This window comes from Vicia villosa, unplaced genomic scaffold (assembly GCF_029867415.1).
Source record: "Vicia villosa cultivar HV-30 ecotype Madison, WI unplaced genomic scaffold, Vvil1.0 ctg.001158F_1_1, whole genome shotgun sequence".
Taxonomy (NCBI): domain Eukaryota; kingdom Viridiplantae; phylum Streptophyta; class Magnoliopsida; order Fabales; family Fabaceae; genus Vicia; species Vicia villosa.
In genome coordinates, this window is record NW_026705507.1 from 328462 (window position 1) to 400550 (window position 72089).

Below are 72089 nucleotides of genomic sequence, written 5' to 3' on the forward strand. Positions count from 1 at the left end.
TACTTGAAGTCGCATTTGGTAATTCTTCAATTTTGATTGATTCAACATGCCAATTGTGCGGTAATGATTGTTCGAATTTGTACATAGCAAGGTACTCGTTTATCGCTTTCTATAACATAACATGTTTAGGAGACTTTTCATTTGTACATTTTTCATATTATTCATTCTTTTTGCATAACTTGTTCATGACTTGAATCACATTAGTTTCCCCTTTTTACCATAAATGTGAGGTGGCTTTCCATTGTATACATATGCGAGTGACAGACATTTCTTGTTTTAACTGGATATTATTATGTTTAATCTGTCGTTTGTATTGATTTTGTGAATGCACGAAAGTGATCAAGGCACTTGTTTGATTTTGAGCACAACTACCATTGCCAAATGTCAATTTACCTTGTGAGTGTGTGACCATTAGTACCCCCTTTGAGCCTTTTTGTCATTGTCCATTTTGTTTTTGAACTTGAGACATAGTTCACCCTTTTTGATGGATTTTGATTATCTTTGTTTTCTTGACCTATAATTATGATGTTTAGATGGATTTTTACCTTGCCTTAGAAAGTAGGGAGTATTCACTTTATGTTATGGTTGAATTCAAGTTGGGGAGAAGGTGTTTGCCTCTTTATGATGTGATTGATATGAGGTAGTGGAAAGAAAATAAAAAGAAAAAGAAAAAAAAATGTGAGAAAGAAAGAAAAGAAAAAGAAAGAAAAAAAGATAAAAGTTTGAAAAAGAAAAGAACAAAAAGAGTTTGGAACAAGAGTGTGCTAATAAGTATTATGTTTTGGTTTGACAATTTTTGATAAAGAAGAAGTTTGATTGAAATTATATTGTTTGAAACTTTGTGGAAGTAATTACTCCCTTAGGTTTAGGCAAGTTTTTTGTTTCGATTAGCTTTAGGACTTATCACTTGTTTGTAAACCGAGCCACATTGCAACCTTGAAAGCCCTTGTGATTCGTGCCGTTGCGTTTTCGATACTATTTTTGGATGAATGCATAACTTTGTCTATTGTTTGCAAGATTGTCGGGTGTGTGTCAAAGTCCTCACCTTTCGGTGTTTTTCATCTACCGATGAGTTTTTGTTAGGTGTGATTCGTGATTGAGCTTGTTTTGTTTTAGGATGTTTTGTATGACTTTTGTACTTAGGATCCGTTTCATTTTCATGCGTCGTTGTAGGATTGTGGTAAGTTTTTACTTTGTTTGTACGTTTTTGGTTTGAACTGTGCAATTGTTTCGTTTTCTAAACTGTGTTGATTCTTGATTCTTTGGATTTTTACTTTTGATTCTTTGAGTGTTTGGCCTTGTTTGAGGACAAACAAATTCAAGTTGGGGAGAGTTGTTAAGTGCCAAAATGTAGTTATTTTGTGTTTGTAAATAGTGGCACTTATCGATACTTTTTGTTAATACCGTTTGAATAATTCCCCGTTTTTGTGTATATTTGTATCGTTTGTGTTTTGTTACGTTTTCGCGTAAATATGTACCGTTTGATAGTTTTGTTGTCTTTTTGTAGGTATTTATGCGTGTTCAAAGCTTTGAGGAATAAAGTGTCGAAGACACGGCGACGAGCACGCGATTTTACCAATTCATCGGCGGACAAGGCTCAAAATAAGGATGATCAAATTCATCAATTTGGTTGAAATTTGTTCATTGTTAGATAGAGCATGGAATAAGCTTTCCAACGCTTCGAACCGGGCGCAAATCGGAGTTACGGTTCTCGAGATATGACCAAAACAAGATTTGCTGTTCTGTTGAGCGCGCTAAGCGGGCTTGACCGCGCTAAGCGGGGTCTGGGAGCATTTTTGACCCATTTGGCAGAAAGTTGGGCGCTTAGCGCGGGTTTTTGGCGCTAAGCGCGGTCTAAGAAAAATAAAAAGCAGTCCGCTTAGCGCGGTTAGCGCGCTTAGCGCGGTCTGCGACTTCAGTTTTGGTATATATGTTGTAAAATCACATTTTTAGGGTTTTTTATCATCCATTTCCCCCATGGAGTGGCTCTGGTCCAATTTTGATAGTTTAGAGGCTTAGGAAACACCATTGGGTGCGACATCATGTGGATTGATCATGGATCTGTCTCGATTTCATTGTACCGGTGAGATCTTTCCGGTTCATCTTCTCTCTTCCCTTTGTTTCATTCCAATGGTGGGTGTTGTATGTATGTTTCTACTCTTATTGTATGTATATTTGTGGATCTTGGGATCGTTTATATATTCGCTTTACAAATCATCATTGTTGTTGTTCTTGATCTTTTTGCTTAAATGCTCTGGATTTGTGTTGTTGCAGACATGGACACCATAGATCTTGATTAGGAATGATAACTGTTAGTTTCTGGGTTGCAGACATGGATTTAGGACTAACAATCGTAGTGGGTATCGAGTCTAATGCCTCCGTGTTGTTTGTGTCGGTGGAGAAATTGCTGATGTGAATAGTACGGTTGAGCTTTCGTCGGTGTTGCAGACATGGACACCGATGTGGCATCTCGAGTGATGCCCGGTGATGTTGATGCGTATTGTGAGTGTCGAGCGATAGATCTTCAGATTTAAGTATTCAACGGGTAGAACGAAATGCAATTCCATAACTATTTCTCTTAGACTATTGAGATTGTTTATCTGCTTTTATTTACTTTTCCCGCATTTACTTTCCGCACCCAAATCATGAAACTTAGAACGCGAGATAGTCGAACGGCAGTTCTTCTCAACCAATCTCTGTGGACACGATAATTCCCGGATAAATATTTTCAAATCTTTTGTTGCTTGCCCTTTACCGCTTCAACAATCTTCCATTTGGATGTAAAATCAGCGTTCTTATACGGTAATCTCCAAGAGCATGTGGTTATTGATCATCCTCCTAGATACATGAAGTCTGGATGCGAGGACAAATTCTATAAACTTAATTAGGCTTTGTATGGATTAAAATAAGCGCTACACGCTTGGTATAGCAAAATTGAAGCTTACTTCCTAAAGGAAGGCTTTTAGAAATGTCATTTTGAACACACACTTTTTGTGAAAAGTGGGGAAGGAAGGAAATTGTTGATTGTGTGCTTGTATAGGATGATTTGATATATACAGGGAACGATTTCAACATGTTTGAAAGGTTCAAACAATTTATGATATTGGAATTTGATATGTCTGATTTAGGGAAGATGCATTATTTTCTTGGCATAGAAATAGTGCAATCAGAAGCTGGCATTTTTATCTCACAAAAGAAGTATGTGCAAGAAATTTGGAACAAGTTTCATATGTCAAATTACAATTGTGATGCTACACCTATTGAAGTAGGCTTGAAAATTGTTCGAAATTCGGATGAAAAGAAGGATGAAAACCATCTTTACAAGTAAACGGTGGGGAGTCTTATGTATTTAACTGGAACAAGGCATGATATCATGTATGCTGTAAGTTAGATCAGCAGGTATATAAAAAAAAACCTAAGGATAGTCATCCTTTGGCTGCAAAGGGAAATCTTAGGTACTTGCAAGGTACTACTAGTTTTTGAATTTTCTACAAGAAGGGAGAAAAATTAAATTTGGTTGGCTATACAGATAGTGATTATGCTGGGGATATTGATGATAGAAAGAGTACTTCTAGCTATGTCTTTATGTTAAGTTCTAGAGCCATCTTATGGTCATAAAAAAACAAGAGATAGTTACTCTATCAACTACCGAAGCAGAATATGTTGCTGCAACAACATGTGCTTGTCAAACAATTTGGCTTAGGAGAATTCTTGAATTGCTTGATTTTGTGCAGGAAAGGGAAGTTGATGCTACTGCAATTTGCTGCGACAATAGTTCATCTATCAAACAATCCAAAAATCCTGTTTTACATGGAAGAAGCAAGTACATAGACGTGAAATGTCATTTTATCCGGAATCTCACAAAGGATGGAGTGATTGAACTTCTTTATTGTAGAAGTGGAGACCAAATTGCTGATATAATGACAAAGCCATTGAAGGTAGTTGCATTTGAGAAGCTCAGGACATTACTCAGCGTGAATGATAAACTGAATGTTTGAAAACTTTCAGTTTAACGGAGAATGTTAGAAATATTATTTATTAGAGTTAAATATGTTTTTAGTCCCTATAAAATTACCCAAAATGGCTTTTAGTCCCTATAAAAAAATATTGACTTTTAGTCCCTATAAAATTACTTTTGCACTCAGTTTTAGTCCTTATAGAGGGACCAAAAGTGAGTACAAAAGTAATTTTATAGGGACTAAAAGTCAATATATTTTTTATAGGGACTAAAAGCCAAAATTGAGATATTTATAGGGACTAAAAACATATTTAACTCTATTTATTATTGTTTTATTTATTATTTATGCTTTGTTAAGAGTTGTCCTAGTTTATAGGAAGTTCAGTTGAAGTCAGTAGACGTGAGCTATTAGGGGTGGCAAAACGGGTCTGGTCCGTTGGACATGCCCGTTTTACCCGCACTTTACATTAGTGCGAGGCGGGCCAAAGATTTAGGCCCCCGCTCTCTAATGTGTCTGTCCCGCCCCATTCCGTTTTTTTGTGAGCTTTTGCGTGCATGATCATTTACATAAATTTTTGTGTTTTTAGACCTAAAAGGTGTAGCGTCCACGAGTTTTTTCTGCCCCGTCCTCATTTTTTGCGGGGTGGACCTAGATTTTAGCCTGACATCCTTAAATATGTCTGTTACGCTCTGTCCCATTTTTGCGGACTTTTACAGGACCGGCCTAAACGAGACGGACATGCCCGTTTGCCACCTCTATGGACTGTGTAGCCAAATTAGTAGGACTTGGTAGTTTGCTTAATTTTCAATTTTTTTAAACAGTTTTATTTTTAACCTTCTATAATAGAATGAAATAGCAATCTCTTCTACCCGTACATATTTCTTTTTTTTCTTCTAAAATTAACAGTCACAATCAATTTATATTAGACTCCACTAATTATTAAAATTAATATTATTTAATACTAGATAACTAATGTTTAGAATTATTTCATAATGTAACTCATACAAATAGATCTTAAAAATCTTAATCTGTATTAAACAACTTTATTTGGAGATACTCTAACTTGATGGTATTCCGTGTGAATCCTGCGCAAGTACACCCACCTTTACAATTATCCATGTGAGGACAAAGAAGAAAAAGGAAAACGATCCAAAAATACAATGGTGGGTGGGTCAAAAACTGTCGAAAATAACGTGGAGAAGCCAGGGAGAAAGAAGAAAACACAACACAAAAGTAAAAAGATTACCTCAAAAGCAATAAAGTGTCTGCCACCACTTGTCATCCATTCAATTGATTTGTTACCTTTTCTGTATAATTCATTGTTGTCACTATCCATTAAGATATGTACTATTCAAAATCAAAAATATCAATGTCACGTCGATTTTCTATAAAAATACTTGTGGGGCTTATTATACCATTTTGTTTTTTCAAAATAGTAATCACATAAATTTCTGACTTGCATCAGAATAGTACTTATTTTATTAATCGATTTGTAAATATATTATTTTAAAAAATCATGCTAATGGGGGCACTAACAAGTGTTCTGAAGACACTTCAAAAATATTAAATAATTTTTTTAAAAAATTAATTATTTTAGGAAATTTCTTTGTCCACCCCATGTATTTTTGTGACCCATTGTGAAAACCTCAAAATACCCCCTGTTTCGGAAATGCATTTTCGAAATGCAAAAAAAATGCTGTTTTCGGAGATGCATATCCGAAAACGTTTTTTTTCTTCAAAATTTGTCTTATTTCGGAAATGCATTTCGGAAGTACATTTCCGAAATACTGCGCGTTTTGCAGATTTAGCAAAACAATCCATTCCCCCAATTCATTTACCCTAAATCATTTTCAAAATCAACCTCATTTACCCTAAATCAACTTCATTTGCAAAATCAAGTTTCAAGGCTACATCAAAGGCTATTTCTCCTTGCTCCACTACATTCAAAAGCCACTCAATCACTTAAATTTGTAAGTTTCATAATCCTTAGATCCATAATTCAAATGCATGTTAGGGTTGTTAGAAATTACAAAAATGATATAGGGGTAGGTTGTTAGTAGTATTTAGGTTGTTTAGAATCATTATAACATGTTAGAAATTTGGATTTTGGAGTCTGCCATCGAGTGGATGACGATCTATATGGGTATGGAGCCAGATATGGCTGACTTTGAGTGCCAGACGACAAATGGGCCTCATATCCGGTTCTTCACATTGAGCGGTTATTACGAGCACCACCTGGTGGCGGTAGCCGAATCCGAGGATGCGGAGAACGACCTATTTATGGAGTTTCACCGTGCCTGCGCTCTCCGGTGCTGGTTCATGTTTTTAGTAGGCACTGCACTCTTTGTGGACAAGAGTGCAAGATAGGTCGACGTGACCAACCTCCGCTACTTCATGGACTTGACTACCGTTCACCAGTGGAACTAGGGGTCAGCTATTTTGGTATACCTATACCAGAAGCTGAATGAGGCCTCCAACTAGAGGACCAGGCAGTTGACCGAATCCTGCACACTCTTGACGGTACGTTTCATTTTAATTGTTTCACATTTATTTATGGTTCGTATTTATTTTTAATACATTATCGTGTTTGTGTTTCAGGGCTGGATCATCTCCTACTTCCCCCGCATCCTAGGCTTCCACATTGATACTGAGTACGAGGACGCCATGCCTAGGGCTGCCCGATACGCTCTCTAGAGGGGGAACAATGCAGTGGGACCATATCATGGGTACCTCGACCGCACAATGCACGATGACATCAGTTGGAGGCCATTCAGCGACTACACTGCTTTGTCACCTTTGACAGCATCTCGTTATATTCTGGCTGGTTGGCATGCGGGACCAACACCATGGTGAGGTATCTCCCTGAGCGGTGCATGCGGCAGTTTGGATTTGTGCAGATGATACCCAGGTCACCTTTTGAGGCTGCTCCCGACACAATTACCCGAGTGCAGCTCACTGGCATATTTGCGGATTGGGAACATCATGTGGTCCCGGAGGAGTATCGTCGCATGCAGGTCACCCAGGACTGGCACAGTGTGGAGGGGTATGTCACATGGTTCTATCGGGTGTCACATCCTCTAATGACATCCGACGCTCCCGGCGCTCCTAGGCCAGCATACGAGGAGCTCCTGAAGAACCAGCAGGCCGAGGATGACCATGCCATTGATCTCATGCCGATCTGCCAGCGGATAGAGATGCTTGGGCGGGACGCTTTAGACCGAGGTATCATTGATCAGGGCGGTCCAGAGGCAGTCGCCGTGGTGGAGAGGATCGTCGGTGACGCGGGCCATGCGGCGACATATAGGAGGCAGAGGAGGTCCCATGGAGTGAGGGTTAGGCATACTCAGTAGGGGTTCGGGTTTATTTTTCTTGTATTCGAATTTTGTTTCGCACACTATTACCCGTTTTGTATATATATATATATATATGTATATATTATTTGGATTTTATTTATCATATTAGTATTTTATGTTGATATGTCGTTTATTTTATTCGGCGTATTCGTTTAATTAAAAATATCGGACTGTTAAGAAAAACATTAAAAAAAATACAATTTCTGCATAATTCGGAAGTGCATTTTCGAAACCCTCCAAAATGTGAAAAAAAGTGTTTTCGAAAGTGCATCTCCGAAAACACCCCCCATTTGGTATTTTCGGAAGTGCACTTCCGAAGTCTGGAAAAATTTACAAAAAAATATAGTTCGGAGATGTATCTCCGAAGCATGGGCAACTTGAGGTTTTCGCTGGGGTCACCCCATAGAAAGATGGATAAAGAAATTTTCTTTATTTAATATTTTTCTATTTTAATGTTTAAATTAGACACTTTAAACATTAAAAAAAGTACTTTTAGAATACTCGTTAACATTTTTCTTTTTAAATTAGACGATGTACATTAAATTAATTTCTAAAACTTGTTAACAAACAAAACACTAAGAATGCATTTTCAATTTTAATATATTGACATTATAAATGCTCGTACACTTAAAAGATGGGGACAACTTTTCTATCCATCACAAAAAAATGAGTAGTGTACCTTCCACCAATCAGATGACACCATTTAATTTTTATGTATTTAATTATTTATTATATAAAATAATTGTTTAATGTTTTCAATACATTTTACACTAAAGGTAACCTTACCCAACTTTTTGAGTTGGATAAATAAGAATTCACCTATAAATAAATCATCCAATTAGAATATGTCACATTTTTATTATATAAATAATTTAAAATTTTCAATTTAATTTTAGTTGTCCTCCATTAAAAGTGTAAATTTAATTAATATATCATCCTTTTTCTCTAAATATGAAACTGCTATGAAATGAATTATTATCAAGTTACAAGTACTATAATGTTAGAAATTCGGGTATGATAATCCTGGATAACTTCGAAGAATCGTGTTTGTTCACTTTCCGAACAAAGTATTTCGACCCTCTTTTGTCTGGGTTCACAAAATCTTTGCGGGGATAATTCTCGAAGAACAATCTATTTCTGACAATAGAGAACAGATCAGGAATGTAGAGAGGAAGTATAATTTTCGTGTTCCAAAATTGAGGCCAAATGACTCCTTATATAGGAGATTAATAACAGAAACCGAAAAGGTACAACTTTTCAGAAAAATGGTTATGTCAGTTGGGAAAGGGTACAACTATTCAAACGAATTTTTCGAACGGTTATGTCCCTTGGACCCCGACAGGGCGCTGCCCTACACCCCACCAGGGGCTCTGCCCCTTGGACCCCGACGGGACGCTGCCCCGCACCCCGCCAGGGGCTACGCCCCTTGGAACCCCGTTTCTATTATTCATATTCAATTACACGTTTGGCTCGACGAGCGTGCACTCCGCACTATCCTAACTCGTTTCAAACTTAACGCATAATTGCTTTGGCCTATAGTAAATCACATTACTACCAAAATACATTGATGATACTAAAATCACCAACATATAATAATATGAGATATGGTACTTTTTTAGAAAATTAAAATATGAGTTGGTTGATATAAATTAAAAGTTCTATATAAAATATTTGATTAAAAAATTGATTCACAATAAAACATTACTATAAATTTTTAAAAAATAATTAAAAGTAATGTTGAGATACGACAATGAAAAAAATTAAAATACACAAAATTAAATATATAGTATTGATATATTAGAAAATCATAAATTTTACTCAAAATTAAATGTAAAAATATACTCCAACTACAATACATATACAGGATACTGGTGCATATATGATATATATGTATTTTACAATTTTAAAAATATTAATATTAATAAAATTATTTATTACGATTATTTTTATGCAAATATTTATTTATATATCAATAGTTAGAGTTTTTGTTACAATAATAATACGAATACGAATGTAAGTAAGTGGGGAAATAGTTTTACATTGAATTGAAATGTGGTGACTTGACAATTATAAATGAGAGAATCTATTCATCTATCGGTTTTAGATGGATAAATGACGTGTCTTTCATAAAGGTGCATAATCACACTAGAGATTTTAGGTAGATAAATGGTGTGTATCTTACATTAGTGAGAAAATAGTTTAAAAAATAAGAGAATCCAATGACCTAATTCTATACTCCCTCTGTTTTTTATTATAAATCGTTTTAGACTTTTCACACAGATTAAAAAAAATAATAATTGTTGTATGAAAATGAGAAATTATAAAGGTTTTTACAAAATTATCCTTCATTAAGACATGTGGAAGATAAATTTATATAATTGAAAGGAGAGAGAATAATAAATATTTAGGGATATAATATAAAAAATAACATTAATTATTCATTGAAATTATAAAACGACTTATATTTAAATACAATTTTTTTTTCCAAATAAAAAATAGAGGGAGTACTATATATCAATACTCCATAATGAAAAATCCCCCAACAATTTTCAAATTCTTTTTGAACGTGAGAAATCGTTAAATAATATCTAAAGTGAATATTGAATAACTATCTGACTATTAGGGGTGGATAAATTTTATCTGCCCGATTCAAACCGACCGACTCATTAGTTATTTTGTACAATCATATTGGGTCGGATCGAGTGTCAGGTTGGATTAGTTGTTTAATATGGATATTATAAGGTTGTTTCGGTCGGGCTCGGATGATTTATTTTATTAATTTTTATTAATATAAGACTAATATATTATAAAATAAAATTTACAATATTGTCAAGTTATTATCATTTTTATAGTTTAACAATAACGTTGTATTATCACAATAATATAAGAATTACACTATAAAATTTTGAATGTTATTTAATATGTGGTTTAAAGTATATAATGATCAAAATAATGTCAATAATACTAAAAATGTTGTCCCATAATAATAATCAATAAAAAATTAATTATTCTAAAATTTTGTTTATTATTTTATAATTAAAAAACAAATATATGAAATTTTATTAAAAAATAGTCATTTTAATGAGTTCATTCAAATAAATATTAAACCAATAAAACCCAATCGCCTTACCGCCTAACCGATTTAATTGAATCTGATGAAAATCAAAAATTTTTTAGTCGAAATTAGATCATTAAAATGAAACCGCATTGAATTTAAGTTTGAGACCCGATACCGATCTAAATCGACCGATTGTGTACTCCTATTAACTACAATATGAATTGAGTATAAACCTATCGAGTGCATCGTACGATTCGTACCTTCAACCTATTATAATTTTACACTGAATATTTTGAGTCTTGAGCCTTTTGCCGACCTTAAACACATGTAGTTATATAAATTATACAATATGTTAACTTTATTCCACTACATTAATGTATAATATATGTGTCGGTAAAATATTCCTTGGAAAGACACTTTTAGCCTTTATTGCGCTATTTAAGACAAGCTAGTTCCATTAGCACTTCACTTCAAATTCTAAACTAGTTCACTTTTCTCCTTAACAAATTTTCATGGCTCGTTCAATTTCTTTGGTCTCCACCATCTTTGTCTTCCTTCTCATTCTTGTGGCCACTGGTAAATTTTTCTTTACACTTACATCACATAACATAATCCATAATATTTATTTATTTTGATATATCTTAATTATAGTATGATTTTACAGAAGTGTTTTTGATAGATTTTGTGGTATGGTATTATAGGGCCAAGTATGGTGGCAGAGGCAAGAGATTGTGAGTCTAAAAGTCACAAGTTCAAAGGAAAATGTTTTAGTGATACCAACTGTGCTTCTGTGTGCAAAACAGAACATTTCCCTGGTGGACACTGCCGTGGATTCCGTCAAAGATGCTTTTGCACTACACACTGTTGATGAAACAAAGATGATGGATCCATCACCTTTTTCTACGTGTGTATGTTTTGAATAAAGCTATAGTTAGCTACCCATTTTGTTATGGGTTTTTTTTTTGTCTTTTTTTCTTTGTATCTTGTTATAGATCTTTTGATCTTACATGTGGAAATGAATAATTTCACATGTGTTTGTATTCGTTCTTTCGGACTGAGATATTGTGTCTTAAATGTCATGAATTGAGTTAATGGTGAAAATATGATAGTCCATAGTCTTCCAAAGATGATGTTTGTAAGGAAGAAATGCTTAATAAATTGAGTCTTGACATCCACAGGCAAACAATTACACTAGTAAACCGCATCAGAAGCAAAAAAGAATCAGGAATACAAAACCAGGGCCGGCCCAACACATCTTGAGGCCCGAGGCAAAATTTATAATTAAAAAATGTAATTTAATTAAAATATTTTTCTAAAATTAATATATTTTAGATATTTTAGGATGTAAATCATTAAATTATTACAATCAATTTTATTTAATATTTTATTTTAATTAATAATAAAATTAACTCAGTTAAACACTTTTCTTATCATTTGAAAAAATCAAAATTAAAAAACAATATCAACATTAAAAATTAGACATCAAGTCTCCTTTTATATTAAAAAACTCAAAATTTATTAGGGGTTTGTAATTGATAAATCAAACAATACACAATACAAATTATTATTATTATTATTATTATTATTATTATTATTATTATTATTATTATATATTCTAAATAAATATTATTATTTAATTGGTAATATGATTCAAAAATTATTTAAAACATCAATGAGTTGATATTATATAAATATAACATAAAAATGTGAGGCCCTAGGCGGTAGGTAGCCTTGGTGGCCTACCCCTAGGGCCGGCCCTGTACAAAACAATATTGTGTAAGACAACAGAGAAATTTAGCTATCTTAGGAGATTTCTCCATGTCGATGCAATTGGACATTTGAAGAAAATGTGGGTAACATTCTCTTCCATTCCGTAGTCAAATGAACATGAATTTTGAGTACATTTTCTTCCATTCCGTAGTCAAATGAACATGAATTTTGAGATCCTTCTAAGATGTTTCTTTTGATTAAATTGTCCCTAGTCGGTACTTTATTCTGCATAATCCTCCACATAAATACCGAGACTTTTATAGGTACTAGTTTACTTCATGCAATTGCACATGCCTTATCTTCACTTCATTGACGAATAATCATTATTGGATCATCTCCACCTATTCTTGACATCATCCTTCAAATTGATTCTCCTTACCCTATCTCAAATACAGTCTTTGATTCTTTGTTTCACTACGCCAAAAATGACTTTAGGCAACGCTTATTTCCAAAAGCACTGCTATAAGTTAAATAATGAAAATATGGAAAAGCGTTGCCTAAAAGGCCCACCTTAGACAGCGCTTATCAAAAGCGCTGCTAAAAGCCCATGTAAGAAGCGCTGCTAAAAACCCATGTAAGAAGCGCTGCTAAAGGCCCAATTAGCAAAAGCGTTGCTAAAGGACCCCTTTAGAAAGCGCTTTGAAAAAGCGCTGCCTTGGGCCATTAAATTATAAAAAAGAAAACAAAACTTACGAGCCCTAATTCATTTATCCTCTTCTCTGTTTCCAAGCATGGCTTCTCTTCTCTTTCTGCGACGCTCTCCCTCCGGCCTACTGTTCACTCCCTCCGGCCTACTGCGATGAGCTTCTGAAAGGCCGCAAATCGTGGTCGCTCGGGTCCTCATCACGGAAAATATAAGATTTCGTCTCTAACTGAAAGTGGTCGTACTGCCACTCCAAAGGAAATTGAGCAGAGGGGCCCCTCTTCTTTTCCTCGTCCTCTACATAGTCAACGATTTCGAACAGATGCTCCTCAGCCTCCCAGGTTAGGGATTTCACAATAAAGAATTGATCCTTGAAATGCTTGACAGAATCCTGATTGATCGCGAACAACTTCTTCGTCTGTTTGAAGGACGCCCAGTTGTACTTCCCGTCGGCGTCGTGCAACCGTTGCAAATGGAAAATGCGGAGGAACATATTTAGGGTTGGAATGGAAGCCGTAACCCCACCTCTTTGAAAGCAAACTCGTATATCACGAAGCGGCTTCCCGGATAAACCGAGCATATCCGGTGGTCCGGCATAGGCGCGAAGGCCCCCCACGACGGCCTCATCCTCTGGTCAAGGTCCTCAACCACGTTGAATCCCTCTCTCATGTGTGTCGAGAAGCGCGATGCTATCTTCAAAGGTTCGTTCGCCACCCAATCTTCCAACCTCCTCGGCTTCACCACTTTAACATAAGGAATCTCCTGAGTAACTGGAGGGTCAAAAATATTTTGGTCGTCATCCGAGACTTCAAGCACGACATCCTCCTATGCGTTGTCGGCCATTTACCTGGAAAGCAGATGAAACTGTGAATTCGATTGATCAAATCCACCCTTCCACCATAAGTCAAGTGAAAGGGCGAGGAGGACGGGCGACACGGGAGGAATTGTGCAGTGGTGTTAGGGCGCTCGGAAAATGCGTGGAGAACCATGCGGTTATCCTCGGCGTGTTTAAGGGCTACTCGGGAAGTTCATGGGAAACTAACAACTAATCCCGGCGGATTTAAAGGAAGCTCAGCGTATTCATGGGAATTTCATCAGCCATCCCCGACGAACTTAAGGGGCGCTCGGTAGAATCATGATTTCGTCAAATTATTTCCTCAGCACACTCAAAAGTCGCTCGACAAACACATACTAGCAAAAGATGCAATTCAAAATATGCTCGGCATATTCATCACTAAACTGCCTAATCTCCTAGAAAAATCCTACGAAAACATCCAAATTAATAGAGCTACGAGAAGAAGATAGGAGATTACTTACTTGGTGAAGAAAAAGCGTTGACTGCGTTTGAAATCTGGGTGAAGACTGTTGAATCTGAAAGCACGAAGACAGTGGAGAGCTTGGAGAGTTTTTTCGGGTAAGTGCAAATGATTTGCCTTTCACTCCTTTATATAACAAGGATACAGGGAAACGGAAAGGGCACCATTATTGCCTAGGCCAAAAGGCGGCTCTATGAAATGATGGCGTTCCAAATAGCCTCCGCGTGTTAGCTAATCACTGACACCCCTTTTAATTGAAACGACTTTTGATGCTTGATCTCCTCGGCTTTAAGAACTTCCCTATGCCCAGTAAAGCCTCCTTCTCCTCGGTCAATACGCAGATGTAAACCCTCCGTGGGAGATCTCGAACTTGATGGGAACAAAGGCCCCCTGCGAGCATACCCTAGGCAAAACACCTCGGGAAAGCGAAAACCTACCACAGGCACCTCTTCAGCTACACATCTAATAAAGTCATTTGCTCCTTACAGGAACAACGACTTGGGGGGCTCCTGTTCTTGTCTGGGCCAAGCAGGCCCAACACTGGTGCTTGGGCCGAACAGGCCCAATCCCTTGCCCCGGCCGAGCAGGCCCAACACGCTCTCCAATAACCGTCACAAGACCAATTCACGCAAGACCACATGGTCAAAACCACCAGCGCAGGATTCAGGCAGGTTACCCCGAACCCTACGCTCCACTCCTCTAGAACGCAAGTCATTTGCTGACTCAATCCTAACGAAGGGAGTTCTTACAGTTTTCTAGCACGTGGGCCTCCAATTGGATTTGGCCCAATTAGGAAACCTTGGTCCAGCGCTGGGGGCTATAAATATCCTTTTCACTAGAGGGTCAGGTATTCATTCATTCTCTCATATACCATGTGCTTGCTCTCTCTGATTGCTTTCTCACATTGGTATCAGAGTATCTTGCGCGTACCCCCATCTCAATTCTTCAAGTCCACCGTAACTGACCGTGGCGATCCACTCTGATCAGGTGAGATCAAAATCTATTTTTAAAAAAATGTTTATATATATATATATATATATATATATATATATATATATATATATATATTAAAAGTTATTAATTTATAAATAAATATTAATTTTTTTTACATTAACATATAAATATAAGAGTCTAGTGGAGATGGAGTAAATCATCCAATTAAAATATGCCACTTTTTTACTAGATAAATAATTTAAATTTTTAATTTAATTTTAATCATCATCAATTAAAAGTATAAATTTAATTAATGTATCATCTTTTTTCTCTAAATATAAAACTACTTTGAAATGAATTATTATCAAGTATAATAATACGGGATACGGTATTTTTTTAGTTAAAGTATGAGTTTGTTGATATAAATAAAATTTTTATATAAAATATTTAAATAAAAAATTAAATTATTTGATTCACAATGACAATTACTATACATTTAAAAAAAATAACTAAAAGTAATGTTGAGATACAACAATGAAAAAAATTAAAACACACAAATATATTGAAAAAAATAATAATATTAATATATGAAAAAATCATAAATTTTACTCAAAATTAAGTAGTAGAAATATATCATTATTATAATACATATATTCAATACTGGTGCATATCTGGTATCTGTATTTTACGATTTTTAAAAATATCAATATTAATAAAATGGTTGCTTCTAAGGTGAGGGCTCCATTAAATCCCTCACCCATGTACCACCAACCTTAACCGTACGATTAAATAAACCTATATGATTTTAATATTTGTTGTTACACTCAATTTTAATTTATTCTCTCTTCTCTTTTTATGAGATTTTTCTTTCTCTCTACCACTGCCATAGTTCATTATCCTCACAAGTCCCCATCTTTTTGTCATCAGTACGACCACCGCTCATGTAAAATCACGTTAATGTTCATTATATAAATAATTTCTTTTTTATTATATACAATACCCATCGAACAATAGCAACCCCCAACACTATGTTTTTGTTTTCACAACTGTTATCTGGGTTAAAATCATAATCCTTCATTTCGCAAGTGATCAAAGTTAAACAAATTTTTAGAACATCGTAGAGAGTAGGTTCTTTTTATTAAAAAAGAAAAAGAAAAAAACCTTCTGAATTTTCAAGACAAAATACCTTTTTTTAATGTCATTTTTAAATTTATTTTTCAAGTAAAATCAAGAGGAAAAGAATGTTGAGTTATTAATTAAATTTTAAATGATCTTAGAATTCTTGAGACACATAACAACAGATTTTGTGAAGAATAAAAGAGCCATGGTTAGATATCCAGATTTAAGAGAGAAAACACAAAGGATGAGAGAGAACACAGAGTAATGGATATAGTGTGTAAAGATATTTGTGTTGTCATTCTTTTTACAATTCATTTAGACCTTTAGATAAATCTAATGGTGTATAAAAGTGATACACCCAAGGACCATTTAGTTGATGGTCCATTGTAGAATTCACCTAATAAAATTATTTATTATGATTATTTTTATGCAAGTATTTCTTTTTATATATGAATAGTTAGAGTTTTTTTTTTTTTTAAAAAAATAAGTAAGTGAAAAAATATTCTCACATTAAATTGAAATGTAGTTACTTAAAAAATTATAAATACTCAATTATTAAATTTTAAATGGATAAATAGTGTGTCTTCTACAAATATTCGATGAGGAAATAATGCATGTACATAATCACGACCATGGATCTTCTCCTTCCTCCTTTTGTCTCCTTCACTAAAAATAAGTGTAATATAATTAATGAAATTAAGAAAAAAAATATTAAATAGAAGAAGAGAGAGAAAACATTAGAGAGAGATAGAGATAAATATATGAAGGAGAGAGTTGAGAGAAAAAGTTGAAGGAAATGACCCAACTCCACATAATCACACATAAATGATGTGTATATCACGTTAGTGAGGAAATAATTCCAATAAATAAGAGAATCCAGTGATCTAATCCTACACTATATATATCAACACTCTACGGTGAAAAACTCCCCTCAACAATTTTTAAATTCTTTTGAACATGAGGAATGTTAAATAATATCTAAGGTGAATAACTATCTGACTAGTGACTACAATGTAGATTGAGGATAAATCTAGAGAATTTGTTGATAGATCCTTGTGAGGAGAATCTCTGCTGAAAATTTTAAAATGTCTCTATATTTCGGAAATGCATTTTTGAAATCATTTTTTTCTTTGAAAAAAAGTTGATTTCGGAAGTGCACTTCCGAAAACACTTTATTTTTAGGAAACCAAATGTATTTTCGGAGATGCATTTTTGAAAACACATTTTTTTCAAAAGAAAATGTGATTTCAGAGATGCACTTCCGAATTCACCCCCTTGAAATATTTCGAAAACACACTTCCGAAATATTGCCTCATACAAAAAACAAAAATCAAGGTGAATCAATTAAAATTATATAATTTAAATATATATTATATTAATCAAAATATCTATTTAATATAATAAAGTAAAAGGAATATTAATTATTTCATAATATAATATATATATATAGTAACATTTAATTGATCGATTAATTTACCAATGACATGTTTGGATCAATTAAATGCTACTATATATATTAATCTTCAAATAATATTTTAAGGGGTGAATTCAGAAGTGTATTTTCGAAGTCACTTTTTTTTGGAAAAAAATGTATTTTTGGAAATGCATCTCCGAAAACTTTTTCTTAAAAATAAAGTATTTTCGGAAGTACATTTTTGAAATCAGTTTTTTTTAAAAAAAAATAATTTCGAAAATGTATTTTCGTAATATAATGATATTTTAAAATTTTCGCCGCGGATGGCTTAAAAAAGTTGTGTCTAAATTTTTTTTCCTAAATCTACCGAGTGCATCGTATCTTCAACGAATTATAATTTTACACTGAATATTTTGAGTCTTGAGCCTTTGCCGACCTTAAACACATGTAGTTACATAAATTATACAACATGTTAACTTTATTCCAGCACATTAAAAAGTATAATATATATGTCGGTAAAATACTCCTTGGAAAGAGACTACTAGCCTTTATTGTCCTATTTAAGACAAGCTAGTTCCACTTACACTTCACTTCAAATTCTAAACTAGTTCACTTGACTCCTTAACAAATTTTCATGGCTCGTTCAATTTCTTTGGTCTCCACCATCTTTGTCTTCCTTCTCATTCTTGTGGCCACTGGTAATTTTTTCTTTACACTTACATCACATAACGTAATCCATAATATTGTTATATCTTAAATATTTTATGATTTTATAGAAGTGTTTATGATTGATTTTGTGATATTGTATTATAGGGCCAAGAATGGTGGCAGAGGCAAGAGATTGTGAATCTAAAAGTCACAAGTTCAAAGGAAAATGTTTGAGTGACACCAACTGTGCTTCTGTGTGCAAAACAGAACGTTTCACTGGCGGACACTGCCGTGGATTCCGTCAAAGATGCTTTTGCACTACACACTGTTGATGAAACAAAGATGATGGATCCATCACCTTTTTCTACTTGTGTGTGTTTTGAATAAAGCTATAGTTAGCTACCCATTTTGTTATGGTTTTTTTTTTTTTCTGTCTTTTTTCTTTGTATCTTGTTATAGATCTTTCGATCTTACTTGTGGAAATGAACAATTTCATGTGTTCTTGAAATAAGATCCAATAACCCTCATAACCGCTCAGCAATGAAATTTGTCGAATTTCAGAATGAGTAAGAGTTCCAACAGTTGAGAGCAACATACCACACGAACTTGAAACTGCAATGCACAATCCGTGCTGAGGCTCCAGCCCCTGCCACCACTTCGAAAATCTGCTCGACTTACCCCCAAACAATCATCTTGTACATCCCAAACACTCCTTACTCTTGATCCACTTTCAAATCATCCACTTCCAAGATAGAAAATAGGATATTTTCAATGATTGCTGAATTTTCTCACCCAGCACTTTTAAAAAATTTCTCATTTCACCTCCTCCAGATAGCTTAAACACATGTGAACCAAATGATACTCAACATCTCATTAGTGGTATTTCCACCGCTAATTAAACCACCTAACTGGTGCAAATTCTACAAAACAATATTGGGCAAGACAGCGGAGAAATATAGCTATCTTAGGAGATCTCTCCTCGTCGTCAATGCTATTGAAAATATGCCCAACATTCTCTTTCATTTGATTTGATTTCGGGGAACAACTTCTCTACCCATCACAAAAAATAAATTTGGTAGTGTACACAAAGTTCCATTTAATTTTAACACATCTAATTAATTATAAAATAGTACAATTTTTTTTGTTTTCAAGAAATTTTACATTGAAAGTAATTTTATCCAACTTTTTAAATTTGGTAGATAAGAATTCACCTTGTTCCTAGTCGTACTTTATTCTGCATATGCCTCTGTACAAATACCGAGGCCATATTTTATCTTCATTATTACTTAAAGCCAAACTATCCAAGATTGATGAGTAATCTATTGTTGGACCATCTCCACCTACTCTTGCCCTATCTCTAATACACTTTTTGATTTTTTTCCTTCGTCCAAAATATTTGTCAAACTAACTTTTCACTCTGGTTCTCTTCTCTCCCACCTTATCGATTCACTTATCAAAGTTTCTTTTTTTACGACTAACATATATAAGTTCGGATATAAGTCCTTTAACCTTTTTTCATTCGATCAAGGATCAACCCAAAATATTGAGTCCACTTCATCTCCTATTTCTTTAGACAACTTTTCTTCAAATCAAAACGACTTAAAATCCCTCACCCCTTGATCAATCGATTGAATCTTTCCTCCACAATGAACTTAACTTATCAATCTTATACATCACATTACCAGTTCCCTCATACTTACACACTAGAATTTAAACCCATAATTTGTCATTTTCATTAAGGTTCATCTATTTCCACTTGCCTAATAAAACTAAATTAATGACCTTTATGTTTTTTAAGCTTAACTATCCTTCTTCCTTATTTTGACAAACATTTTTTCATTAAACCCAATTGACTTTCTTACTTTCCATCCTCGCTTCATAAAAACTTTTTAAATACAAATTCTAGTTTAGAGACAATACCTCCGAGAACCATGAAGAATGAAAGGTAATGGACTGGTAGTGCATACAAGACAAGTTTCAAAAAAATGATATCCCACCTATTGAAAGATGATTGTTGTTCCACGAAGACAACTTACTCCTTATCGTTTCAATCATCACTTTCCATTCATCCACCCTTCGATGATTATCTCCGATTAAATGCCCCAAATATTTGAATGGTGTTGCTCCCATTCTGCAATTTAACGTCCTCGCTGCCTCTTCCAACCAAGATTGTTGGATGTTTACACCTATTAGTGAGTTTTTATGAAAATCTACTTTAAGACCAGACACTAATTCAAATAGTTGTAGGGTTTTCTTTATTGCCCAAATATTCTTTCAACTTCTCTTCCCCACTACGATTGTGTCATATGCATATTGGATATGCGAAACACTCACCTCCTCATTTCCAACATGATATCCATAAGAAAGATTCATTTGTACATTTTCTGTTGGACAAGTGACTTCAAGCACAAAAGAAGGAGGGTGAATTGTGGTATTTTAAATTCGCAATTACTTTAATAATTTTCTCAAATACACTTGGAATCGTGTTAGTATTTTCTTTCAAATAGAGTAAATAACAACATAAATAAAAACAGTAAAAAGTAAATAGCAGAAATTAAAGAGGATAAGGGTTAGAAAGATTAGCAGGCTAATAGTGCTAAAAAGTGCGATCTCTTTACTTAATAAAGTGTACCATGAAGTTGTTCTCGAAGAAAATGGATTGAATTCCAACTTGTATGAAGCCATGTTCTTAATATCGAGTCTCTTAGCTCAAGTATGGAAATTTTGTGCTCTTGGACATTTTGGAAACCTTGAAACAAGATCTAAAACTTTCATGTTGATCACCCTTGCTGAGTCAACTTGCATCTTAGTGTAAAATGGCCATAAAATTGTTAAAAGCTAAGGTCAAAACCACTTTGAGAATTTCTCTAAGTGTTGAAAGAATCTTCATGGATCCATATATCTCAAATGGATTATTTTTAGGAAAAGAGTTGTCATTAGCAAAGTTGAAGTTTGGATCAAGATCTACAACTTTCATGTTGAGAGTTTTCTCTAATTCAGCTTGTATCTTGGTGAAACTTGTGCATGAAGTTTGAAGCCTTTTAAGCATAAAACACTTGAAATTTTCTAAGTGTTTAGAATTTATTCAACTTTGACTTTTGTTGAATTTCTTGATTTCCCTAATTTTCTTGATTTGTCCTGATCAAAAGACTTCAATAATCATATATTCAAGATTTTGATCTTCAAAAGTCTAAGGTGATCTTGCATAGTTGACTTTTTATATATGAATTGATTTCTTTCAAGCATCAATGGAATCAAGATCTTCTAGCCAAATGAATGTTATGAGTGGATTATAATGAGGCATTAGAGACCCTTGAATCATGATATGAGCCAAGGAATCATGCTTTGACCAAAAGTCAACTTCCTAGAAAATTAGGTCAAAAACCCTAATTATGCATCAGATGAATTTGAAAGTTGTTGATCTTGAATTGAACCATACTCTGGCTTAGATATTGATGAGGGGAATTACTTGAGCATATGGGAATTCTTGAGCTCCTTTGTGAGCCTCAAAAACCCTAATTTGCCCGAGCCTCTTGATCAGTCACCTACCTTGTGAAACAAGCAACAAGCAAATACAATATTTTTGGTTAGCAAATGATGCATGAAGGATTATGAATGGTGATAATGATGATGATGATGATCACACTCTTTTCAAAATGAGGTGGAATCTCAGGTTCAAAAATTGGGTTACAACAAGTTCCATGGAAGTGATTCGAGGCGGTCGAGCCTGGGCAGCTGCCCTACCTCGTCGGGCGTTGGCTCCGCCACTGCCTTACCTCAATATCCAGCAAATGTAAGCTCTATCTACGACTTCCTCTCCCTCGCAAACCCTTATTTTTGTATTTGTCTCACAAAAGCTCTTTCTCCTAATTTCCAATTATATGTACTGATAAAAATAACTCTACTCTCCCTCAATTAATATTAGTCTAATATTAATCTTTTAATTATATCATCTTGGCCTATAAATCTCAAGTGCACTCTCTCAATCTCTTCTTTCTTTATTTTATGTTGTTTATTTTATTTTTTGTTGTGTATCTCTCTTCATCTCCATTTCATTTATATATTTTTTGCTGCCTTATCTATGTTTGTTAATCAAATTTAATATAATTTCTCTAAAAACCAAAGTTTTTATAAATTTGTTTTGAATTTAAAAAAACACAACTCACCTCCTCTTGTGTTTGGAGTTATTTGGCTAACAGAGTTAACCTTTTTAGGCGTAGGGTGTTGGTAGACCCTAATAGTGTTCTTTGTCCATTGTGTAGATGGAAGACAAAGTCATTTTCCCACTTCTTAGTTACTTGTGACCTCGCAGCGTGTGTTTGTTATTGGATATCTGGAGTATTTTTTTGTTCTTCATAGAGACTTTAGTAACATTTTATTTTTCTTTAGATCTTTGGGAGGTAAGGCTATGGTGAGAGATGGTTTGGTTATGATTTGGAACTCAGCGACTTAGTCTATTTGAAAATTTAGAAATAATATGGTTTTTATGGCTTCGTAACCACTCTGAAGAATATGAAAGATAAGATTGTTTTTCTAACTTAGAAATTGCATATTTGCAAGCATGCAAGAAATTCATGTGCTTTCTCTGCTTGCCTTGAGAACCCTACTCTTTATCTAAGAAGATAAAAGAGCGAGTATCTTTTTTTCTTGGGGTGTGAGTTCGTGGTGGTTCTTTGAATTTTTTTATGATGGTTTGTATTTTGTTGAGATTTAACTTGTTTATCTTGGGTTGTGGTTCCCGTTTGCATTATTTGTTTGGTTTTGTATATTGAGCGTGGTTTTTTTTTATCTTTAGTGTTTTGGGACAGTTTAGTTCCTCTATTTTGATGTGTTCCTGTCCGAATATCTCTTGCAGTTAATGAGACTTTCAATTTTGTCGGCCTTATTTATAAGCAAAGATTCTCTTTTTAGGTTCATTGAATAATGAATATATCTTGTTTTTTATGTAGACTAGATACATTCATTATTCAATGAACCTAAAAAAAAAATTTTGCTTATAAATCAGGCCGGAGTAGTATATATATATATATATATATATATATATATATATATATATATATATATATATATATATATATATATATATATATATATATATATATATTATTTGCCTTTAAAAAATTAATAATAATAATAGTAATAATAATTAATTTATTAAAATAAAAATATTTAAAAACATTATCAAAACTTTAAAAAATCTGAATATTAATTTAAATTGTTAAAATTGTAATATAAACATTATTGCAAGAGTAATTTACACTCTTGATCTTTCTATTTACTCCATTCACAAAATTATAGTCTCCTATTTAAATTCAAATAATTTTGATCTTCTTTTTATATTTTTGGACTTAAAATTGATGATACGTTAATTTTTTAAGATACGTCACTTGTAAAACATTATAAATCATTGTTTTAAAGATAAAAATATATAAATTATATTGAGATGTGTATAAAAAATATGATATAATTAAATAGTATTTATCGTTTCACTATGTTATCATGTTTTTTATTATATGTGTATCAAATTCATGATAGTAAAAGCCTATATCATGTGAATTTATTTTTAATATGATGAGGCTCACATGAATTTCACTTAATAAAACATTGAATATTAAAAAAATATAATGCTCTAAAAAATTTCAAATATTTTATGTTAAAATATTCTTCTTTTTATTCGAATATATATATATATATATATATATATATATATATATATATATATATATATATATATATATATATATATATATATATATATATATATATATATATATATATATAAAAGTAATTCATAAAAGTATTCATTCCATGACAAAAGACATTTATTACCCTCTTAATTATCAATAAATAAATAACCTTTTTTCCTTTATTTAAGACACATTAGCTCCATTTTCATTTCACTTCAACTTCAACTATAACCCATTTTTCTTTTTCAAGCAAAGTCTTTTACATACATGGCTCGTTCAATTTCTTTGTTTTCCACCATCTTTGTCTTTCTCCTTCTTCTTGTGGCTACTGGTAGGTGTAATTTCTTTATGTTTAATTAATTAAAACCATCAACATTTTTTAAATTAGAATTAACTATTAGTTCTTATAATATTAACAATATTTTGATTTATTTATTTCGATTTCATAAATCTGAATCATAGTGTTATTGATTTTGTGACATGGACAGAGATGGGTCCGAGTATTGTGGCAGAGGCAAGAAATTGTGAGTCACCAAGTCAAAAATTCAAAGGATTATGTTTGAGTGACACCAACTGTGCTAGTGTGTGTAAAACTGAGGGTTTTCCCGGAGGAAATTGCAAAGGCTTGCGTCGGAGATGTTTTTGCACTAAACCTTGTTAAAAACTTTTAGAATATCTCTATGAGAGGATGGTTCATCACCTTTCGTATTTGTAATCTTATATTATTTTACAATAATATGAAGGGGTGTTCTTAATTTTATAATAATATTTATTTTATATTTATAAAAAATGCATGTCTTAAAGATAATATCAATATTATAAAAATTTCACAAGGCATTAATTTTTATGGATCTTTTATGAAGTCTAAGATGAAGACTTAATTAACTCCCTTATTGGTGAAACCTCTAAAAATAGCCACATGATTAAATGAATACTTAAGATCTATTATGATACATTTAACAACATGTAAAATTAGTTGTAGGTGATTTTTTTATACTATTATTACTTTTCGTAACATTTTTTGTTTCGTTAAATTTTAATTTTTTCACGTATACTTTTCATGCCATTGTTAATCGTTTCAGGATCGTCCCATATTTCTCAATGACAGTTTCAATTTTTTCTAGGCGGTCATAGTTAAAAACAAAGAGAAAGTACACTATATTTTTTTTCCAGATTAGCCTTCATGTTTGTTCCATCTTCTTTACACTGTTCTTCATTACTTCATTGAACAAAGTTTCCTCTTTTATTTTCATTGAAACCGCACATAACCTTCGCCTCGCCAAAACCCACTTCACACGTAGTCTCGCCGCCACTTGAAGCGCAACTTTGCACATATCCTCGCCGCCGTCGCCGCCATTTGAAACGATTCTTAATCTTTACATAACTTATTTTTTATGTTGCATCTTCAACTTTCTGATGATCTAATTTTAATCGGTGAGTATAAACTCCTCCATGTGAGTAAAATGGTGTATACGGCGATCCATATGGATGCATCATAGGCTGGAAGAAACGACAAATTATTCATCCTTGCCATAAGGACAACGGCACATACAGAAACCGAAATATTAATGGTAAAACAAAGTAAATTTATCTATGGAGCACTACTTGTGGTGGTCCCTACATGTATGGGTGAGGAGGATGACCAGAAGAAACAACTAAGTTGAAGTATGGTGGAATGTTGACTCTTTGCCCATAATATGCCTGAAGATATAACTCACTTTAAATCACCAAAAGAAGTTTTTAATGGAAAATTCTTTTCAAAAGTCAAAGCAATCGGGGACTGATGTAAATCCCATCATAGATATCATAGTTCGTTCTCCTAAGAATTATCAAAACCAGATGCAACATGATGCATAATTTCAATATGATATCAATTAGTAAATATATATTAATATTGTATGGCAACTCAAAAATACTGGATGTATAACATAAAATACCACATGAATGATACTATTTGTGTTTACTTGATATTCTACATTAAAAATAAATGAAATTTGCAAAAGGGAACAAAAAAAAAACAGCTTTCTTAATATCCTTGGTTTGAGAGCAAATCAAGACGGTGACAATCATGTAATGACCTTTATGATTTCGATGGGTACATGTGTTTGTAAATTGAAATATTGATTACGGTTGACACACTATGAATTAACCACATTTTGCTCATTATCTTAAAAACGGTAAATAACATTAATATCGACACTTTCTGATGTTGTTATGTTGCAGAAACTTTCGCAGTAACAGATCATTTAAAACCTTTGCTGCATCAATTCTATGATTTCAATATCATGATGAAGTATAATACTTGTGAATATATAATAAACTATCTTGTTATAGTTAAATAGAACTGGTTTTGAAAATGAAGTATGTATATATTGTTGTTTGTCCAAGACAAAGTATATGTGGAGAGAATGTTGAATATGAATGTTATAGTCGGTTTAATGCATGCAAGTTCCCAAATAAATATGCAGCCTGTAATTACAATTAAGTATAAGTAATTGTCGGTCGTGATATTCGTGAGCATTTGTTTTGTGATATATAGCATTGTTGATGTAACATATTCTAGCTTATAAATTGAAATTTTATTTGTTAATTATATACTAAGGATACATGTGTTCATTGTAGCTGTTAACTACGGGCAGGTCTTATGATAATAGAATTCTAAAAATGGATTAGTGACAAGATTAGAAGCTTTCATTTGATACTGTAACTATGTGCCAAATTACAACCAAAGCAGTTCCAAAAGTTACAAAACTATTATAAGCATCAAAGCAAAAAATAAGAAAATGATAACCTGGTATAACACCAGGTATACCACAAAACAACACCAATAGCTAATTCTGCCATCTATAGCTAGACTAATCCAATTCTCTCACAAGAGCAAAATAGATTGAAAAAACATCGGCTAGACCGCAGACACTGTTAAGCAGGCTGCGAATAAAATCGACCATGATACTGAGGCACGATATCAAATTAAGAATACCATGATCCATAAATTAATATCTCTCTCTCATTCATCCAAATTAAACTTCAATTCATATATCTACTAAATTGGAAAAATGATGACGACAATCGCAACAATTACAATTTACGAAAATCAATTTCAGAAATTAAAATTAACACCTTTTCTTTGTATTTTAACATAGAAGTCAAATATAACAAAGCATTTTGTAAATTAAGCTAGTAGCTTTATAGTATAAAAAAAATCATGATTGTAATCAAATATGGATGATAATGTGAAAAGATTTCCAGGTTTACAGAGTGAGGACACCTCAAGTTCACTAGATTTGGTGAAAGTGTTTTATTTGAAAGGAAATGGGATTCCAATTTCTAACTTGTGGAAAGATATGAAAGCTGTTGAGAGTAACTATTTTTATGGTTCAGCAGAGTGGCGGCTTTTATTGACAAGAACAATATGACATACCATACTTTAGATCACCAGAGTAGTTTATGCTACAAAGGATACATGTGTTCACATAAGTCCTTGTTACTTGCGTTCAATTTCAAAAACCGCAGCAATAGTCTTGTGGTAGTCCTTCAAGGAAGACGTCCATATGATGTATAGAAAGAATATGATCTACAACAGAAGCTAACTGATCGATGATCACCTCAATGTATAGGAGAAGTTCCTCAACTGAAAGATTTTTAACACCACTTGCACGAAGCTGTGATCACAGTTTCATACACGGGAGTTTTTGAAAATGACCGCAAATACACATTCAAAGCTCAGATGCACGAGTTCATCCAAGAATATGTATCATGATAGATGCACATTATATATAGGTGATTATGATATTGGAGATGTTTATAGGTACTTTTGTTTTTTTTAAAAGCTAACTTAATAGAGAAATGATAAATGTTATCAGAACAACACTACTGCTAAGACATCAAACCAAGTGTCAAAAATGGCTATTTTAAATAGGAAGTATGAAGAGGCATGTGCAACCTACACTATTTCAAAATCAAACCAAGTGTCAACAATATTTTAGCAGATAACACCTTGATAGGCCAAAATCATACATAAGGTAGTTTATTGAAATATGTCTAAAAGGTATGCCTAGAATGAAAATTCTATATGTTATTAAAAAAATTGAATATACCATCAATTATTACATTTTATTGAGCAAATTATTGATAACTCTCAAATGGACATATGAAATCACTAGAGTACCATATGTCGTCACAAGCTAGAACCATAAATTCATCTTCAGTTACTGCAAAAAGGCCTACACTCCTGCATAAGAGGACATATGATATAATATATAGTACCATATGTCAATTACAATATAATATAATATAATATAGAGTACAATATGATAAAAGGACTACCATATGATAAAAATAGAAAAACACAATAAAGGGACTACCACATGATAAAAACAGAACAACAAAAAGGAGACTATTGATAATAATAGAACAACAAAAAGGCATACTGCAGCCCCCAGAAAAAACAATGAAACCCGATGTGAAGGCAGCTACGAAAGAGATGACAAATAACTGTTGGATTATGAGCCTGGAAAAAAAATAGGCCTGCTGCGACCACCCAACCACATTATATTGATCCATTTAATAATAGTACCGCTCCTGAACTATCTCCTGAAACCAACAGAAATTCATGCGACCAAATACGCGCGAAAAAACCAACTAATATACAACAGAGCTGTAACCAGTGATATTTGGCTTTACATACAAGAACTTCACTAGTAAAAATATTTCTGATTTCATATTTGCAGCTGCAGTTTCAGTTACATCTGAGTTGTTTGGACCCAACAATGTCGGTGTCAATTACAACATACTCATAAGGCATTATTACTCAACAACTAATAGTAAGTTTATGAAATTAATTCAATTATTAAAATCACATAATAAGATAAAGGAATAAAAATAACCGCCTCGTTAAAAACTTTATCAGAAAACCCCAAAGGGATTAAAGTACATTGAAGGAAAAAAGAGTGCAGGGTGATGCAACAATAACTAAATCTAGCAAAATTAATAAACAAATTGCATAGTAAAAAGGGAAAATTCCTACAGATTAACTTGATTCTAATGCAAGTGGCCATTGTAGACATGCCTACAATGTTCTAAAGAAAACTAATTGAAACTTTTTTATGTCTAGACATCAGTCATTGTGCCAAGCTTTTTCAGCCATGTCCATGAAGCAGTCTTTATATTCATTGTAGTCACCTAACAGCAAATCAATCGCCATCTTCATTCTGACAACATCATTCATCTGTCAAAATTAATTGATAATATTATTACCGAGGCAAATATTTAATATTCCATAATTAATTGACCATATTAAATCTTAAAGATACTCACCATGGCATGAATATTTTGTTTGAATGACGAACCCATTGCTAGCCATTGTAAAACCCACACCACAGAGTGTTGGGTGATGATTCAAAATGAACAATTAAGTTGATGATCATTCAATAAATGTTCACAAAGAGGCTTCACCTCTTTTTTCTTTGTTGTTACTCTTTAAACACTCATATTTATATACAAAAAAGTTCTCAATGTATAAAGAAAAAAGCAAAAATAACCAAGGCATATAGCATAATAAGACATGCAGTAAGAGAGAGATTAAATTGAGGTGAAAAAAATAATTAAAGCATATAACATAGACACACAGATCGACAAGCAAGAAGTTCATAGAAAATGATAGAGTGACAATATTGTAAAAATAACATAAAGATAGGCAGAAAAGTATACCTTAACAGTAATATAAGAGGCTGGAATAAGGCCAATCAATGTTGCGAAATCCCACGAAATCCCACGAAATCCCAACTATAATTCAACAAAGAAAACTCCAAATCAAAGTCAAATTCAATGGGAATTCCCTGTCGGAAGAAAACCAGAAAAAACACTAGTAACAAAATATTCCAATCGAAGAAACTTACCACACTAGAAAATTGAACGACAATTAAAACCCTTGCTCGGAAAACGCCGATTAGTGATTGAAATCTATGGAAAAACTAAAACTGATCGGAGAAGAAAGCGACTGAGAGAGAGAAATGAGAATTTGGGATTTTACGAATTCGATGCTACTTTATAAAACGCCAATGATCAAACCGGAAATTGGACATAGTGTAATTTCTGTTTGCTTCTAACAGTGACCGCCGGGAAAAATTGAAACCGTAATTGAGAAATATGGAGAGATAGAGATACTTGAAGAGGAAAAATAAAAAATAAGTTCTGTAAAGATTAAGAATCGCTTCAAATGGCGGCGACGGCGGCGAGACTACATGTGAAGTGGCACTTCAAGTGGTGACGATGGTGGGAGGCTACGTGAGAAGTGGGTTTCGACGAGGCGAAGGTTATGTGCGGTTTCAATGAAAATAAAAGAGGAAATTTTGTTCAATGAAGAACAGGGTAAAAAGATGGAACAAACATGAAGGCTAATCTGGAAAAAAAAACATAGTGTATTTTCTCTTTGTTTTTAACTGTGACCGCCTAGAAAAAATTGAAATTGTGATTGAGAAATATGGAGATATCCTGAAACGATTAACAATGGCATGCGAAGTGTAGATTAGAATGTGATAAAATTGAAATTTAACAAAACAAAAATGTTACGAAAAGTAATAATACTTTAACTTTGTGTGAAAAAAATCACCTACAACTAATTTTACATGTTTACAACTTTATCATAATAGATCTTAAGCATTCATTTAATCTTGTGATTATTTTTAGAGGTTTCACCGGTGAGAGACTTAATTAATCTCTCACATTAGACTTCACCTCTTTTTATATATTTAATGATTTTTAATTAAATGTTACATTTTACGATCAAATCTAAAATATTATAGATTTGATTCAACAATGAAATTTGTGATAGAATATTAGATTAAGAAATTTTATATCAAACATCTAGTAAAAACCATCAAAATACAAAATAATATGATATTAAATAAGAGATTAAAGGTAGTGTAATGTCCATATAAATTAGTTTTGGGTCATACTAACATGTGCCCTCAGGGTATATGTTAAAGATATTATAATTAGAAAAAATAAATGCAATAAAGTCAAAATTAAAACTTTAAAACATGAAATGCACGTATTTCAAGATAATATTTTTATAAATAGTGTATTAACTTGTACCTTTTGGGCACACGTTAGCTTTTCACATTAGTTTTATATTATTATTCAATAAAATTATAATATTCAGTCATATTATATAAGTATTTTAAAATTAAAAATGTGACTTGATTGATTACACGCCTTGATTAATTGACAGACAGTGTAAAAATATTTTTACATTGTTAATGCATACTTTGTTTTTTCATTAAGAATATGAGAAATGTTAAACGGATCACATCAAATATTTTATGAGAAAATGAGTGATGCACTGATAATATAAAATAATTTATACTATCAATCAATCACAGTTTTGTACCCCGCCAAGTTAGACTGTAATTTTTAAATTAATGATATAACATAACTGAACGATATATTCTTATTGGATGAAATTGTAAAACTATTTTACCCGAGCATAACCATTTAATTCAATTTATATTTTTATCTAAAATATAAGAAATAGTTGTAAATTAAGGTGTTAAACGGACCACAACTGTTGTTAAATGGACCAAAACAAATATTTTATATTTTTTTAATGACTTGTATCATTTTACCTATAGTAGAAGTTTAATTAATGCTCATAATATTTATGGTCAAAAATATTTATTTAAAAAGAAAAAGAAAACTAACATTTATTAAGGAAAAAGAAAAATAAAACTAACACATTTAATGAGTATCATTCGTGGAGATAATTTTTTCTTCTACTTCTTATGTATGTAAGGGGCTGACTAACAATATGAATATCAATAGGGAAAGATAATTGTATACATACTAGTAGGAAACCCGTGCTATCGCACGGGTCTGGCGGGACTTCACATTACATGTACCTAATTATGACTTAAAAAGTTCATTTTTATATATCAAACATATATATTTAATCAAAATGCAACTCAAACTTAGTCATGTTAATCCCAAAAACTTAATAGTTAACAACAAAAGTGCTAATAATACATCTAAACTTTTAGCTCTTTAAATAAAACAATAAAACATATAGATGGTACAATCTTCAAATGCTATATTCTTAAATTCTCAGAACCAATCAGTAAGAAAGCCTACATCATATACCTGCATAGTAAAATGCATAAAATAAGATTTATATTTATCAAAACTTTGGAAAATAAATAAATAAAGCGTGTAACATATATAGATACAAAGAATGAGTAACATTAATATATTTATAACTTATAATCATTTATCAAATTTTAATTCATGTGTTAGGAATATGAAACATAATATAACTTATTATGTCGTTCATAAATATTCACGTAATTTCAATTATATATTAATAAGATGTACCAACTTCATATTTATAATAAATCGTACAATTATTTTTATAACTTCAATTTTATAAAACAGTAACAAAAGAAATAGTTAAAAGATAGACATTAAAATGATCAATGAATAACTGGTATCTCATAGATACGTTCACATCTACTCGTCAATTATTTTTATAACTTCAATTTTATAAAACAGTAACAAAAGAAATAGTTAAAATATAGACATCAAAATGATCTGTCAACAACTGTATCTCGTAGATACTTTCACATCTACCCGTCAATTCAGATGAGTTAAGAACCTTGTTGAATCCAAATGAGTTAATTCTAAAAAAATTTAAACCTATTTAAAATATTAGCCCACTTTCCCAAATATAAAAGGTATGACAGCTCCCATTTAATGCATATTATTATAATATAAAAAATATGAGTTATAAGTTTAAAAATATATAATTTTAATTAAGAAATTAAACATAGTTAGAGAATAAAATTTATCAAACCTATTTGAGATATTAGCTCATTTTTCAAACCTACAATGTATGACAGCTCCCGTCAAAATGATCTGTCAATAACTATATCTTATAGATACTTTCATATCTACCCGTCAATTTAGATGAATTAAGAAACCCCAATTGAATCCAAATGAGTTAATTTTAAAAAAATTTAAACATGTTTAAGATATTAGCCCATTTTCCCAAATATAAAAGATATGACAGCTCCCGTCAAATGCTTAAAAGTTTCTACATTAACATATTATTATAATAAAAAAAATATAATTTATAAGTTTAAAAAAATATAATTTTAATTAAGAAATTAAACATAGTTAGAGAATAAAATTTATTAAACCTATTTGAGATATTATCTCATTTTTTCAAACATAAAATGTATGACATCACCCGTCAAATGCTTAAAAATTTCTATGTTTAATGTATTATTATAATAATTAAAATTAATTATCACAATTAATATATTTTATTTTTTACATTTTTATAAAGAGCCAAAACTTATTTTTGATGTGGTGATAAAACTTTATATTATGTGTACTAATTAAATAAAATGATAATATATAATTGTAGAAATGTAAAAAGAATGACAAAATTCAATCATACAAAAACAAAATTTGACGGGAGGTTACATTAATCAATTACATAATATTAGCAAGAAAAACAAAATTCAATCATACAAAAAATGCCAGCAAGCATAAACAGAAACAAAGAGTTCTCAAAGCCCAGGTAAAGATTTTACTCGTTATGCTTCGTTCATTCTTCTTCTTCCTTGCCTTCATACTCTATGCATGTTTCTTCTGTTGCAAATTTTGTGTGTGACTGGATCTTGTTTGGTTGTGTCGTTGCTCTGTGTATTGTAGTTTTGCAGTTTGAGGTGCGTTGCTGGTTGCTTGCATGTTGCCTTGAGTTTGTTGGCGTAACCTGCTCCTTTCAATTTTTGCCAGATTCCATTTGGTGGTGTGTTGGAACAAATGTTTTTTTTGCCTGTGAAGTAAATATATAGTCATATATATATATATATATATATATATATATATATATATATATATATATATATATATAGTCATAATAATGATGTGAATATTAGAGCTTATGGAAAACTGGGGGAATTTAATGGAGATAGGAAGTTGTGTGAATTTGAAAAGTGTTGTTTAGAATATGGAAGGGCAGGAGTAATTTTAGTTAGTGGAGGGCTTTGTATTTTCAAAATTGTAAAATTCATCGTTTCAAATTATGAAATAATTCATGCATTTAATAGACCTATTAGGGTTTTGTAATATGTATAAATAAATAATTAATAACGTGTAGATTTTCATTTGAAGAAAAAAAAATCAATTACGAAAAATTAAAAATCAACAAAAAATTAGAGACTGCCACATCAACAGCAATAAATGCCAAATCAATATTATTATATTATTTTGACAAAAGACTTTTATACCCGTGGAATAAGAAAAGTTTCAGTACATTTATCAGAGGGCTTTTATTGGAATTTCCAAGTACTATTACTTTTATATATTAATAATAGATGATTTGACTTTTTAAATGTTAGTAAAAATATATTTATCAGTTTTTACATTTCCCACATCAATTACAATATTAAATAATATTTTAACCATTATTATTGTAATTATCAGTATATAAATAATAATTATAGGTATTAAAAATTGGAACTCATCAATAGCAGTTACAAACAATGGTTAAACAAAAAATAAATCAATAACAATTACATGAACTCCTTCAAATTTTTAAGTCCCAGTGAGGAATTAAGCTGTTTAGGATTAAAGTTTCTGGTGGTAAACCAAAATTAAAATGACTCAAAGTTTCTGGTGGTAAACCAAAATTAAAAAGACATTGGAATAATGACTGAATTGAAATAAAATATAATATTGACGGCACAATTAAACCCTCACTATTATTGCAATCACAAATAAGAGTTGTATCAATTCGTGATTGGAATATAAACTGTTAAGGATAAGTCTTCAATTGAAAAAACATTTGCTAGTTAACTCAAAATATGAAACAAAAAGACATGTACTTAAAAAGATAAGTCTTCAATTGAAAAAACATGTACTTAAAAAGAAGCTACATGAATATTAAATTGATTTCATCATCAAAGTACCATTAAGTTCATAATGCAAGAATTCACCGCCACATTTCACCTTAAACAATACCAATAACTATTTTTAAACACACACGATACTAAAATATTCTTCACTCAATCCATCTATTCAAGATGACAAAATAAAGCCTTACAATAGTTGTACTAACCAACACCCTTGCAAAAACTAAATTCCTTGGAGACATTAATACCAGTGTTATCAAAAAGTGGCTATATGCTATATCTTAGCGACATTTTAACAATTTCTAGAAACTAATACAAATTAAGGAATCTTGTTGAAACTTGAAAGTAGTTAACAGTCTTCTTGTACCAAGCCAGCCTCCTTGTAACAAAGTAGTCAACAGTGTTCAACTTCAAAGCTGCATAACTCATCTAGTGAAAAAATAAAATAAAAATCTTTCGGCAAGAACTTCAACTTTGTTACAAATATTAAGAAAAAGCGGAGAGTTTCTACGCATGTACAGCAATCTAAGCGATCAACTCATATGACTAAACAAAACAGCAACAGCCCTGTAACTGGAAAAAAAATACATTTCCCCTTCAAAACATTATAAAAAATATAATTTCAAAAATCGAATTATATATATTTAATTAGAGTTCTTACTTTTATGGAAGTTGGGCTATTGGATCCTTGGATTTACTGGATAATAGTTTGGTCTTCTTCTCCGGAGTGGGACATACAATCAATTCATCAACTGCTTGAAGAATCGTCTCATGCTTGAAATAGAAGCTTCTTTCACTAATTCGTCGCACACTTTGGGATTCACTCTTCACCAATAGAACAAACAAAAGAACTTCAACAACAACAAAAAAAGTTTGTAGAACAGTAAAATCAATGTGAGAATATTAAAGAAAAATGTGGATAGAGAAAGAGCAGTTGCCAGAAAATCTTGCAGCAACAACAATCTTTTAACAGTAACATCACGTACCGGAGACATGGCGGCGCAAGGAGAAAAGGGGGGCGTGATTAGGTTACGGAGTTTACTTGTTTTTCAGTTTCGGAGTATATAGATGGTTTCTACGTTAGCTTGATTTTAATATTTAAGCAAGTAAAGTAATGTGTGTCACTCCAAGCACCAATCTCCAATGTGTCCTTTGAGTGTTCAATGCATTGAATAGAGTAAAATTTGAAACTAATATTGAAACTTGGATTGTTGCTTTTCAGTTTTGTATGTTTCCCACACAACATTAAATATTAAAGTTTAATAGTTATTTAAATTTAATAAAATAAACATTTAAATAAAATAAAAAAATTGCAAGAAAAATGGTGGACTGACACATCAGCCGCATTAAATGTCAAATGAATATGGTTGAGTTATTTTGCTAAAAGTTATTTGTACCCATGGAATTAGAAAAGTTTTAGTACTTTTAGCAGAGGGCTTTAAATGGTATTTCTAGGTACTTTTGCTTTTATATATTAATAATAGATTTAATGAATACTTAGAAAAATTATCCATAACGAATAAGCTAAAAACATGTAAACTAGATGTAGGCGCAGATCCTGGTAATTATTTATTAAAATAAATATATATTTATATCGGTATAGTACTCACCCCACCTCATACCTGCATAGTATATACCTAGTATATATTTATATATTTTAATTTATATCATCATATAATATATATATATATATATATATATATATATATATATAAATAATACAACTCAATTAAACTTAAATATTTTAATGTAAGTGTTCTTTTATTTTACAATTCACTAGTCAAATCTTTGAATTTTTTGTTAATTTTATCGAAAATTAAAATTGGTATGATATTTTTCAACTCGTAGATTTATTTTTACTAGAACGTAGGGTAACAAATACGAGTAAGGATACTTAGGAACCCATACGGTACGAGTACAAATATAAAGAATGGCGCCCACGTGAGTATGGGCTCGGGTACTACGATTTTTTTAAACTCCAAGTATGGAGATAGGTACAATAGTACCCAGCCCAAACCCTACCCATTAATAGGGCGGTCTTTGAGGGTGTACAAGGTAGCCTACAACACATATTACCACACTTTTATAATTAAACTATGACAAAATTTTAAGTATTAAATAAAGAAATTATCTCTATGTATCACACTACTACAAAAGACACATCTACCATCAGACGCGAGATGTATTTAACGTCAGATACGGAAGCAAGGTAACGTAGGTCGTCATAAAAAGCTACCCTGTGTCACCTCGGTTACTAAAACGTCGAGGGGGTAAAGATAACTGCACATGGGTTCGATTCCCAGCATCATCATTTTTATTATTTTTAGAACTGGATGGAGAACCACAATAACATGAACAGTAATGGAGAGCAACAACAACAACACTAAGAACAAAATTAACAAGAACAAGAATAACATCAATGACACAATTCAAGAGGAACCTATACACATTATTACATCAAATTATGTGTAAGAAGGAGTGGAAGGAATATCAAAGAAGAGAAAAAGAAATTTGAAAAGTCAAAGAGATGTAATAATTCGGAATTGAAATTGGTAACCCAATTCGGTACAACTTCACCTACATCTACGGGGTTTCCAACCGAAGAAAGGAATTCCACTCTCAATAGTATTAGTATAAATAGTCTTAGATGAACAACTCATGTTCAATGCCTTTCTTCCTAATACTTCATGTGTCTTTCTATTTAAGACTCACCCTAAATATGAGAACCCCTTTCACTTTCTCTCAATCAATAATACTAGTGATCAATACATAAACAAATTTAAATATTGTTAAATCACAACTCAACCAACATAAGCAACCTCTATGCCTTTTGATATAGACTTTAGGAGCTATATATGTGTACAATAATAGAAAAAATTATAAATACTTCAAGAACAAAACCTAACACTAAAGATCTTCAACACTAGCTCGTGTCTTCTTTGCTGTTAGAAAGAGTCTTTATATAACAATTCATTTACTCGACTTTTCTCTAATGGGCTATAGATTTAAGAACAACTAAATTTGATTTTGAAGAAGCTCGTGCAAGATATGATGTCGACTAGGTATAATCTTCTGGGGCCCCATATCATGTTAGGGACTAGGAAGGGGGTGTGTGTTGTGTGTGTTGGGATGATCGAGTCGGCAAATCAATTTTTTGTCTTGTGTCAGGTTGCTTTTACCATCTAGTATAGATTTTTTTAAATGGGTTGGGAGGCCAAGCCCTCTACCCCATTCGATTTTAGGATTTTTTGAGTTGTTTCGGGGGTTTGGCCTTGGAAAACTTGCATATTTAAGCTTGATCTCAGTCTAGAATTTTATGATATGAATTATTTAAAAAATGCAAAATAAAGTTATTTTTAGTAAGGAAAGGTCGACAATTAATCACTGGATGTCGATGATTTTTCGTTAGTCTTGGAAGTGTGTCCAAGATCATGCTTCAATTTGGTCATTTTTTTGGTTAACTGTGAGTGAGACCCGCTTAACAGGTTGGACGGTTAAGGGTGTGTTGGTTGACCAACTGTCCTCCTTCGTGTTTTTGTACATGCCCTAAATTCTATAATATTAATATTAAACAATTGAGATGTATTTTGATTTAAAATATATAGATTTGGGTAAAAAAAAACAAAACAAAAATAAATTTGATTTTTGTTTCCTATATCTTAAAATAATACTTACGAGAATTCACTCAAAAGTAAAATAAATTATTTTAAACTAATTAATTTTATTTTTAAAGTTATTGATTTAAAATAGAAAAAAATACTATTAAGAAAGATTGAACCCTAGACCAATAAAACATGTTTTTTAATGAATAAGTAGAATAAATAAAATTACAAAAGTTACAAACGGATGAGAAGTTTGAAAATGGGCAATTTAATGAAAAGTTAAGGAAGAAAATTAAAAAAAAAAAAAAAAACGAATGTCAATTAAGAAATATAGGAGATTTTTAATAATCATATTTTTATCATATTATTTACTTGAGAGATATTTTTTGATGGGATATAGATAAATATAAATTTTATATGATAATATCAAAATTTAGCTATGAAAATTATATTATAAAAATATCATAAATTTATAAAAATATCTTAATTTTTCGCTTCTTTATTGACAAAAGCAAAAATAAGTGGTAGAATATTTTACATTAGAATATACTAAAAAAATGACCTCTATAAATAAAAATTAAAAAAAATAATTAGAAGAAATGATGTTAGAAATGTGAGGATTAAAGGGATAAGATAAAATTTCAAAAAAAAATTCAATAAATGGAGACAGTGAGAATTTTTTTTGGACTTAAATGTGTTAATTTAACGTGATAAAATCAAATTTAATTTTTTATTTAAATAATTTCGTATAGTTTAAACCTTCTTCTTCTTCTTCTTATTATTATTATTATTATTATTATTATTATTATTTTATAGAAGTGGCTCAATATTATTATTATTATTATAATTATTAGGTCAATTAAATAAATAATATAATTAAATTTATTTGATATATATATATATATATATATATATATATATATATATATATATATATATATATATATATATATATATATATGTGTGTGTGTGTGTGCGCGCGCGCGGTGTGTGTGTGTGAGAAATTGTAAAATATGAGAAGTATATAATAATAATAATTGTTATTAATATAATTATTATTATTATTATTATTATTTATTTCAATATAGAGTTTTTATAATCTTTCTACTATCTAGCTATTATTGAAAGATGCCACCATTCTCCATAATCTACTATCTAACTATTATTGGAAGATGCCACCAATCTACTCATAATGTCCTTCACTTTTTCAAATCCACCATATAAGAAGATTTATAGCTTTGGAAAACTCTAATATACCCTTAACTCCATTTTTGCCACATCACTAAAATGCTGGTTTTTTGGTCTTTATACACAAAAAACTTAACTTTTAATATCTTCATTTTTTTTATTCTCTCTCTCTCTCTCTCTCTCTCTCTCTCTCTCTCTCTCACGCTCATTTCTCTTTCTCTCTTTCTTAGTCTGCTTTCTTCTTCCTTCTCCCTCTCTTTCTTCCTTCTCCCTATTCTTCTTCTTCCTTCTCCATCTCTCTTCATTATTATTATTGAGTTTAAGATAGGTTCGATTTTGATTTGGTTTTTCTTGTTTTAGGTTTGGTGGTGTTAGCTCACACAGAAGGGGGAAGCTTCGCCGACAATACGATTTTCGGCGTCTCCATGTGGAAATGGACCCTGAGAAGTTTTTCACTATCTCTACCATTATTTTTACGGTTTTCATTTGGTTCTGAAACTGGTAATTCAACGTATCTGAGCATAAGGTGAGCGTCTTCTTCTTCTTCTTCTTCTTCTTCTTCAGATCTGGGGTTTTTTTGTTATTACTAAGTGGTGATGAAGAGGGTTTTTATGTTCTCATTTTAATTTGCAGCATTTTTGGGATAGTGGGTTTCAAAGGTGTGATATTTTTATTTCTTGTCAAATATTTGACTCTATCTTTGACTTTCAACTTAGATCTACGAAATTATGGCGGTGACTATGGCGTTTTCGGCAATAGGCGGTTTGACAGGGGTAGGCTATGGCATTTCTTGATTTTTGTTTTCCTTTATAGGCGTGTAAATATTACTCATACTGTCATTGGTTTTAAAAACAAATTGTTATTGAAATTTTTGAACTAATTGTTTCCTAAATCTTTTGTTATTCACACGAAGGTAGCATGTATGTTTTTTTAAAATTTTATGCTACTCATGGAAGCAACTGTATGTGAACTTTCGTGTTTCAATTTACCGATTTAAGGCATGTCTGAGCTTGCCCTCCATGTGTTTGATGAAAAGCACGAATGACATTGTGGTTGTCGTTGTTGCATTTCATGGTCTGAGGATTGAAAGACCTAGTCAGGATCTCTAGAGTTTATGTGAATCTTGAGAGCATCAGAGCACGAGCTGATATCGGGATTCGAATGGCTAGAAGTCGAGAAAATTAGAGGTTGAATTAAAATCAGATTCCAAACGTTTAAAAAAGGCGACACGTCAATTGAATTAAAACATGCTGTAGTGCAAGAAGGATCATTCAAACCGGAAGAATACATGAGTCACACTACCATCGGCAACAAGGAAAGATAAGAAATTTTCTACTGACTTCTTAAAGGTAAATATGGTTAGTTCAGTCATCAATCTGCAACCTTTATGGTTTTGTTATTTCTCTCTTGTCATACTTCATATTATAGATTTTCTTATTAATATTAGAACTACATTGACTATGTTATTTAGTTACTGTGATTTGAACATTTTGCAGCCTGCTACTCTGGTATGTGTTAGTTTGCTACGAGCTAATGGGAGTTGTTTATTGTTATGCTACAGGTGTGTTCGATCTATTGCGCGTTGCTGCTACCCTTGAAAGAAATCTGTCTCCTTAGGCTTTTTCAGTGGCAAAACAACTCTGTTTTGAAAAAACTATTTGTACTCAGTTGTAGAAATTTGACTCCAGCCCAATCTACATAAATTTATATAAATTATCATTCACTTTTCTATGGACTGTTAGTACTCCAATTTTCTTTTTGGATAACAAGATTATTTTACCTTTCGTGAGTTGCAGTGTGTAAGTCCTACGTAATAGGTGGGAGTGTGAGAGATCTACTACTAAATAGAACTCCAAAAGATTATGATAAGGTCACCACAGCTCAACGCATGCTCAGCTGCTAATTGAAGTTTCTTTTAAGTGATGCAAATTGACATGCTCGAGGTCGATGGAAACTATTATGGTATTTGCTCTTTTGAATTGTGTATAGCATCTTATCATGTATGATTTTCACTTTTCAGGTCACTGAATACAATAACAATCAGATCGAGCGACAAGATAGGATATTCGGTCGGCGAGTAAGCGGAGTAACTAAAAGATGAGTCGAACGATCCTTTTTGTTAATTCTATTTCACTAACTTGGTTCAGTTACTCCAGATGTGTGTATTATGTAACTAGAGTTGTTAATTAGTTATGTGTGGGTTGTATCAAGATTAAATAGAAAAAAGAATAGTTGGATATCCAGGAGTTATTGAATGGTTATTTGGATGGAAGAGAACTAAGCTCTTGAAACTTGGTAAAAACTGTGATTTTGCATTTCCCTGTTTGATAACAAGTACCTGTTCTAATAATAATATATTTCCTATGTGCAATGTGTTTTGAACTTTGTATTCAATAGGAACTTCTTTATTTCAAGTTATGTATGTAGTTTGATGATTCTTGCTACCGCTACTTGATGGTATAAAATAGTTTCAAAATCTTTGCACACCAACTATTTGTGGTAATAACTCGGTGACTTGTGCAGGCTTTGACAACATGGAAGACAAAATTTAGAGATCAATGCAGAGAAATTCTTTTGGTATCTATTCTTCTCTCTTTCATTTATGCATGTGTACTGTTTGGTGAAATGCCATAGTAACTACCGGAGTTTTGATCAATTTATGTATGTAGTTGTATTATTCTTGCTGCTGCTACACAATGGTTTTCAGACAGTCTCAAAAATTGTGAAGGAGGGTATGGTCCTATTTTCAAATGTGAACTTGATCATATGCAGGTTGCTATCAAATTGTTGAAATAAAATGCAACTCAAGGAAGGGCAAAACTTAATCAGGAAGTTGAACTCAGTAATATTATGTTTTATTTGTCTGTGACTATGTATTACAGCTCAGGCTTGGTGCTATGTTAGAATTTTGCTCCACAGTCTATGAAAGTCGTACTATTAAATGCTACAAAATGCCCCTACTATGAAATGTTAGAATTTTGCTGCATGGTCTATGAAAACATTACTTTGAAACTTGGTAAGAAGACCAATTCACATGTAGTTTGTATGATCCTTATAATTTTGCTGCATGGTATGTAGTTGTATGGCAACTGATTCTTGGTTTGTAGTATCATATGTATCAAGACAGTGTCTTGCCTATGGAGAAGAAGATGTTGTCATAAATTTCTTTTCAAACCATAATACAGTTCTTGCTTAAGGATTGCTCAATTCAAAGTTTGGAGTTAACACTGGCCATCAGGTTGGTTTGGATCATAAAATATATTGCCATGACTTTTTATACTCTTGCTTTTAAAATTGTGTTTATCACTAACTTGATGTTATTGGCTTTATCTAAAAGGCAATTTAGATTATTTCTTGGTTGGCAAAGTACAAGTCTAGTATTTTGGAATCATAAGATGCTGCAGAAGTTATTGATATAAGGTGCTGCAAAAGTTATCCCGAAACATGTAATTTATTATTTACTTACCTTGAAAGTGACAAGTAGGAAAAGCATATGTTTCATCTTTGATTGGAATCTCCATTAGTGAGTCGTGTTACCTTTTTCATGCAGTAATTAATTTCATGAATACCAATAAAAGAATTTATAAATATCTTAAGAATTATATTTCTAATATTACCTATTGATTAATACATAAAAGGTTTTATTTAATTATATTGATAAACGGAAAAATATTCACAGTCAAATAATAAAAAAAAAGTCATTATAAATATTCATTATCAAACCTTCAAGTTGAATAAGTTTTTACGTTATATATGCAATTGAAGCAAATAACATAAAAAGTGACCTTATTTAATGATACCTTTATAAATGAGCAAATATTTGTCATGATTTTGGTGGACAATTATATTAATTTTCAACGTATTTCTAGCTGTAACAAAAATATTTATATACAATTTGAATAATATTTACATACCAAAGTTTTGGTGGGAAATTTCATTCATGCTAAGTAATGTTATAACATAAGTTTTGTTTGGCGATGTATTCATGCTTTATAGATAATGGTCAGAGAGAAAGTCTTAGATGGAGATTGAGATAAAGATTAAGGAATAGTTTAAGACTTAAAATTTGCCTACATTTATTACATACCAAAATCTCCACGGGTAACCCACCAGTTACCAATACCAGTATGAATGCACATGTAACACACAAGTATCATAAGAACGCACGGGTAACGACACCATTATCAGTATTTCTGATTTATATCTTAATTACATTTTAAATATATTGTTATTTAAAATATTTTTATACGGAATAAATATTGAAATCAATTTACTATCTCTTTTAAAAATAATAAACTATTTTGGTTAGACAATTTTCTCTTTTTTCCATTTCATTTTTATTATTTTCATTACTTTTTGAAAACAAAAGCGTACGGTAGCGTACCACGCCAGTACCCGTGCAGATGCACGGGTAGCAAACCAGTATCGTGTTAACGCACGAGTAACTAGGCTAAAATCCTTGTGAATGCACGAGTAACACATCAGTATCATGTGAACGCACGAGTAACCAGGCCAAAATCTATGTGAACACACGAGTAACCATACAAAATTTGTGTGAACGCACGGGTAACACACTTGTACCGTGTGAACGCACGGGTAACCAGACCAAAATCTTGTGTTTAATAGATTTTCTTAAAAATAGAAGTTTTTAAATATTTATAAAATTATTTTGCAGTCCATTTTTTTTCTTATTTTTCTTCCAATTTTTTGATTTTTTTTTAATTTGTTTGAATTCTCATGACAAACTGGTGACATATCCGCAGTCCACGCCAGTACCCGTGCGGACGTACGGGTAACACATTTAAGAACAATAGTTGATACATTATTTTCCTATTAATATTTGATACATTTTTTTTTATTAATATTATACCATAATCTATAAATAAAAACTATTTTTGAATTATTTTTTGTCAATTTGATATTTTTGTTTAAATATTATAACTTCTATATTTCAATTTGATACAAAAAACTTATCTGATAAACTCGATCCAACTCACACCAGAACCTGTGCGGACGCACGGGTTTCCCACTAGTTTACAAAACAAAAAAGGTATATGAGTATTTACATAAAGATCAATATAATCACACTCTATTCAATAAAGTGTTGACACTTGACAATACAAAACCACTTTCTCATTTCAAATTATATTTTCCCTCATTTTTTAAATTAAATTAATTCTATCTTTCACTCTCTCTAGTAAACACCCTACACACACTTCACAATTTTCATTTTTTTCTCCCTCAATTTTTTCCCTTTATATTTTTCTAACCATAAATAAATTAATAAATTAAATATTTTTTAATAGAACGAAGAGGAACACGTAAAAATTTACTCAATCGAAAACATAATTATTTTATAATTATTAAGAAATTATTCATAATTATTAAAAAAATTATTTTTAAATGTCAAAATTTCTACTTTAATGACGGGCCACTATCAGCAAAATACGTTTTTTTAATTTTAATTAACAATTATCTTTATTTAAGACACAAAATTCTTATTTACAAATGTCAAAAAAAAATTTATGGGGCATTATCAACAAATTACCTATTTTATTTTAATCAATCATTGTCTTTATTTGAGACACAATTTTTATTTTCAAATGTCAACATTTCTATTTTTATTACAGGGCACTATCAACACGATACCTATTTTATTTTAATTAACAATTCTATATAAATACACAAATGAATGACAATTATTATATATATATATATATATATATATATATATATATATATATATATATATATATATATATATATATATATATATATATATATATATATATATATATATATATATATAGACAAAACTTAGGTACAATTCTTTAGCTGTGGTTCTTACTATTTTCCAATAAAAATATGACAAATATACGTAAATATGATTTAGTGAGTGAAAATAGGAGAAATTTACATACATGTAAAAGGAAATTATACACTTGTCATATTTCATTAGAAAATAGTAAGAACCACGCCTAAATAATTGTACCTAAGTTTTGTCATATATATATATATATATATATATATATATATATATATATATATATATATATATATATATATATATATATATATATATACACACACATAAGATCATTATTTAGCTTTGTTATAATTTTTACAATAAAACTTGTATAAATGTTAATTTGCACTCGATAAAGTGACACTAGACACGATCAGTTAGATCTAGATAAAAAAATATACATAAATTGATCATTTTAATGATGAAATAGTTCAAATATTAATATGTATTCTAATTTTTTCATTGTGATATGATTGAAGAACCGATTCATTCTTACTCTCAAGATAATTTATTATTTAATACGTGTTGAGTTATCACTCATTTGCACTTATCTTTAATGTTGAAAATGTAAATTAAATACTTTATAAGAGCATCTTTAATGGGAGCAACTAAAATGGGTAAACTAAAGTACTTTTTGTGGGCCCAAAGTGATTTGTAGGATTTAAAAAATATATAGTTGATTGGGTAGTTTTTACTTTAATGGTGGTTGTTTATAAAGAACCAAAATTTGATTCCACATTTTTTATTTTTTTATTTGTGGGTCTAAAGTTGTAAATAATATGACCACTTTTTATGACCTTTTATTATGACCACTTTTTATGCAATATAATAATATTATATGTTTCAAATTCAATAGTTAACGTTGGTTCTATAGATAACGGTTACTAAATTTTAACTTACTATATGCCATGTCATTATTACTTCAATGCAGGTTCTCTATTGCTTACGTAAACTATAACAAATTTTGCAATAACAAACCTGCAATAAAGATGCTCTAAATGGAACACAATCAATTAGATTCAAACAGCTAAATATACATAAACAAAACTCTAGATTTGCAGTATAATTTTACACTACTAAATAATTTTTACCAGTGCGGACGCACGGGTATATTACTAATTAAGATTTATACTTAGAATTGTTATAAGTTGACATGTGACTAGGATTATTACCAAGATGACATGTGGCTAGGGTTGTCATTATGATTCTTTGAATTTTTATTAAGTAGATAAATAGAGTTATATCATCCATCTTTTTCAAACTCATTAATCGATCAAAAATATATTCTATTTAATATATATATATATATATATATATATATATATATATATATATATATATATATATATATATATATATATATATATATAAGCAATTTTTTTATAATTTTATTTTTATTAATAGTGAGTTTTTTTAAAAAGATAATTTGAATGAGAATTTAATATAAATTAATTTTAAATAATATATTTTAAAATATTTCATAATTCTTGCTATGATTTACTTTATATTAATAAATATTAAAAGTACTTTAAATTTGAATTAGATTTTTATTAATATAAAGTAAATCATAGCAAGAATTATGAAAGATTTCAAAATATATTATTTAAAGTTTATTTATATTAAATTCTCATTCAAATTATCTTTTTAAAAAAACTCACTATTAATAAAATTATAAAAAATAATTTAAAAAAATTCTCATATATATATATATATATATATATATATATATATATATATATATATATATATATATATATATATATATATATATATATATATATATATAACGTATCCTATGACAATGTCATTTTTATGTGACAACATGAGAATAAATCTGAACCATTAAATTTTAAAATAAATGATATAAATTTTGTGTATTTTTTGTTCTCTCGTCCATTAAAAACTCTAGAAAAGAACCTTGATTTCTCTATTTAAGGCAAACAAACATCATTTTCATTTCACCAAGTTGCCTCTCAGTTGGTTTTTTCTTCTCTTCTTCTGAGAAATTAAGTTTTTCTACATGGCTCGATCAGTGCCTTTGGTTTCCACCATCTTTGTCTTATTTCTTCTTGTTGTAGCATCTGGTGAGTACTTCTTGATGCTTAGTTAATTAATAACATCGTTATTTTCTGTTTAATCTCAATTAATTAAGTATTTTATAGCCACAATTGCACGGTTACATGGCATATAATCCATGAGTTCGTTCCTTCATTATTTATTTATTTATTTATTTTTCATTATTGATTTCCTTCATTATGAACAGAGATGGGACCAAGTATTGTGGCAGAGGCAAGGATTTGCAAATCTCCAAGTGAAAAATTCAAAGGATTGTGTTATAGTTACCGCAATTGTGGTAATGTATGCCAAACAGAGGGTTTTGCTGGAGGAGAATGCCATGGCTTCCGTCGCAGATGCTTTTGCACCAAACCTTGTTAAAAGTTGAAAAGATTATGATTTCATCATCTTCTTTATGTACTTTTGTTTAATTTGGAATAATAGGGAGGAGTGTTCTTAATTTTAATAATGGATTTCTTTGTAGAAGATTTCCCTTTAAGAAAAATAAAGTTAATAAAAGTAATTAAGATTTGATCCACCTAATATCTTATGGTCTATGTTTTTTTTTTTAAATTTAATTTATGGTATTGTAAATTTTAGTTATAATAAATAATTATGATAATTTATACAGTGAATATTATATTAATAACAAAAAAGTGCAATAAACATAAAACCCTCTATGGGAAATCGTTTCTCCCCATTTACCAGGCCTAAAAAGTTAACTATAAATATCTCAACCTATAGGGTTGATGGGGAGGGGTGTTTAGTATTTTTTTTAATAATCAATGGTTTCCGTATGACCGTATAACCAAATGAATATGATATCGATGAATAGGAAATTGTTGCCGTATACAATTGTTATATTCATTGTTCACCCATTCAAATTCCAGTTATCTTTCTTTACTGAATTCATTTTCTTTTTTAATCTTTTTTTTCTCCTTTTTTTTATAAATATATTATCTTTATTCAAAAAATTCTTGTAGTTAACGAATTAATTTGTTTTCATTTTATAAAGTAAATTATTTTCTTATTATATAATATTTTAATTTAATTTATTTTTTATTTATATATAATATTTGGATTTAAATATTGTTTTCATCTATACTTCACTATTAAATTTTTTAATTATTGTTAAATTTTATTTTTGTCCTTTAAGTTATTTATAAGTTTATTTTATTTTTCTAAATTTAGTGCTTTTAAAAATGAGACCAAATTAATTTGCAGAACCGGAACCAAGGGTGTCATTGATCTGGTCTAATTGTTGGACTGAATAAATTTTAGAACCAGTGAAAAACAGTCAGAACCAGCCAAAACTAATAAAAAATGACGAACCGATGATTTTCAAAACTCGACAGATTAAATGTGTTTTTTATTTATAAAGCTATGTTGTTTTGATAAAAAAAATTAAAAAATAGAAATATAAATAGACTTTGTTTAAAATTTATTTGAAACAACTTTTCATTTTAGAGTTAAAGTTACTAGAAAAGTTTTTTTTTTTTAGCAATAAAGAATATATATATTTCAAAAAACCGATTAGTACAAGCTGATCCTCAACGGATCCAAGCCCTTGATTACAAAGAAAAGCAAAAATAACTACAAGTTATCAACATAAGCTCCTAGTTTTTTATCAATCTTCGCTTGATACTTGATCCGGTCCAAAACCCATTGCAGATTGAGTTGCTCTATTTTTGTAGGATTAAAAACTCTACTGTTTCTCACAATCCATACATGGTAAATAACTTCAGCCACGCAGATTCGAAGGAGCTTAGCTCTATTACTTTTCCCCTTAGCATGAATAGTTAACCATTGTATTTCATCTTTCCAAGCTTGAGGAGTATGTGTTTCATGGCTCCAAGTCAAGACCTGCTGCCAGAAAGAGCTTGTATCCCTACAATCAAAAAACAAGTGCTCACAGGTTTCATTCTCGCCACAAAACAGACATAAACCATCAGTCACAGTGCCAAATTTGGCAAGTCTATCTTTAGTGTGTAGTCTACTTTGGCATGTCATCCACAAAATAAAAAAAAGCCTTAGGACTAGCCATGTTCCCTCTAATCAAATTCTTCCAAGGAACCAGGCCACGATCTCCTCTTATCTCTAGGTATAACTGCCTAGTTTGATAAGTACCTGTTTTAACAAACTCACTCCAAGCCATAGAATTCATAAACATGTCCCTATGTTTAAACATGGCTTTAATGATCCATGAATCACTCTGCTTAGGGCAGTAACTTGCAACATCAGCTCCACACTTCATATAATAATGATTTACCCAACTGATCCACATTCTATCCTTCTTGGTATGAAGATTCCATAGCATTTTTCCCAAGGAAGCACGATTACACACCCCTAAATCAATAAGGTTTAGACCTCCTGCAGCTATAGGATCACATAAGTGATCCCAAGAGATAGGCGCCTTGCTACTCACGGTATCTTTACCAGTCCATAAGAAGCTCCTACATAAACTCTCAACATGGTGAAGAACTTTTTTAGGAAGAGGAAATATCTGAAGCCAGTAGTTAGCAATAGAAAATAAGACACTCTTCACTAAAAGGAATCTACCAGCATATGACAACATACGAGTACTCTAATGATTGATTCTGCAGGCCATCTTATCAATCAAGGGCTGACAGTTATTGATTGTAAGTCTTTTGCTATCCAAGGGGACCCCAAGATATTTAAAAGGCATTTGCCCAATCTGGAAACCTGTTTCAAGCTTCAACAGGTTCTGGCTGTTATTATTGTCATACCCCAAATTTGTCCTACCCTTTAATTTCTAACTGGCTTTAGCTTCGCATTTCATCTGCATACCTCCAGTAGGACATTAAATTAACTCATGCATCATTAACGAATAACTTTGACTTGGGATCAAAGACTTTGAAAAGTGTGTCATGATTCATCTGGTTCTTCTTTGAATTTTGACTTATGGATGGGAGTTTCTATCATCATCATCAGAGGCTTAACGGAGTCGGTCCTTGCAGCTTGGTTCAAGTTGGTTTTACTATTTAAGATATTTGGCTACTTGGTAACGGGGATCGTAAATCATTAGCTCCAATTCTTATGCAAGGGAAAGATAGGATTCATTGGGTTTCATTTCATCAATTCAAGAGTGGGTCATCTTTAAGCCAATTACTTCGGCTACTTGCGAAGAGATTCAAGCTACAAATTTGGAAATCATTGGCGTTCTGAGTTCAATTGTTACACATAAAAAAAAATTTGTTCAAGGCACCAAAGGCATCCTTTATAATTCAAGATCATTACCTTGTTCGAATACATCAAATACAAATATCATTCATATCTGTCCAAGCTACAATTGGCAATAAACTTTCATTCACTCACAAGTCATCAAGAACAATCTCGATACCAAACCCAGAACATCTACTGATTCCTATCATAAATCATGTTTAACATCCAATATTAACCATTTCATATCAACCAAAATCCAATCAGATTGAAACTTAAGAGTTGTTTGGTACAAAATCCAAAAAAGGGTGTCCGTTACACATTACATCGAAGAAAAAGCTATAAAGATACAGATTTGTAACCTAAGTCAACCAAAATCAAACACCCTATCCTAATCCTACACTTCATCATGATCACATCTTCATGCTTCCACCAAGCTTCAATCTCCTCCATATCCTTGCTCCTCATTCATGTCCAAAATCAGTTAGCTTTGAACCTGCACCACACAAAAAAAATCAAAATGTTAGTCACAGCATAATCCACACATTTATATCCATTTTTTTAGTTTGCAGCCCTGCAACATACAAATCCATCAGCCTAGCATAAACAATCCAAACTCACAAACAGTCCTGCTGCATTCCAAAACAGATCCACACACACATTCCAGTTGTACATATCCAAACCAACTCAACACTAACAGTCACCTACTTAACATTATTAACAGTTCTTTACAACCTAACATTCAATTAGCCTATTGCATTCAGTTCAATCATCCACACATTCAATACCAAGTCCACATAGAAAATCAGAATTTATCCATAACCACACTGCACAGCCCCTTTACAATCTAACACTATTCTCATCCTAACCTTACTGACTATAACAAAAACTCAGACATGTATCTATCCAAAACAGTTCCAAAATCAACACCATACATTCGCATACCGTAAAAGAACCAGCTTCATGACAGTAGTGATCCTAAAAGAAAACAATGCTTGCATCATATACAGATACCGTGTTGCACTCAAGCTGCCCCAGTAATTGACATCAGTTCAGAAAAAGAATAGGCTAATCAAGAGATTCAACTACAGAAAATCCATAAAATACATTCAGCAGCGTCACCTCTTTATTCAAACTCTGTACAGCCAATTCACAAATGAGATGCAATAAACCATGTTCAGCAGGCTGCACATCAGTTCAGATCCCGTGCAAAAAAAAAAGAATCAAAAGCTTCAAGTTTGGTTCACCCAAAATACTTTTACCCAAGACATTATATCAGTCCAAAAACCTCTAACAATTCTCTAATTTCGTTTTAAAACAGTTCACATACATACACAATACACTGACAGTTTAAAATTAGCCTTTTTTACTTCTAACTTGGGATTCAATATACTAACCTTTTCTTTAACCTCTAACTAACAGTTTTAACCACCTAACTAACTAACTCCTCTAACTGCCAACAGACTCTTAACCACCAAAACAGAAAAATAACAAACCTCAAAAACAGTTTACATAACAAAAAACTAACTCTCAATCTCACCTTCTATCCTATAACAACCTCTCAATCCAAAGGCTGATATCACTTTGCCCTCTAACTGATCTCAACAACCTTCAATCCTAGTCAGCAATCTCCAAACCTACCTAACTGAAACCGAACCTATCTCCAAGCCAAAAACTCTCCCGAACCTACACTGTATATAACCACCCTTCCCTCCATAATTCAGACTTCACGCCATTTTTTCACACTTCAATCATCAATCTTCACATTTACCCTCTTCTCCACCTTCATTCTCACTCTCCCTCAATCTTCAATCACTCCCTGTAACTCTTCTCACACCTCAATTCTCTCCTTCCCTCTACTATACGCTCACGTTCAGAGGCCGCCGGAGCTTCTCATCGGAGCTCCGATCGGTCGAGCTTAGCCTCACGTAACTCTCAACACTCCACTCTCAATCTCACGCATCATCAGAAACAACTCACAAGCAACGTTCTCATTTCAGAAATTCAGAAATTCAAAAAGAGTAGAAGAAGAAGGAGAAAGAATAGTCAATACAAAAAGTAACAGAGAGATTCAAGAATCACCTGAAGGAGTTCATCGTTCTTCTGCGGATTTCCCCTCGCTTTGCTTCCGGTCTTCATTTCAGGTAAGTCTCCGATTCTCCTCTATTTTGCGTATTATCCATGTTTCATTATTGTTAGTGTGTGGCTCCCCTTCGCATCTGCTTCGATTTCACCGAATGATTGTCGGATTTGTGATTTTCCGTCTTAGGGTTTGATTTAGGGCTTCACGATTTGAAGCCTTGCGCCATTTGTTGGTTGTTTTGAGTCGGGGATTAGGGTAGAGGATGAGGAAAGGATTCGAACGAGGTGGAGATATCAAGGTTTGGCCGAGATCCGCCGCCTCCGGCGCGGCAGAGCGATTTCCGGTGAGAGTTTTGTTTAAGAGAGGACGGGAACGAGAGAAGAGAGGCGAGAGATGAAAGCGAGAGGGGAGTGGGTTCGTAGAAGCTGAGGAGTCACGTTTAACAAAACCAAAACGCACCGTTTTCATTCATTTTTATTTTGTTTTTATTTTTATTTTCTTTTTGTATTATGTGTTGGCAATAATAGGCAAAATCTGAGAATAAAATGCTTAATGGACCGAACACATTCTTGGGCCAAGTTGCTAGTCCGCACCCCCGTTGGCCCGTTCACCACCACTTTTGGTGGCTGAAGACGAACAATAACAAAAAAACCTATCTGTGGGCCTTTCACGTTTTGCACCCCCTGGGCCCATTGTCTCTTTTTCTTTGAAACAAAATCTACAAACAAATAATAATACTCCGTTGGGCCTGTCCACCTGGGCCTGCGCCCCATGGCTTTTCACACCATCATTTCAACTTAACACCACCCTGAGCCCATGGTTAATTGATAGTTTTTTTATTTTTTTTACATAGTTCTTTATCTTCTTTTTAGGTAATAAAAATGGACATACAATAAAATCAATAAAATTTGTTAGACTTTTAGATCATTTTTAGGAATTAATCTTGGTCCCTTTAATTGATATTTTTCATATTAAAAAACTCATAAAAATAAGTAGATTTTAGGTTAATTTTGACATTAATCTTTTGAACTCATTTCTTTCATAAAAAATCATATAAAAAATAGTAGTTTTTTTAGTCTTTTACTATATTTTCTACTTGTGCTTTTATGCTATTTTCAATATTCTACTTAGTGCTTTAATTTTCATGTTTCTTTTAGTCCTAACCCTAGGTAGAAACCATGATAATATTAGGTAGAAATTCCCATTCGTATTAGGCTAGTTTACTTAGGCTAGTTTCTTTTTCTTTTACAACATAAAACATCTAATAAAAATACTTGAATAAAATCCCCATAAAAAATACAAAGAAAACACTTAAAACATTAATAAACAAAGTGAAAATCTTAAAAAGGGAATGGAAGTTTGAATCTCCCTTGCTTTAGGGAATCATTCGAGTGCTTGGATCTCCCTTGCTTTAGGGTTCCATTCGGGCGTAAGTTCCCAAATTCTAAAAGACACAAACCAAAGAGTAACTCGAGTTTCCCTTGCTTTAGGGATTTCCTCGAAACACTCAAATTCTCTCTATCTTCTCTCCTTTCTTAAGGGCATTGTTATCTCCATTCTATTGCATCCTAGGCTGTCCCCTTATGCAAGAGCGCGAGCGTTAACGCCGCCCAACTAAAAAACACAAAAACAAACAGAAACTATGGAGCCGAACTACGGCGCTCTGATTCCTGAAAAGGATACGTAGGCATCAAGTCGCGGGGCTTGAACGAGCACATTTGTAAATATTCCTTCTTTTCCCCGTATTTCTTTTGCATTCATTCGCATATAGACATAGACATAGTACACACCCTTTAGATAGAAACAAACATAGGTGGATACCATCGAGTACGATGGGCGCGAGGGGTGCTAATACCTTCCCCTTGCGTAGCCGACTCCCGTACCTAGATTCTCTGGTCGCAAGACCCTGTTCTTATCCTTTCCTAGGTTTTCTGATATTCCTTTCCCTTATGGGATAAATATATTGTTGGCGACTCTGTTCATTTTTCGCGAGCGTGCGACAATTATCCACCCCACCAAAATAGATCTTGCTCTTAGGAATACTCATGCTAAGCCCTGTTGTATGAGAAAACTCCTTCACTTTGTGCATGATAAGTCTAATGGAGGTAACCTCTGCCCTGGAAAACAGAAGGATGTCATCAGCAAAACAGACATTCAGAATCTTTAATCTATCACACTTTGGATGGAATTTAAAATCAGGGACATCTCTTAATGTTTGTAGCACTTTATGGAGATACTCCATAATTAGAACAAAAAGCAAGGGTGATACTGGATCCCCCTGCCTTAGGCCTCTCTTGGCTCTAAGAGTTGCACTAGGTTCACCATTTAAGGAAAACTTGTAAGACACAGTAGTAACACAAGCCATAATCCATTCAACAAACTTATGGGGGAATCCAAGGGCATACATAATGTAACACCCCATTACTACCCGGAAAATATAATGCAAAAAATATCAGAGTATTTAAAAATTTCTCAACAAATAAATGAGGCGTCATATATTCATTTCATAACAAATCACTTAACCGCATTTAGCGGATACATAGCACTTTCTTTGATCAATAAAACAAATACTCGGCATATAATACTCTTCAAAACAAGGTAACTTCTTTTATTGGAATATAGAGGAATCATAATTCTCAATATTTGAATCAAATAACATGTTATTCAGCTAAGATAAAACAATAAACAACAACAATCATAAACATCATAAATCATCCCCCCGAGTGCTACGTATCAGAGCGACAACCGACTCGATTAGCGACAACTAAATCTTCATACTCGAACACCTGCACGTTACCAACATAAAGGCAACGGCGAACAAGAGAAAAGGGTGAGATATCAAATCATATAAGTGAGCGCATGATAAATTGTATATTAGGATCCAGGCATATATAGTCATCACATCTCAAGTATTAATATTGTTATACACTTCATGCTTTCACTAATTCACAAACCTCACATACTTTACATCTCACAACAAGTCACCATAGATCATATTCACATCAATTAAATATAAATCTCACTCATTTACTTTGCAAGCTAATTCACGATACATCACATATAAGTCACACAAGACATGTTCAGTTAATCGCATTCGCAAGTATTGACATCCTCATACTATTCACAAAATCATCAATTCACATTCTCACATATATTCATCATTTAACAAGTCATGGAATACAGTCACGATATAGTCACAAAATGTCACAAATATGAATCACATAATACACATGGGACATGACTCATGTATATGCATGTGGTACCAATCGGAGCTTCAGCCCCCGTCACCAATTGCCATTTGGCCCGTCATGTTTGCCATAGTTTTCAGGCCGTCACAGAGTATGCATATGGAATGTGACTCGACAAATAAGACAACACAACATACTCATCAAAATCACATATCGTCACGAGGCATAAGCCTATATCACAATCACATTACCATTTATTCAAGGTAATTCACGTCACCATAATATTTCACCTTCATTTAGTCACAAAATCATCACCACAAATATATATAACATCACGTATTACAATTCATCACAAACATCGTCATGTTTCGACACATCGGCACAATTACTCCGTTTCACGAATTAACGAAGTCATCACAACAAATCGACACATTCATCACATTAACAAAAAACATCAACAGTTCATCTTATTAACAACATTAACACATTCATCATATTAACAATAAACATTAACAATTTATCTTATTAACAACAACATCAACACAATCATCATATTCCACAATTCAATTAACATCATAATGCGACATATTCAACTTCTTAATAAAAACATATTTATTGTTAATTAATCACAAGGCAACATTACCAACTCATACCTATCAAGATGTACAAATAATTGCATATAGCATACAACATCATTATCATTTCATACATATCAAACACATACCAAATTATAAGTCATATTAAATAATCTTCTAATGGTCCTCAATCCATTCTTATAAGATAGGAATTTATTTTAGCTTTCCAACGGTCCAAACGGCGTGTCAAACGGACACCCGAGTCAAAAGTTATGGCTTTTTGAAGTTTTGAAACAATTTCGAACAGTGGAATCCGGTTCCTTAAAACTGGGAACCGGTTCCCATCCATTAAAATGCAGTTTTTATGCAACAGAACACCCAGGAACCCGGTTCCTCCAAACTGGGAACCGATTCCCACTGTTGCAGAACCCCAAAAACCCATATTTCTTGCTGCTACGAGTTCCCTCTCCTTAAACCTTCAAAACCCCATTTCTCAAACATCAAAACCTCATTTTAAGTCACAATTTCTCAACTCTATCATTGGTATCAAATAGATATTCAAATACACATATCATTTACATCAATTGCACAACCAATCATCCATCAATTTCAACATTCATAACATCCATAAACACATAACAACTCAATTTCTAGATTATCTTGAACAAATTTCATTTTTCTTTTTCCAGCAACAATCAACACAAGATAATGCAATAAATCTACACACCCAAGTCCCCACATACAATTGTTCATAAGCCCCATTATAGGAAGAGAATCCCACCCTTACCTTATCAATTGAAGCAACTCAATGGGTCTCCGATTCACACTTCCGATTGGGCACCATAGATGGAAATCTTCAAGCTTTGTTCATCTTCTCCAAAATTTGCCTCTTTCTCTTCTATTCTTGTTTTCTCCAAAAATGACAACTACTCTTTCTCATCTCTAAAACCTTAATTTTATCATTCTAATTGGGCTTAGTCTTTCACTTCCTTTTTATTATTCTTCACAAATTAATTAGGCCCAATAAGATAAATAACTCCAAATAACCAATACCTCATTTAATAATATTCCACCGATATAATAATTCCGACTTACAAATAATATTATTCTTAATATTATTTTCTGACTTCAATTTAATAATTCCAAATGTGCCCTTAAATAACATCGACAATCCAAATTTGACCAATATATCATATTTCTGGTCTAATCTTAATTACTCGGAAAATTCCCAAAACTTCAAATATTATTCCAATAATATTTCTAATACTGAAAATATCAAAACTCTTAATTAAATATCAATCCGCTATCACGAACTAATACAGACTAAATCGTCTCAAAATACGAAAACTTCACTAAACACTCCGAATGTCTAGATTAAGCGAATAATAGAATTTCCGGGCGTTACACATAATATTCTTTAAAGCAATCCACTCCACAGTATTATAAGACTTTTGTATATCCATTTGGATCATACATCTAGGTGATATGTGCTTCCTACCATACCCTCTAACCAATTCCTGTGCAATCATAATATTATCATGGATAATTCTGCCAGGTATGAAAGCAGATTGATTATCATTCACAATAGAACCTATAACTCTTCCCAATCTGTTAGTTAAAATCTTGGATAGGATTTTATAAAAAGTGTTGCAACAAGAGATGGGTCTCCAATCTTTGATTGTCTTGGCTTCAGTAGTTTTGGGAATAAGAGTAATCAGAGAACAATTTAGCTCCTTATGCATCGTACTAGACCTGAAAAATTCCTGAATAGCAGCCATAACATCATCCTTCACAATCTGCCAGGAGCTTTTGAAGAAGTAGGAATTAAAGCCATCCAAACCAAGAGCTTTGGTATTACCAATACTGCTAAGAGCATTCCACACCTCCTGTTCTGTAACAGTCTTAATAAGGCTTAGAGCATCCTCCCTCGAGAGCACACTGCCATTCCTAATGCAAGAACTATCAATACCCTTCAAACTAGTTGAAGCAGTCCCCACCAATTGAGTATAAAAGTCTAAGATCTCCTTAGCAATCTCTTCCTTACTAGTAAGAACCTCACCTTTAAGAGATAGTAAAGTTGCCATGTTCTTATGCTTATTTTTCTCTTTCAAATTATTATGGAAGAAAGAATTATTCCCATCCCCTAGGTGTAGCCACTCCACCTTGGCTTTCTGATTAAGAATACTCTCTTCCATTTGGTTCAGTTCCACAACTTTGTCAGTTGTTCTCTTGATCTGCTCAATAGCTGTTACATCAAACTTGTTAGCCAATAGGTGTTGATGAACCTCCATGAGTTCTGTTCTAGCATGTTGAATCTGGAGTTGAATGTTATTGAAGCTTTTTTGGAGCTGCCCGATGGGCCTTTGCAATCTCTTCATCTTTCTCCACAGTCTTTGCATAGCATTGCCCTGTATACTCTGCTCCCAGCTATTTTTAACTATCACCTGGTATCCCTCCTTCTTGGTCACATAATTCACAAATTTAAACATAAATTTCCTTTTGGCCTGGGCAGATATCCAGCTAACTCGTATAGGGGAATGATCAGAAATGCTAGGATGTAACACCTCCACAATCACATTCTGGAATTGCTGAAACCAATGAACATTGCCAAGGAGCCTATCAATCCTTGAGTAGATAATACCAGTGGTGTGTTTGTTAGACCAGGTGAAGTGGCAACCTTTAGTAGGGGCTTCAAACAATCCCTGTCTCTGCATCATTGCAACCAACTCACTATACTCATTAACATGGACATTGTTCCCTCCTATCCTGTCCTGGCAAGACAAAACATTATTGTAATCTCCCATTACAATCCATGGAAGATTCATATTATTCCCCAGAATATCTAATGATCCCAAAGCTTTTTCCTTCTATCTTTTTTATTCATGGCATATACAATGGTAGCATAATACTGAATGCTATTATTCAAATTCCTAACCTCCACATGAATAAACTGTTCTTCAGTATGGATCACCAAAAGTTATTGTGTTATTTAGTTTATTCAGTACCCTTACCGATTTAATGATCATTACCATTAAATTATTAGTTTGATCATTAAAACAATGTTTTAATTTTTTAATTTTATTTTAATAAATTAATGTTAAATACTTGATTCTTTAAATTATTTATTTTATTCGAACTTCATAAATTATATACATTAAACAATATAATTTATAATTTAATTGCTTAAAATGTCATAAACTTATAAATTAAAGTATAAAATAAAATAAAAGACCGTGTTTAAAAAGAATAAAATAGATTTTTAGGTGGCCAAGGTAGAATGTTTACAAAACACGTCATGTTAATTGTTTAAATATTAGCATGGATGAAACAAATTCATTAATTTAAATTATCTGATTGTTATTACTCATCTCAGTTATTTTTTATTTAATTTTATTTTAAAAAAGGTATAAAATAATGAATAATTCCAATGTCAAGCAAATTAATGATTGAGTTTATTAAGAGAATTGGAAGCTTACGGCGTATACCAGTATTAAGTTACACAATATCAAAAAAATTCTAATAAAAAATAAGCTACAATTTACTAACAAATTAGTTTTGATTAAAACTAGTTTGAACTGGTTTTGAAACCAAATTAAAACCATTTTGCAGTTTCTAATGGTTTTTTATAAAAAAAAATGGTTTGGTTTAAAACTTTAGAACCACTAAAATGGATTGGTTCTTGTAACGTGGTAACCATGCACACCCCTATTTCCTACCAAGCTTTTGAGACAAACGTCCTGACCCGTCAAGAGTGGCATCATGAAGATGTCTAAGATGAGTTTATGGAACCCTAACCTCTATCAGACAATATTTTGAGCGCTATAATGTTAGAAAATTCAAACATCATTACTCATGAAGCTTGGTGATAAGAACGATTTTCGGGGACACATCTATGTCATCAATACTCAAATGGAAATCATAGGCGCCTCCAACTTGATGAAGTGAAATCTCTAGTTCATCACTTTGATGGAGGCGGCCCTAAGGTGGTTCATAAACCTCTCACGCCTTTTAGTAACCAATTATGAAGACATCTCGAGGAAACTGGTCCATCAATTTTTGGTGAGTAAGCTCCGATAGGTTTCTACTACTAGCTTGTTCAATGTCTTCCATGGGTATGTCGAGTCACTGAAGAGTACTTTTTTCAACGAGACGACCATTAAAGAATATTTACATAATTTATAATAATTAACTATTTAATTAATAATATAAATGTTGTATTTGAATTTTTAGAAAAACTATTGAATTGAAATGATATATATTTAATTATATATCTTGACTAATACGATTAATACAATTGATATAATTTGTTTTAATAAATATTGAATTATTTTCGGAAATGCATCTCCAAAAAATTCCAAGACCAAATATTGAGATATTTTGGAAATGCATCTCCGAAAACATCTTTATTTGGGGTGCATTTGAAAATACACTTCTGAAAAACATTTTTGGATTTTCTGAGGTTTTTTTTCACCCCTACCAGGTAACATCCCAAGGCGTCACCAGACATGTATACTGCGACACATGATAATCTAGCTTGTGGTTGGATTCCATAATGAGTGAAAAATTATTCAGCTTGAAAGATCCACTCAAGAGAGTTTGAGCCATCAAAAGTTGTAGTTGAAGTTTAGGTTGATGAATGGGTGGAAAAGGTGATGATGTTGGGGTTGGGTTGGGGTTGGGGTTGGTCGTTGTTGTAATTCTAGTAGCTGGGTTTGTAATATTTGGATGGATTGTGTTTTATTTTCATAGCAAGTGTCTTGTGTGATACGAAAATCTGTGAATGCAGTGGTCAGTTGCTGTAATGATTCTTAAATCTGAGAAATATCTTCTTGTCTAGTCATGGTGTTTAGTGATGAAAGCACCAAATGTTACTTTAATAATTTCTAAAAAGTTTACTGTTTATACAATTATTATTATAAACTATAATAAGTTATAAATATTTTTATAAACGGGAAAAAGTCAACTGATAATACAATTATTTTTATAAACGGGGATAAGTTGCAAATATTTTTATTAGATTGTAAAAAATTAACTGTTGATACAATTATTTAAGGAGTTAATTTTTTTTAAAACTTACACAAATTATTAATAAATTAGAAATGCTCAATTATTTTATAATTTAAAAAAAATAGTTAAATAAACTTTTTTATGTATATTATTAATAACAATGACATTTTATCTATACAATAGTAATCTATATATAAATAAAATTTATAAATTATACGTGTTTTTAAAATGAGATTTTTTACTTAAAAAATATTTAACCTGTGTCTCGCACGGGTTTAAGTACTACTGTTATATAATATATGTTCATTCAATTTCAATGTGATGGCTAATGCAATGTTTACAATAAGTTATAACAGTTTTAAATTTTGTGATCACTTTTTATTATTTATAATTATAATTTTCACTAAAAATGTAGAAGATATGATTTCATAGGAAAAACAAAAAACATATTATGAAGAGATTTATATTAATATTGCATCCCATTATTATAAATCTTTGAGTGGCCTAATAATAGTTAAGACGTTTTGTCAAATAGATGGGGGTGTTCAAACCTCTTTGTTTTGCATTTTTCAGAAAAACAGTTATATTACTACTATTTAACTAGTACTTTTACCGGTGCGATGCACATGACTGATTAGAAAGATATATTATATTTTTATAAATATAAAAGAAATAAATTATATTTCATATATTATGAATATAAAAATTACAATTAATTAATGAAATTGGAATTCTTGGAATTGGTAATTTGAAAAGAGTTGTATAAAAAATAAAAAGATTTAAATAATTAAATGCAACTATAGATTTAATAAGTTAGGAGGGAAACTTGTTTTTTATTTTAATATATTAAGGATTAAGGATTTATAGTTTACTAGATACATATTCCATCCAACCGATACCATGTCCGAAAATAGGAGAATTTATTTTGTGACTTTTCAAATTATACATGTTATCTGTTAAATTTATAAAAAATTAAATTATTCAATTAATTTTCATTATTACATTTTCACAAATTTACGAGAAGAATCAGATTTTTCAAACTCTCTAATTATACCGAAAATTTCGAAGGCGTACCAAAAATTTAGCGAAAATAAATAAGATTTACGGTATATTTTGTGAAATTTGCAGTATATTGTACCGGAAATTTCAAAATTTCCGATATTTGCTATCGAAAATTTCAAAAATTTTGGTATTTTCGTATCGGAATTTCAAAATTACCAGTATTTCAATTTAAAAAAAAAAACTATTTTCCTTATATTTTTAAATTTTGCAGTGAGGACCATAGGCAGAGACGGTTCTATTACGAGACAGACGACTGATAGAGTCGGTGCGATTGCTTGAGCTGCTAATGAGGCGCAGGCCTCAGAGCTATGTGTTGGACGCCTTTCTCCGACAGGTTCTAACTGGAAATGGAGGGCTAAGCAGCAGGCAGTGACGGGATTCCGTGCACCTCGCCGTCAGATTGGTAGAGCATCCACTGTTGTGGAGGAGCAGGTAGTTGAGGAGCCGGTGCAATTAGGATCCTCCAAAAATGTCAACAAAATCTCTACCGTTAAAAAAATCTAATATTAAAACATACCTGAAAACTGAAATTTTCGGTACTACTCGAAAATTTGAAATTTTCGATATACTAAAAATTTCAAATGCACTACTGAAAATTTTCTCGTACTGAAAATTTGATAGAGTGTGCCGAAAATTCTCTTTGAAAAATCTTTATATCTTATTAGAGGTAAAATTAGAATAAAAAAAATAGAAGATGACATGTATAGTTTAGGAATTTGCAAGATAAATACTCAAAAGTAGTAAACACTACCTTAATAAAATAATAAAGTAAACTGCAAAGGATTTATTCGGGTGCAAAACAAATATTTCAGGAGTTCAATGTCATGATAAAGGAGTAGATTAGGGAGAAATTTCAAAAGTCGTGAGGTGCAGTTTATCCCCTCACATCAACGTGGGTCGCCCCGATTATATTCCCTTATTTCAGAAGCATATTTATTTTAAAAGGTCATAGGGTATTTTTTTTTTTAAATAATATGACAATATATATTGGTTATTCCATGTAGTATAATTTATACAATGAAAGGAGGATAAATAATATTGTCATTTAATAAATGAAATATGATAAGAACGATTTTGAAATATTAATAAAATGTCAACAAAGTGAAAAACATCAAGCTTCCTCTTTCTGTCTTAAAAAAGGAAATTGAATGGAAGAAGTTGGCTTAGCGATCTCATTCTCATAAGTGGAATCGTCTGGTCAAAGAAAAAAGGCAAGTCACAATATTGTCTTCTACTCCATTCATTAATGCATTCATCATTTTAAAGTCACCACGCACTTCAATAATTCAGCACTTCAAAAAAATACTCCATTTCTTTAATTTTGATTCACTCACAAATCTTTGCCTTACTTTCTTTGGAGTGATTAAAATATTTAGAAATGCCATGCACGTAAATATAGCAGATCTAGATTTAATGTAAAAAAATATAAAACGTAATAAAGATTCCGATAACTCCAGCTTATTTAAACCTATAGACTCTTTTTGTTTTACAACTCTCATTTTCCATTCTCACCTGTCACTCTTAAAATTGAAGCATTTTTTCTTGTTATTTCGTGACAATGTCAAACGAGATTCAATTCTTCCAACTCAACACCGGTGCCAAGATCCCTTCCGTCGGTTTGGGAACTTGGCAGGCCGATCCTGGCCTCGTCGGTCAAGCCGTTGCTACCGCCATCAAGGTTTTTTAACTGCATGCATTTTATGTTCTAACATACATATATTAGAAATTTAGTAGTACTAAATATACTGATATTTGATACTTGCAGGCTGGCTACCGTCACATTGATGGCTCTCCAATCTACGGCAATGAGAAAGAGGTCATTCATTATGTGTTTTCTCAATGTTGATGCAATTTCATATGTGAAGGAAATGATTCATTTAGATCTTGTGTTGCAGATTGGTTCTATATTGAAGAAACTGTTTGATGATGGCGTAGTGAAACGTGAAGATTTGTTTATTACCTCGAAACTCTGGTTTGTTTGTGTTTATATTAATATTATAGACTTCACTAAGTAGTAGTGGTTTCATTTTTTAGCTAAATAAGTTAATTACTAATGGTAGTAGAATAATATATATGAAGTTGTTAGTCTCTTCTTTGATACCTCAAAACTAAGGATTTAATATATATGAATTTGCAGGAATACTGAGCATGATCCAGAAGATGTACCTCTAGCATTGGACAGAACTTTGAAAGACTTACAACTTGATTATGTTGATCTGTATCTTGTATGTAATAATAAAATGTGAAATATGAATTTTAAAGGAATTTTTTTTTATTGATGGTTTAATAATTTATCACGGACATGCTTTATTGATTGCTTACCTAATGATTCTTCATTTTTTAGATCCATTGGCCTGTTGCAATGAAGAAAGAACCAACGATGGAGAAAGAATCAGTAGGTTTTAATTCTGAAAACATTTTGCAACCTAACATTTCCAGTAATGGAAATGCAGAGAAGAAAGAATCAGTAGGTTCCAATCCTAAAAATCTTGCACAACCTAATCTTGCCAGCACATGGAAGGCAATGGAATTACTCTATGACTCTGGAAAGGCGCGAGCAATAGGTGTAAGCAATTTCTCCATCAAGAAGTTGGGAGATTTGTTGGAGGTTGCTCGCATTCCGCCAGCTGTCAATCAAGTCGAGTGTCATCCTTCTTGGAGGCAGGATAAGCTGAAAGAATTTTGCAATTCCAAAGGTGTCCACTTCTCTGTAAGTTCCCAAATCTTGAATGATCATTATTTTGTTTCTGCATATTATATTTGTTTTTTTTCAAAAAGTCTTTATTTTAATTTAATGTTTAGGGATATTCACCTTTGGGTTCTCCTGCTTGGCTTAAAAGTAGTCTCCTTAACCATCCAACTCTAAATGAGATTGCGGAGAAACTAGGCAAGACTCCTGCACAGGTAGCTCTACGTTGGGGGTTGCAAATGGGTCATAGTGTTCTTCCCAAGAGTGCAAATGAAACAAGGATAAAAGAAAACTTTGATGTTTTTGATTGGTCTATACCTGAAGACTTGTTTGCTAAATTTTCTGAGATTGAACAAGTAAGTATTTGATAAATCTTTATTTGTTAAATTTAATATGCATGATTTAATGAGTGGGTTCTTATTGTTGCAGGAGAGATTGGTTCGAATGGACATATTTGTTGACGAAAATTATGGTGGTTACAAAACCGTTGAAGAACTTTGGGATGGAGAAATTTAAACTTTCAGCACCGTAGGGTATTAGATGGAATAAGAGAACACCATTGCTTTTGTGTTAAATTTATCTGCATAATATGTCTATCGAGTGTGAATATATATATATATATATATATATATATATATATATATATATATATATATATATATATATATATATATATATATATATATATATAAGCTATGTTACAATGATTTGTCATTGTTGTTTCTATTTGATCCTAATAATTTATGTTTGTTTAACATTCAAAGGATGATGGCTTGTTGTTTGATATATGGAGACATCCGCTATTAATCAATCGGTATAATTCCGCAACGCCGCTCTAGATATAGATGGTGTTGACGAGTGTTACGTGATTATAGAGATGATTAACTTTGTTCATATGCTTAGATGAGGAAAATGCATATTGTTATAGATTTTTATCGATCACGAGGTTATTTGTAGTCTTTGTCTGATTTAGTATCGAGGACACCTTTGCCTCTATTAGATTATAAGCGCTAGAGATAGCTTTAGGTTTGGCATTCACAAGAATCTCGATTCTTAATGTCCGTGTTGTTTAGTTGCGTGAGACATCGTCGATGAAATACTATAGTTGTTCTCTCAATTTTGCATTAGAGATAACCTCGATCGTGAGCGATACGTGATGGTATTCATGAATGCTTAGGTTGCGATTAACTGATTAGTAGAATGCATATTCTATGGACGAATAAAACTCAATCCCGAATAGCTCTCTTCTCTCCTATACTTTACTTTTCCGTTTTTATATTTTGTATTTTATACTTGTAAACAACTTTTGCACACCATAAGTTTAGAAACATAGAGACTATTGAACGGAATTTGATCCCTCGCACTAATCCCTGTGGATGCGATAAAACGCGGAATACTTCCAAAAAATTTACTTGTTGCTTTACCACTTCAACAAAATGGCGCTGTTATCGGGGATTGGTGTTTTTATATTGAAAGCATTGCAATAGTTTCTATATTTCTAAGCTTTGTACATATTTTTCCATATTGTATAGATATCTGTAAATGAACTTGTCTATTTTATACATATGCTTGCTTGGTATATATGAGTGTATAGATACTTTTCTATGTTTTTCATACTTACATATTTGTACATGTTTTCTATACTTGTGTATATTGTATATACTTTTGTTTTCCTTCATGTTTGCTAAAGTGTTGGTTAGGAGTAACCAATTAATGAACAACTAGCCATGTAGAGAGGCAACATAGAGGAGTGTCAATACATAAAGGCGTCGAGCTAACGACATAAAACAAGCGTTTGTTGGGAGGCAACCCAATGGTTTTTAAGTCTTTTAGCTTTGTGTTTAGGTAGTTTAATTTGATTTTGTTAGGTTGTTAGAAAATTTTTGTATTTTTTTAAGCTTTGTTTTTTATTAGCTTAAGGAGACATGATGTGATTGTTTAAGTTTGAATGTTCAACAAGAATATATTATGGTAATAATAAAAGATTGAAAATAAAGTTGCATTGTCAAAGTATGTGTTTATTGCTTTCTATAACATAACATAAATATGAACCTTAGGCTTTGTACAAATGACATGTCATTTATTCTCTTGTAATTTTTGTTCATTTGTGAATCACTTTAGTTCATAGCCAAATGTGAGGAAGCTTCCACTGTTTACTAAATGCACAGTCGACCAACATTCTGTGTTTAGCTCGTTTGAATCATGTTTAATCATTCGTGTTGATTTGTATGAAAGCCCCAAAATGATCAAGGCATTTTGTTTGATTTTGAGCACAACCACTTGACCAAAAAGTAACTTACCTTGTGAGTGAGTGAGAATTTTCTTACCCCCTTCGAGCCTTTATTCGGGATCCATTTTGATGTTACGTTTTGGAACTTGTACATAACTAATTAGTTCATTGTTTATTTTAGATTGGATTTTGAATATTTTTTTCTTGAACCCTCAACCATGATTTGTTATTTGAGTTTTTACCTTTGCCTTAATAAGCTTGGGATTATTCACATTTCAAAATTTGATTGTATTCTAGTTGGGGAGAAAAGGTTGGTTGTTACATGATTGAGAAAGAAAAAAAAAATTGAAAAAAAAAGAAGAGAAAAAGCCTTGAAAAAGGAAAAGAAAAAAATAGAAAAAAAGTTATGAGAATAAGTTGTGCCAAAGGTTGTAACAAATGATGAAAGAGGAAAGAAAAGGTGAAAGAAATTGTGAATGCTTGAGAATTTGAGAAGTGATCATTCTGATTTGTTTAGGCTAACTTTTTGTTTCAATTACCTTGAAAAACCACTCTTTGCTAACCAAGCCAAATTACAATCTTTGAAAGTCCTTGTGATTCTTGCTTTTGTACTTTTGATATGATTTTCTATACGAATGCATAATTTGAATTGATGTTTGCAATATTTTTGGGTGTGAGTTCAACCCCTCGTGTTTGTTTTCATTCCTTGATGAAGTTGTGCGTTAGGTGTGATTCATTCTTGAACATATGTATTGCTTTAGAATTTTTAACATGTATTTTGTGCTTAGACTTTATTTCATAGTCATGGTATCGTTGTAGTTTAGTGGTAAGCATTATTTTGCGTGTACTTTTGATATTAGAGTCATACATTTATTTCCATTTGTAAATACTTGTTGATCATGATTCTTGGAGGTTGCTTTTGTTTCTTTAGGTTGATTGAATCTTGTTTGAGGACAAACAAGTCTAAGTTGGGGAGAGTTTGATGAGTGCTAAATTGTTGTTAATTTGAGTGTAAATAATTAGCACTCATTGGCTTAATTCGTTTGCTTTTCGTCAATAAATATCAACTTTAGTGTATATTTGTATAGTTTACATTATAGTATATATATTGCATTATCATGTAAATATCATTGAGTTTGATTGTTTTTATCTCATTTTGGTAGGTATTCAAGCAATGATATTCGGTCATTGTAATATAAAGTATTGGATAAGCTTTCCAACACTTTTGACCGGGTGTAAATCGGAGTTACGATTCTCGAATTGTGGTGAAAATAAGAACCACTTTTTCTCTTTGCTGTTAATTTCGCCAGGTGAGCTTCGAGCGAATTCCATGCTTTCTGGTCGCCAGGAAATTTTTTGGTCGCCAATAGAATTTGGCTGTTTTTGTGCTGCATTTTGGGAATAAAGTGACATTTCGGGGGGCGAATATTTTGGATGTCAGGCGAATTCGTCTATACATAAATTTGTATTTATAGTTTTAGAACAGATTTTTAGGGTGTGGTTTTGGGGTCTTTTATTCCCAACTCCATCAGAAGCAACTTTTGGAGTGAATAAGCTTGGAAATCAACAAGGGAAGTTGAAGATTGAAAATTGGGTTAGCTTCAATTTTTTAGACATCAAGGTTGGGGTTTTGCTCATCTTCTCCTTTATATTTGTATGATACTTTTCTTGTTGGGATTTGGGTGATTTCACCATTGTTGTATGTATTTCTTTTGATTTTTTATTGTAAACTTTGTTTTGACTCAATATAGATATTAATCCCTTTTCATAATATGTTTGATTTTTATTGAGAAATATGTCTCAAACTATTGATTTAAGATTTATCATCTATCGTTAGCCAAGCTCTAGACATAGATTTGGGTGTTGATATTCACTCCATATCAGTTTTGCATGTTTGCTTATTGTTTGATATGTGGAGAAATCCGCTATTAATCAACTGATATAATTCTGCAACGCTGCATTAGACGACGATGCTGACGAGTGATACGTGATTATAGAGATGATTAACTTTGTTCACATGCTTAGATTAGGAGAATGCATATTGTTATAGGTTTTTATCGATCACGGGGTTATTTTTAGTCTTTGTCTGATTTAGTATCGAGGACACATTTGCCTCTCTTAGATTCTAAGCGCTACAGATGGCTTTAGGTTTAACATTCACAAGAGTATCAGTTCTTAATGCTCCGTGTTGTTTAGTTGCGCTAGACATCGCCGATGAGATAATACAGTTGTTCTCTCAATTTTGCGTTAGAGATAACTTTTGTGTTAAGCGATACGTGATGGTATTGATGAATGCTTAGATTGCGATTAATTGATTAGTAAAATGCGTATTCTGTGGGCGAATGAAACTCCATCCCGAATTGGTCTCTTCTCTCTTATACTTTACTTTTCTGTTTTTATATTTTTTAATTTATACTTGTAAACAACATTTGCTCATCATAAGTTTAGAAACGTAGAGACTGTTGAATGCCATTTGATCTCTCGCACTGATCCCTGTGGGTACGATAAAAATCAAAATACTTCCAAAAAAATTTATTGCTGCTTTACCGCTTCAACATGTCAGGAATGTGTGGTGAAGCGTTTCATAGATGAGACTGTATTCAATGCACTTATTCTCCATTACTTTTTTAAAAAGCTAATCCCAAGTGATTCCGTTCTATTCTATATCGGACTACGATATGGAGGCTGGTCGATGATACTTAAGTTTTTAAGTGAATATATCTTAACTTTTAGATTAATAATAATACACTTAAGTTTTTTAAGGAGACTTATCTTAGCCATTAGATTAATAGTAGTAAAGAGGTAGGATTTGGTGTCAAAGTTAATGTTTGACACTAATGTCAAATGATCTCTTCCCATATATATAGAGACTGGATCAAATGACACCAAGATGTCAAATCTAGTAATATGACACATCCAATAACTCTTTGCCGCATATCTGTATAACAAAATCCACTGTTGGATTGAAAGCTAACATCGTATAGATCATGTCTATAAAATTTAACATCAATCGCAAATCATTTGATATGTTAAAGAGAATTATCAAAATTAACGGTTTATTAACGGTTTTGTTGAAGTTTTGTAAGACATTAGTTTTTATCCATCTTGTAAACATATCAAATGATTTTTGATTGATGTTAAATTTTATGGACATGATCTATATGATGCTAGCTTTCAATCCAACGGTGGATTTTGTTATACAGATATGCGGTAAAGAGTTATCAGAGGTGCCATGTTACTAAGTATCACACACACACACACACATACACACACACACATATATATATATATATATATATATATATATATATATATATATATATATATATATATATATATATATATATATATATATATATATATATATTCGATGTCAAAAAATCTGCGAGGCATAAGATACTTTCCTAATCCTCCATCTCCATCTTCGCGCGGGGGGGGGGGGTGGGGGGAACAAAATTCCCGACCTTAGAACCCCAAATAGATTATATCCACGGAGATCCTTTTAATCGATGCAAATTAGTTCATAATCAAGTGTGAGGAAGAAGTCTCACATTGGTTAAAAAAGGGAAGAATGAACACTTTATAAGTGAGCGAACCCACACACCTCACAAAATATGTCCCAAGTGTAATATGCTTTCTCGTTGAATCCTCGAGTAGCATTCAACAGTGGTATCATGAGCCTTTAGTTCGATAAAGAGACTGGCTTACTCGTAGTTAATGAAAGTGAATGTGGAAGTCGTTGAACCCCCCGAGTACCCCCAACAATCCCTATAGATGAAAATAAAATTCCCGACTTTAGAACCCAAATAAATAATATTCGTGGAAATTTTTTTAATGGACGCAAATTAATATCCTTACACAAATTACCATATAATTTTTGGTACAAAAATTGCCATATTTTTAACCGTCCATTAAAATCACCAAACGCACCAAATCCCAAAGATCTCCCGCCTGCATAAATCTACAGACCCTCTTACTAATACTATTCCATTCTCATTTCCCATCCTCACTCGTGACTCATACATCGACGCATTTTTTTCTCGTTATTCCGTGACAATGTCAAACGCCATTCCATTCTTCCATCTCAACACCGGAGCCAAGATCCCTTCCGTCGGTCTGGGAACTTGGCAGTCCGATCCCGGCCTCGTCGGCGAAGCCGTTGCTGCCGCCATCAAGGTTTCTCACCACATCTTCCTTTTCATTATCATTCTTCAACTAACTCATTGTCATCGTTCTTTACCTATTCTATGAGATCGTAGAAAGTTGATTTCATTAACATGCACATTTCGAAAATCACGTAGTAGTGTTAAATATATACACTGATTTTGATTTTGATGAATCGATTTTGATATGTATAGGCTGGTTATCGTCACATTGATTGTGCTCAAGTCTATGGCAACGAGAAGGAGGTAATTCATTGTTTGTTTTGTCGCTCAATGTTGATGCAATTTCATGTGTGAACGAAATGATTCATTGATTTCTTCTTTTGCAGATTGGCTCTGTATTGAAGAAACTGTTTGATGATGGCGTTGTGAAACGCGAAGATTTGTGGATTACCTCCAAACTCTGGTTTGTTTTTTTATATAATATATTCTAGACTTGCTCTTGCGA

At 32.0% G+C, this 72089-nt stretch overlaps 7 protein-coding genes across 7 annotated transcripts in view; 6 read left to right on the forward strand and 1 right to left on the reverse strand.

The window, feature by feature from the left end:
* Positions 1-10788: 10788 nt before the first annotated feature.
* On the forward strand, positions 10789-11495 carry LOC131633640 (defensin Ec-AMP-D2-like). The gene is made up of 2 exons (XM_058904336.1): positions 10789-10946; positions 11072-11495. Exons 1-2 carry the CDS (start codon positions 10883-10885, stop codon positions 11236-11238), a joined length of 231 nt encoding a protein of 76 aa, XP_058760319.1. The 5' UTR covers positions 10789-10882; the 3' UTR covers positions 11239-11495.
* A 6614-nt stretch (positions 11496-18109) lies between these two features.
* Positions 18110-18724, forward strand: LOC131633641 (defensin Ec-AMP-D2-like). The gene is made up of 2 exons (XM_058904337.1): positions 18110-18263; positions 18379-18724. Exons 1-2 carry the CDS (start codon positions 18200-18202, stop codon positions 18543-18545), a joined length of 231 nt encoding a protein of 76 aa, XP_058760320.1. The 5' UTR covers positions 18110-18199; the 3' UTR covers positions 18546-18724.
* Positions 18725-24122: 5398 nt separating this feature from the next.
* On the forward strand, positions 24123-24666 carry LOC131633644 (defensin-like protein). Its single transcript, XM_058904342.1, has 2 exons — positions 24123-24231; positions 24389-24666. The coding sequence occupies exons 1-2, from the start codon at positions 24168-24170 to the stop codon at positions 24559-24561; spliced, it is 237 nt and encodes a 78-aa protein (XP_058760325.1). The 5' UTR covers positions 24123-24167; the 3' UTR covers positions 24562-24666.
* A 22689-nt stretch (positions 24667-47355) lies between these two features.
* LOC131633646 (defensin Ec-AMP-D1-like) lies at positions 47356-48002 on the forward strand. The gene is made up of 2 exons (XM_058904344.1): positions 47356-47493; positions 47673-48002. The coding sequence occupies exons 1-2, from the start codon at positions 47430-47432 to the stop codon at positions 47843-47845; spliced, it is 237 nt and encodes a 78-aa protein (XP_058760327.1). The 5' UTR covers positions 47356-47429; the 3' UTR covers positions 47846-48002.
* Positions 48003-49057: 1055 nt separating this feature from the next.
* LOC131633658 (uncharacterized) lies at positions 49058-50039 on the reverse strand. Its single transcript, XM_058904355.1, has 2 exons — positions 49462-50039; positions 49058-49352 (listed from the first exon to the last, which is right to left on the reverse strand). The coding sequence occupies exons 1-2, from the start codon at positions 50037-50039 to the stop codon at positions 49058-49060; spliced, it is 873 nt and encodes a 290-aa protein (XP_058760338.1).
* A 13948-nt stretch (positions 50040-63987) lies between these two features.
* Positions 63988-65871, forward strand: LOC131633636 (NADPH-dependent aldo-keto reductase, chloroplastic-like). The gene is made up of 7 exons (XM_058904333.1): positions 63988-64237; positions 64325-64375; positions 64455-64531; positions 64697-64784; positions 64904-65269; positions 65362-65604; positions 65678-65871. Exons 1-7 carry the CDS (start codon positions 64118-64120, stop codon positions 65762-65764), a joined length of 1032 nt encoding a protein of 343 aa, XP_058760316.1. The 5' UTR covers positions 63988-64117; the 3' UTR covers positions 65765-65871.
* A 5536-nt stretch (positions 65872-71407) lies between these two features.
* Positions 71408-72089, forward strand: part of LOC131633638 (NADPH-dependent aldo-keto reductase, chloroplastic-like) — a 2815-nt gene continuing 2133 nt past the window's right edge. Inside the window, exons 1-3 of the mRNA XM_058904335.1 lie at positions 71408-71654; positions 71837-71887; positions 71971-72047. Of these exons, the coding sequence (XP_058760318.1) occupies positions 71535-71654; positions 71837-71887; positions 71971-72047 (248 nt within the window). The 5' untranslated portion in view covers positions 71408-71534. The remainder of the gene's footprint in view (positions 71655-71836; positions 71888-71970; positions 72048-72089) is intronic.

What these genes read in the sequence shown, in the direction of transcription:
- LOC131633640 (XM_058904336.1), top strand. Translation starts at nt 10,883, where the DNA reads ATGGCTCGTTCAATTTCTTTGGTCTCCACCATCTTTGTCTTCCTTCTC. An exon ending in TCTCATTCTTGTGGCCACTG is followed by an intron (nt 10,947 to 11,071) that starts GTAAATTTTTCT and finishes ATGGTATTATAG; the next exon opens with GGCCAAGTATGGTGGCAGAG.
- LOC131633641 (XM_058904337.1), top strand. Translation starts at nt 18,200, where the DNA reads ATGGCTCGTTCAATTTCTTTGGTCTCCACCATCTTTGTCTTCCTTCTC. An exon ending in TCTCATTCTTGTGGCCACTG is followed by an intron (nt 18,264 to 18,378) that starts GTAATTTTTTCT and finishes ATTGTATTATAG; the next exon opens with GGCCAAGAATGGTGGCAGAG.
- LOC131633644 (XM_058904342.1), top strand. Translation starts at nt 24,168, where the DNA reads ATGGCTCGTTCAATTTCTTTGTTTTCCACCATCTTTGTCTTTCTCCTT. An exon ending in CCTTCTTCTTGTGGCTACTG is followed by an intron (nt 24,232 to 24,388) that starts GTAGGTGTAATT and finishes TGACATGGACAG; the next exon opens with AGATGGGTCCGAGTATTGTG.
- LOC131633646 (XM_058904344.1), top strand. Translation starts at nt 47,430, where the DNA reads ATGGCTCGATCAGTGCCTTTGGTTTCCACCATCTTTGTCTTATTTCTT. An exon ending in TCTTCTTGTTGTAGCATCTG is followed by an intron (nt 47,494 to 47,672) that starts GTGAGTACTTCT and finishes CATTATGAACAG; the next exon opens with AGATGGGACCAAGTATTGTG.
- LOC131633658 (XM_058904355.1), bottom strand. Translation starts at nt 50,039, where the DNA reads ATGTTGTCATATGCTGGTAGATTCCTTTTAGTGAAGAGTGTCTTATTT. An exon ending in TTTGTGGATGACATGCCAAA is followed by an intron (nt 49,353 to 49,461) that starts GTAGACTACACA and finishes TTTTGATTGTAG; the next exon opens with GGATACAAGCTCTTTCTGGC.
- LOC131633636 (XM_058904333.1), top strand. Translation starts at nt 64,118, where the DNA reads ATGTCAAACGAGATTCAATTCTTCCAACTCAACACCGGTGCCAAGATC. An exon ending in CCGTTGCTACCGCCATCAAG is followed by an intron (nt 64,238 to 64,324) that starts GTTTTTTAACTG and finishes TGATACTTGCAG; the next exon opens with GCTGGCTACCGTCACATTGA. An exon ending in CCAAAGGTGTCCACTTCTCT is followed by an intron (nt 65,270 to 65,361) that starts GTAAGTTCCCAA and finishes TTTAATGTTTAG; the next exon opens with GGATATTCACCTTTGGGTTC.